At 37.6% G+C, this 60,242-nt stretch overlaps 3 protein-coding genes across 6 annotated transcripts; 2 read left to right on the forward strand and 1 right to left on the reverse strand.

Annotated features, from left to right (window-relative positions):
* Positions 1-1,857: 1,857 nt before the first annotated feature.
* Positions 1,858-2,205, reverse strand: LOC141391579 (enhancer of split m4 protein-like). Its single transcript, XM_073964451.1, has one exon. The coding sequence runs from the start codon at positions 2,203-2,205 to the stop codon at positions 1,858-1,860; it is 348 nt and encodes a 115-aa protein (XP_073820552.1).
* Positions 2,206-9,108: 6,903 nt separating this feature from the next.
* On the forward strand, positions 9,109-9,378 carry LOC141391580 (enhancer of split m4 protein-like). The gene has a single exon (XM_073964452.1). The coding sequence runs from the start codon at positions 9,109-9,111 to the stop codon at positions 9,376-9,378; it is 270 nt and encodes an 89-aa protein (XP_073820553.1).
* Positions 9,379-16,618: 7,240 nt separating this feature from the next.
* On the forward strand, positions 16,619-49,646 carry Spn88Ea (Serpin 88Ea). Of its 4 annotated transcripts, none has more exons than XM_073968741.1 (3): positions 16,619-16,859; positions 41,363-42,339; positions 48,932-49,646. In XM_073968741.1, the coding sequence occupies exons 2-3, from the start codon at positions 41,365-41,367 to the stop codon at positions 49,223-49,225; spliced, it is 1,269 nt and encodes a 422-aa protein (XP_073824842.1). In that variant the 5' UTR covers positions 16,619-16,859; positions 41,363-41,364; the 3' UTR covers positions 49,226-49,646. The 4 variants fall into 4 exon arrangements, with proteins under 4 accessions (XP_073824842.1, XP_073824872.1, XP_073824863.1 ...); XM_073968771.1 differs by having other exon boundaries at positions 16,775-16,973; XM_073968762.1 differs by lacking the exon at positions 16,619-16,859 and adding an exon at positions 17,030-17,422.
* Positions 49,647-60,242: the final 10,596 nt, after the last annotated feature.

The following is a 60,242-nucleotide window of genomic DNA, read 5'->3' on the forward strand; positions in this document are numbered from 1 at the left end:
AAAGCGCAAAAAATTTGCGGAGATATCGATAGATAGGGCTTTTTTTAAACTGAGTTTCGACAATATTTAGAGTACCATTTTAGCGAATATTTTCGAACTTTTGTGGGGGAGGTATCGGAAGGTCCACTCCTTCTAGCTTCGAATTTTATCTAATATTCGAAGAAATATTACGATATCCAAAGTGTGGACGAACGCAATATTCGGTTCGAGCTCTCCAGTCACTACATCTGGTGCCATAGGGTGGCTTTACAACTTTTGGGGTTTTTTCTCAAGAAGCATGGACTTGCCCTCGAAAAAGACTTTCATTGTCGTAAATGAGGCAGCGAATGGAAGTTGCTTCAACAAAAATCAAAGTGATCCGAGAGCAGGTCTTAAACTGAATTTATCCAAAAATGTGTGTGGGAGGTACACGACGGAGTGAACAAATATAGTCCATATTCGAACCTGACCTATACCTGGTAGATATATTAGGGTGTGTAAAGTATGGACCAAATCGGTTATCGTACGAACAATATTTCCGAACATTTTTGAACTTTTGGGGGGAGGTACCTGAAGGAGTGGACCGATATGGCTTATCTTCAAACTTAAAGTATGTTTGCACAAAATATTACTAAGGCCAAATTTTGGACCAAACCGACAGATCCGTTCGAGAGTTGTCTTGCGCTCCAAACACCTCACTCTGTCATAGGGTTTTTTGCATCTTTCAGGCTATTTTTTCAGGAAGTGTGTACTTGCCCCAGATGAAACTGGTACCGCCGTATGGGGGGGGGGGGGCAGTGAATACAAGTTGCTCAAACAGACATCAAAGCGATTGGAGAGCAGGTCCTAAACTGACCTTATCCGAAATATTGTGTGGGAGGTATCCGAAGGAGTGAACCGATGGAGTCCATATTGGAACCTCATCTAAGTCTGGTAGATATTTCACGATTTGAAAAGTATGGACCAAATCGGTTACTCCTTTCAAGAGTTATCGTGCGTACAAATTTTCCGAACATTTTCGAACTTTTGTGGGGGAGGTACCGGAAGGGGTGGACCGATATAACCCATCTTCGAACTTAAACTAAGTTTGGACAAAATATTACGAAAGCCAAATTTTGGACCGAATCGGTTGAGCCGTTCGAGAGTTATCGTGCGCTCCATCCAGCCATACAGACAGACAGACGGACGGATATGGCTAAATCAACTACAAATTGTCTGAAACGGATTTCGTCCAAACATACTTGGGGTCTAAAACCATTATTTCCATGAGGCACATTTTGCCCGTATGAAAGTGTATATACCCTCGTTAGCATAAATGCTGAGTGTATAAAAATTTAACATTCCCCATACCATATTCAACTATATTACAGCGTCGTAAGATAGCGGTATGTCAAAATGAGTCAATGTTTAAACCTACAAAATTTTGAAAAAATTCTATTAGCTCCAGAATCAGACTGGATACTTCATTAATGAAACGATTTGTTTTTAACCCCAGACCTAATAGGCTGTTTATATTATAGGTTTTTGTCGGTTAACCTTCCTTATGAGGATTTTTTTGACGTATATGCAATGGAATTGACATTTAAAACCCAGTGGGTTAGTTAAATCCGGTTATATATAAACGTACAATAAGGATTGTAATTTTGAAAACTCCATTTGATAAATGTACAAAAGAAAAGACAATAAAATTTCAGTTAAAATATTTTTATATTTTCATGTTTTCCTATAAAAATAATTTTTTTGTTTCTTAATTTAAAATATCACATTTATGTTAAAGCTTTTTAAAGTTTCGGTGTTGTAAAATATTTATAATATTTTACTAAATTTTTCGATGGAAGACAGGATTTGTAGAATTTTTGTTATAGAACGGTTTCATTCTTAGGCTTGGGCCCAACGATCTTGCATGCAAGACAATTGCTCAGCAGCACTGGTTGTAGTCCAAATGAAGGTACCTTGTTCGGTGCGAATGAAGTGAACTGGTACTGAGGTGGGATATTCGAACTCTTCTTCATCACAGTATTGCTGCTTGGCTGAGAGTTGTTCATTGATGTCATTTTCAAAGGATTCCATGGATGCACAATCAGATTCCAGACTGGCATTGCGGTCATTTTCCAATGATTCCATTGAGTCAGCAGCAACTTTCTTGGCTTTTTGTTGTTTGAAGATTTGTTTCAACAGTTTCTTCACACTGTAGCTGGTTTTCTTGTTGGAGATGGTGATATCCATGTTGCATTGGTTTTGTGTGATTTCCACGCACATTTTGAATGTGTTTTTTGTAAGGTTGTATAGTGTTTGAATGCTCAAAAGAGAATGATGTTGAATCCTTGAGAGTCTCTGCCTTTTATACCCTCAGCCATGAAAAACCAAGAGAATAAGAAGAAGCAGGCAGGTCTTTGTAAAAATACCAACACTCAAAACCTGCATTCAAAATGTCTGTCCAAAAGGATTTTCATTTATCCTTACGTGAGCGTGGGAATGCTCGAGGAAAATTAAAATTGTACTGCCAAGTGATAACAAAAGACATCTGTTGTACGAAATTGTATATTTAAGATTTTGTTGTTGCTTTTCCTTTAGAAATAGGATGTTCCAGGACAGACGAATTCCTTTAGGAAATAATAGAATTTCATTAGTTTCGAAATGTTTCCCACGCATTACCGAGGCATTGCAATGATCACACAGATATTGTTCGATTGTGGATAAGAGGAACTCGTAAGGCTGTGGGAAACATGCTGTCACATTTACTTAGAGTAAATATTTTGGGTTAGAATAAACATTGATGATTGTGTTTAATAACGTAATGAATGTTAAGCATGCTAAGCATGAGCCTAGTATGAGGATACTGGGAGCGGGCCAACACGTTCTTGGCACAACTTTTGGTTATGTTTCCAATTGCACTTACCACAATGAATTTTTTGGAATTGTTCTTTGAAATTGTCAATGAATTAGAAGGAAGCAAATTCAGATCGTACAATTTAAATACGAAAAATGCCACATCAGAACAAATCGTTTAAAATTTAATACGCATAAAAGAAACTCACATAAAAAGTACATGATTCAGAATATTAATTTGAAAGAGGTATGGAAAATTCCAAGTGGAGGGGTAACCATTTCAGGTTAGATATAATCTTATTATATACCTATGCTGAATTTTTTTTAATATCGGTTTTATATCCCACATATACTTAACCTAATTGTCTCCTGTGAAAGGACCTTCCGAACTCCTAGACCAACTCGTCTAAAACAACAGTCTTTTATAAAAGTTCTATTGAATATTGTTAAAAAAAAAAAACTTATCTACCTACTGGGCTTCTTTGAGGAGATCTGCGGTATTTCTATGAGAATCAATGACCGCCAACAAACAAAACGATTGTCGTACCATTCACACAAAATCACAAACTATTAATTTTTTCTGAATCGTTTCGTTCTCAAAACAAAACCACAAACTTTTCAACTGAAGAAGAACAAATGTGTACGATTGCTGAAATGTACTTTGGCTATGCTGTTCCGAGTTGTTTCATTCACGAACGAAACAAAATGAATCGTTTGCTATGCGAAATGTTTAATGACACATTCAGACACACACACATTTACATTCTTGGAATATACTGCGGTGAGTGTTTCAATCAACCACTAAACGTTTGCAGTGTGTATTGTACGGTTTCGTTTTGAGTTGTTGTGAAGTTCAGAACTTTTAATTTTTTATATTGTTCGCTCTCACGAATGTAAATAAAACGAAACCATACAGCGAGTTCGGTCAACTTGGGTTATGTTTCGTTTTGTACTTATGGAAAATACGAAACGTTTGCAAACGTTTCATAATGTTTTTTCCGTACACTGATGAGAAGAGCCTCTGGTCCAAAGATGGCCTGTCAGAAAGTGTGACGCATGTGACATACTTTTCCGACATATAATACATACAAGTCCAAAACGGCAAAAGTAAAGTGATGCAATATTAGGATGATTCAGAGAAGCGGGAAAAAATGTTTAGGAGGACCATCTATTTGAGCGGGTAATTGACACTTGGGTATAAAAAGTTTCTTGTTGAAAAACAAGAAACAAGGGAACTGATGAAGATCTGTGGCGAGATCTGAAACTATAGTCTTCCCTGCCTTACCCTTTGGTAAACATCGCCATTTTTTTCCACTAATAAATTAAAGTTGTTTAAAAAAATATTAAAACAAAGACTATGGACATATGCCTGAATATTTTGAAAAACAAAATAGAAGTCGTCATCCCAAATAAAAAACGCCGGGCACCGTCGAAATGTTGTTCATTGCAGTAGTATGCAATACCAACAAATTAGTTATGTGTTTTTTCGTCGAGAATCGACGAACGCATAGCAGTGGGAAAGATTTGGTTTTGTTTGCAAGTGAAGTTGCTCGAGTTTAGGTAGTGCCAAAGAAATTCTCGATCAGAGTGTTTCTTTGCACACGTATCTATTTGAGCGGGCAATTGACACTTGGGTATAAAAAGTTTCTTGTTGAAAAACAAGAAACAAGGGAACTGATGAAGATCTGTGGCGAGATCTGAAACTATAGTCTTCCCTGCCTTACTCCTTGGTAGACATCGCCAATTGTTTCCCACTAATAAATTAAAGTTGTTTTAATAAAATATTAAAACAACGACTATGGGATTAAGCCTGACTATTCTGAAAAACAAAATAGAAGTCGTCATCCCAAATAAAAAACGCCTCCTAGGACCATTTAAGTGTATTTTTCTAAGATTTTTATGAGGATCCATTGAGGATCATACACGTGGATTCATAAAGTTTTTGGGGATCCATTAAGAACTGTAAACTTGTAGTTTTAAAGATTTTAAGAGAACTCGTTAAGGATCATTTTCGTAGATTTTTAAAGATTTTAAAAGGACACATTGAGAACATAATACGGGTATTGTTAACGATTTTTAGAGGGACCTATTCACGTGGATTTTTTTAAGATTTAGGCTATATACGGGAATTTTTAAAGATTTTTTTGAGGACCATAAACGTGGATTTTTTAAGATTTTTAGGAGGTATCTTTCTGGAAATTTAAGCAGTTTTGAAAAGAAGGCATTAATTCATTAGTATAATCCAGGAAGGTACCCTGGAAGGTCTCTAACTTATGAAGACATGGATGTCAAGAGGGTATCACGAACGGACGGTCACCACTACAGATAGAGAAATGAAAAGATTTAAAAAAAAGCAACAGCTAAATACGCATTTTTTCAGATGTAATTCGAATTATTTTAAATGCAATTCGAGAATTCCATTTGTAATTCGAATTATTCCACCTGTAATAAGAATTATTATTATTTTCATATATAATTCGATTTATGCCATTTGTAATTCGAATTATTCTATTTAGAATTCGATTTATTCCATTTCTAATTCGAATTATTCCATTTGTAATTTGAATTGGGTGCCACCGTGGTGCAATCGTATGCACACCAGCCTTGCATGCTGAAGATCGTGGGTTCGATTCCCCGGCCAGTCAACATCAAAATTTTCAACGGTGAAAAAATACCCCTCAGTAATGTTGTCGACATTTCCTAAGTATTTCAGCAATGTAAAACTTCTCTACAAAGTAGTGTCTTAAGACACGCCGTTCGGACTCGGCGATAAACAGTAGGTCCCATACCATTGAGCTAATATGAATCGGGGTGCACTCATTGATATGAGAGAAGTCTCCCTTCTCCCGTATGGGATGTTTGTGGAACAATTATTATGATTCGAATTATTTTATTTGAAATTCGAATTATTCCATTTGTAATTCGAATTATTTTATTTGTAATTCAAAAAAAGCCAGATATAAATTTGATTTAAAAAAAAAAATAAATAAAAAAATATTTTGTAATTTTTTTGTTTCGAATTACAAATAAAATGATGCGAATTATAAATGGAATTCTCGAATTACAACTAAAATTTTTCGAATTACATCTGAAAAAGGTGTAGACTATTAAGGTGTGCGGCTCCGTCCGTAAGGGTCTTTTATTTAACAACCCAGCAAACCAATCGTACCGATATCGTAACGAAATCGGACAAAATTTCGGACGTTACGTCCGATATCTGATCCGAATTCGTAACGATATCTTAACGAAAGTTGTATGGAGTGGTTGACATAATTTCGGAACGAAATGTCGGAGCGAAATCGGATCGATTTCGGTCAGAATTCGCAACGAAATCGGAAGAAAATCCTTGGGAAATTCGGAATTCGAATTTTTTCCTCCGAATTTTCGTACAGATTTCTGAACGATTTCGGAATAATGTCGTATGAAAATCTGAGGTTCCTTCCGAACTTTCGTAAAGATTTCTGAACGATTTTGGAATAAGTTCGTATGATTATCGAAGGAAAAAGTGTTTTTCTGATATCAATTTTTTATTGATAAATTTTCTTTGTTATGTTTTTTATTGAAGATTATAATTTCAAAGATATCTAATGATTTTCACTGTTGTTATCATTTTGTAGTTATAGCAGAACAATGTAAACTTTATGTACGAATATGTTGAGTCTATCAGCACTAGCTTGAATTATTATATGTTGCATTTATATTTAAAATATTTAAAAAATGTATATGCGAATTTTATAACCAACCATTTTGTTTTTCGACAACAAACTAAAATGTTGCTTGTTAAATATATACAAAAGGTGGTTGTTGTGCGAAGGGAAATTTGTTTCCGACATATCGATCCGAATTCCTAACGAAATCGAAAGAAAAACATTAGCAAATTCGAAGGGATATTTACTTCCGACATTTTCTCCGAAATCGGAACGAAATCTGAACGTCTCCCCCTACGAAAAATCGTATAGAAATCGATACGAAATCTGAACGATTTTGCTTCCGAAATGGTTTCGATATGTCGGACATCCGACATTTGGTTTGCTGGGAATGAACGAAATTAGGTTGAAGCTCAACCATATGCGTAAAATGGAGGAAATGTGTGTGTCTGCGTATGACACTAACTGATACATGGCCCTCGGCTAAAAAAGCAAAGAACCTCTCCGAACAGTTTAGTACCAAAAGAGGACAAGGTTATACGTGATGCAAACGTTAAAAGGAACTGCTCAATATACACCAATAACCACATGTCACTTGCTGATGCCGATGACATTGACACCATAGGTCTTACTGATCGAGTAACTAATACATTTGGAAGGGTCGAAAAAACATTTGTTAGCATGTTACTTGCTTATGCTGACAATGTTGAATCTGCGAAAGTGGGCCTGGCGGTTAACGGCGACAATACCAAGTAGATGATGCCGACGCTCAATGCTTCGACAGAACTCGGACCAACTTTGGAACATTTTAAATTTGAGTTAAAGACTTCGTCCACCTCGGTACCGTCAGAAGCACAGCAAACAACATCACTTGTACAGTCTTAAAAAGGGCCGCATAAACAAGATGTTGCAAACAATTTAAAAACGATCCCAGAAGAAGAAGAATTTTATGTACTGACCAACAAATGCTACTTTGGCTTAAGTAAGCAAAATAATGTCAGCTGTGCCGACAGAGATATACTCTCACTCTCGGACCTAAAGGAAATAAGCAAAAACAATACTTCTTCTATAGGTTTTTTTTCTTTTGAGTTTTTGGGCCAATTTCTCAGGAAGTATGGATTTGCCACCACGAAAAAAATTGTGCCGTCTTAACTAGGGCCGCATAAACAAGATGTTGCCAAAAAATTAAAAACGATCCCAGGCGAGTCCTTAAACTGTACTCTATCCAAACTTTCTCTGGATAGAAATCAATATTCAGACATAATCCGAGTCTGTGAAAAATATTACGATGGACAACGTTTGGACCAATTCGGTTTCTCCCTTCGAAGGTTATTTTACGTATAACCTAGTTTAGTTGATGTCGACAGGCTTTTTAGGAGTTTTTGGGCTATTATCTCAGGAAGTATGGGCTTGCCATCGAAAAAAATTGCGCCATCGTAAAAGGACCAGCAAGAAGACCTTGTTGCAAAAAATTTCAAAACGGTCCGAGATGGGCTGTTAAGCTGTCCTTTTTCCAAATTTTGTGTTTTGTGGGAGTTGCCCGAAGGAGTGGACCGATATAGGCCATATTCCAACCTGATACATGACTAGACGAAAAAATATTATGTGCAAAGTTTGGACCAATCAAAAGCTCCCTGCGAGAGTTGTCTTGCGGATTTGCCATGTTAGTTGGTCAAGGTTTCTTGGAGCTTTTATGTCATTATCTCAGAAAGTATGGACTTGTCCCCGATAAAAAATTGTACCGCCTGCTGAAAGAAAATTTCAAAAAGATTCGAGAGGAGCTCTTAATCTTCAGTTTTTCTGAATTTTGTGTGGGAGGTATCCGAGGGGTGGACCGAAGTGGAAGTAACTTCTTAAACTTAACTTAAACTAAGTTTCGAAAAAATATTACGAATGCCAAATTTTCAAAGTGTATAGGTGTACCCTATTTAGCTTAAAGGCTGAAGATATAAAAATAATTGATACATATTTCTGTTGCAGTCATGGCTTGCGTTAGACACACGCTTTAACCTTACAACGCACGCTTTCTATCCTTACGCCTATTTACAAACAAACTAAGATCAATACACACTATTCTTATCACATTTTGTAATACAATCAATTACTCTTAAATAAGCAACACAATTCTTATTTCCTACCAATTATCCACAAGTAGCCTAATCTGAACCAGAGAAAAGGATACAAAAACACCCTGCGTGCCTAATTTTCACTTTTGCCACAGTCTAATGCGTGGGAAACATTTCACAAAGATCGCTCACTTACTATTATTCTATTTTATTATGTCTGGTTGTCTAGTGTTTTCAGACATGCTCGTGCACAGAATTTAAAACTGAAGATACAATAACAACAAGAAAGGATCAAATACTATCCTAGCAATGAAAAAAAAACTATTTTAGCAAACATTCCCACGACTCGACAGGAAAAATCTAACAAAGAAACAGGCTATTGTTTTAGGAGCTGGTAGTTTTGCTAAAAACCTGCATATCCTTTTTCTTGCTAGCATCTTAGATGCCAAGTGCGGAGAGTATAAAAGGTCAGGGGTTGTAAGAATACAGCATCATTCTCTCGCAAACATTTCAACAGTTAACAACACTCCTTTACAACAGCCTGCAAAATGTGCGTCGAAATTTCTCAAAATCAAAAATTCAGCAAAATGGATATCTCCAACAAGAAAACTACCAGCTACAGCATGAAGAAGCTGTTGAAACAAATCTTCAAACACGACAAATCCAAGAAAATTGTTGCTGCCGACTCAGTGCAATCATTGGAAAATAGCCGCAATGCCTGTCTTGACTCAGATTCTTCATCTATGGAATCTTTTGAAAATGACATCAATGAAATTCTCTCCTCTGAGCAAGAAACTTATGTTCCTGTACATTTTGTGCGAACCGCACAGGGTACCTTCTTTTGGACTTCTGCTTAATAACCTCATCTCCCCAATGTTGGGTCAAAGCTCAAAACGAACGATTAATTATAAAAAGAAATGTCTTCCATGAAAATGTTTAATTTAAGAAACAAACTGTGATATTTAAAACAATTATTTTAAGATAAAAAATATATATATTTTTAAAAACCTAAATTGCAATTTTTGTTTTTATTTTACGGACAGCATTTCTTGTGTCCCTCTCTACGAATCATACATAGATCCATATCCACTCTTAACTTTTTGTAAATATTTATTTCTACAAGTCTTCTGTACCTAGAAGACCTGCTTCAGTTATGCATAGATGAAAGACTCTGCAAAGGTCTTCTACAAACTAGAAAGACTTCCACAGGGGTTCTATAGGCAGAAGACCTTCCTAAAGTTTTCTCTAAACAGAATATCTTCTGAGGGTCTCCTATAGACAAAAATTTTTCGTCAGGTCTTCCATAAAAAGAAGCACAGAAGCAATGTTAATAGAACTTCAGAAGATCTTCTATAAGTATTTTATAGACAGAAGACCCTCTGCAGGTCTCATGCAGACGACTTTCTACCGATTCTCTATACGTTATCCTTAATAGAAGATCTTGTGAAGGTCTTTTATACGTAGATGTAAACAAGGCCTTCTACAGATTCATATACAGAAGACATTATACAGGTGTTTCATTCAAAGAGGCCATTCCAAAAGCCTTTCATTTGTAGAAGATCTGCAACAGACCTTCTATAGACAGAAGACCTGCATCTATAAACAAAAGACTGACCTTTTATAACATGGATAGGCAGTGTGCGCTTACTGAGAGCAAGTGAGCGAAAACTTCAATGTAAAATGCATTGAAATGTATGCTCACTTGCTCTCAATAAGCGCACATTGCCTATCCATGTTTTATAAAGAGAAGACATTCTGCAGGTATTGCAGACTTTTTACAATTCCTCCATAAATAGAAAACTTTCTACAGATTTTCTTTAGATAGAATACCTTCAGCTGGTCATTAATAATTCAGAAGACCTGTAAAGGTCTCTTATAAACAGAAGACCTTTAGCAAGTCTTCTATAGACAGACGATATTCTACAGGTCTTTTATAAACAGGGGACCTTCTACAGGTCTTCTATATAGAGAAGATCTTCTACAGGTCTTCTATAAGCAGAACGTTCTACAAGTCTTCTATAAACATAAGATTTTCTACTGGTTTTCTATAGACAGAAGACTTTCTACAGGTATTTTTTAACCAGAAGACCTTCTGTAGGTCTTCTATAAGCAGAACGTTTTACAAGTCTTCTATAAACAGAAGACCTTCTAGAGATATTTTTTATCTTTATGGATACTATAGGTAGATGACTCTTTGCAGGTGTTTTATAAGACAGAATACCTTCTTCTAGTCGTTTCTCTACACAAGAAGGATTGTATCTTTCTTTAGATAGGATACCTTGTACAGGTCTTCTATTGACAGAAAACCTTGTAGTGGTCTTCTTAACAGAAGACCTTGTGTAGGTCTTGTAGAAGCCGAATACCTTCTACTAGTCTTCTATAGCCAAAAAAACTACTACAGATCTTCTGTACGCAGATAGCCTTCTGAAGGTGTTTTGTAGACAGAAGACATTCTATAGGTCTACTATTGACAGAAGACCTTATACGGGTCTTCTTAAACAGAAAATCTTCTACAGGGCTAAATCTTCTACGGGTCGTCTTAAACAGAAAATCTTCTACAGGGCTACAGAAGACCGTCTAAGGGTTTCTACTGACAGCAGACGTTCTGCAGGATTGTACATTCTATAGACAGAAAGAAAACCTTTAACAAATCTTCTAGAGACCGAAAACCTTCTACTGGTCTTCTATAGGCACAAAACCTTCTACAGATCTTCTGTAGGCGGATGGATCGGTCTTATAAAATACAAAATATCTTCTACAGGTCTTCTATAGACAAAATACCTTCTGCTGAATACCCTCTTCTATAGACTGGAGACTCTTTACAGATCTTCTATAGACAAAAGATCTTCTGCAGGTCTTCTATTGACAGAAGTCCACAGGTCTTCTGTTTAAAGAGGATCTTTTAAAGATTTTCTATAGACAAAAGACCATCTACAGGTCTTCTATAGCCAGATATTCTTCAGGCAAATGGTCTTTTACAGGTGTTCTATAGACAGAAGATATGCTTCTTCAAAGTCCTATATTGACAGAGGTCTTCTATAGACAGAAGACCTTGTAGATATCTTCTATTTACAGAAGACCTTGTGCAGGTCTTCTAGAGACCGAAGACCTTCTACAAGTTTTCTATAGCCGGAAGACATTCTGGAGATCTTCTGCCGACAGATGACCTTCTACGTGTGTTTTATAGGCATAATACATTGTAAAGGTCCGACAACTTTCCGATAGATAGAATACCTTATTTAAATCTTCTATAGACAATAGATCTTGTACAGGTCTTTTTAGACTGAACACTAGGGTTATGACTTTTTGACCTTTTTTCTCAAAAATGTTTTCTGCAGCGAGAATGAATGAACTTTTGCCTATTAATGCCAAAAATAACATTCATTCCATTTAATTGATAAAAAGGTCACGCATAAACCACTTTGAAAAAAAAATATTTTTTGGAAAATCCTTTGAAATAAAAAAAAAAATTTCGAAAATCGGGGGGTACCGTTATATGGAGGCTATACCAAAACATGAACCTATGTTGACGATTTTTGGTGAAGAAGTTTCACGAACACTGGGAACCTCAAATGTAAAATTACAGCTAGTTTTGTTAAAAACTGTAGCCAAAATTCTCAAAATACCGAAAATCGGGAGATACCGTTATGCCCATATCTTTTGGAATATAAGTTTGTTGATCACTAGGAACCCTAAATATCAAATTATAGCTAATTCGGTTTGAAAATGTTACTAAAAACGTCAAAATACCTGAAATCGGGCGGTACCGTTATATGGGGGCTATACCAAAACGTGGACCATCGAACATGACCTGCCTGCAAACAAAAATTTCAACGTCCATTTTAATGGATGCTAGAGTGATTACCACAGACGGACGGACGGACATGCATAGATCGACTCAGAATTTTACGCTGATCAAGAATATATATACTTTATAGGGTCACTAATGATTATTTCAATGCGTTACAAACGGAAAAACAAACTTAATATATCCTCCATACTATGGTGGAGGGTATAAAAAAGGTTACGCACAAACCACATTTAAATTATATGATATATGGAATAAAGTTATGTGTGATATAAAATTATATATATGTATGTTATGATATGGCTAAAAATTAGGTGAGACACAAAAGCTTATGTCATTTTGGTTATGTCGTGTGGTTTTAAAGCTTTTTTTAGCCATATATGTGCTTAAAGTGACTCTAAAATTTTTTTCTAAAAAGCTCATATATGAAAACTTTAAAAGCTTTTTGTGTGTGAGCTTTTTTTGTCTAATCAACTTATAATTAAGATTTTATCTTATATTAGGCCAAAGTTCATCAAAATATGATACAAGTCATAACCCTACTGAACACCTTCTACTGGTCTTTTATAGAGAGAATACCTTCAACAGATCTTCTGTAGACAAGACTCCTTCTAAAGGTCTTCTATAGAAAGACGACTTCTAGAGGCCTTCTATGGATGTAATACTTTCTACTGATCTGCTATAGATGGAAGCCCTTCTGAAGGTTCTCTTTCGATATCAGATCTTCTATTGACCTTCTATACCCCTTCTGCTAGCAACCGAACTCCAGTTCTCCATATTTTTTATTTTCTTAAAAGACTATCATACCGTCAAAATCGCAATTTCATATCGAAATAATGGTTTTAGATCCCAATTATCGACTAAAACCGTTTCAGACAATTTGGAGTCCATTTAGCAATATCCGTACGTCTGTCTGGCTAGCTGGCTGAAACGCACGATCACTCTCTAACGTATCAAGCGATTTGGACCAAATTTTGTGTATTGTAATATGTTGTCCAAAATTAGTTTAAATTCGAAAATGGGTTGGTCCACCCCTATGGGTACCTTCATACATACATACCTTCCACACAAAATTTCAAAATTTTGTTCGCAAAATTGAAATTTATGACCATCTCTTGAATCGTTTTGATTTTTTTTGCAACAGTTGTTTTGCGTCCCGTTTTCCGATGGCACAATTTTTTTTCGTGGGCAAGTTCATACTTCCTGAGATAAAGGACCAAAGCTCTAAAACCCCTTGCCAGCATCAACTAAAATTACTGATGCACACGATAACTTACGAATTGACTATCCGATTTTACCGAAACTTTGTACATCGTAAAATTTTCGTTCAAAGTTACATGAAGTTTCTTGAAGTCCTATATCGGGCAACACCTTCGGATACTTCCTTCACAAAAGTTCAAAATGGTCGCTTAAGTGAATTTAAAGAGCTGTTTGAGAACGGTTTTTAAATTGTTATTGAAGGCACTGTTTACAGCGCTATAACATTAAACATTATTTCGTGGACATGTTTCCAAACATAGTGGTCCAAAAGCTTTTAAAATCCTAGGGTGACCAACTAACTCCCAGGTACCAGAACCTCTCTCACACAAGTTTTAAATGTTCGCCTTATTGCAGTTTAAGGGCTGTTCGAGGATTGTTTTGAAATTTTCATCGAATGTACTCCTTGTGATTTAGATTATAACGATATAATTTTCTGGGCAAGCCCGTGATTCCAGGAACTCTAAACTTGTGAGATCATTTAAAATGTTTAGTTGGCTTGATAAATATCGAAAGGAATGATTCTCAAAATAAGATGCGCTTCCAAAAAGAACTATGTCATGTCGGTTTATTCTTTTAGTTAGTTAAGTTAACACTTTTGCCCTTTAATCAAAATCAAAGTTATTGGCAAAATTTCCGCATTTATTCGGAAGATACACGAAGTCTCCGAATATGTATATATTTTTGACGGCAAGTTCACACAATGCTGAAAAATAAAACGATTTCTACAAACATTTTTGAAAATAGGATCAGATTTTGATATAGCTATAAAGGGCCCAAAATATGTCAAGTTTTTGGATCAAGTGGAAACAAGTAAAAAATTATCAGTCGATTGAATATATTTAGGGTCTTTTCAGAATTTTGTGGTCCTTGGTGGACATTTGAGTTTGCCGACAAAAATGTGGATTAGGATTAATGTTCAAAAATGTTGCCAAGGTGGTACTTAAAAGAATGGCCGGACTTGGTCCATTATGGAAGTGGAAAAAGGATCTTCGAACAGACCCTAAACTGTACTTAGACACAAATGTTGAACTTTTGTGGGGGTACCCTAAGGAGAGGACCGCTATGGGCCATTTTAGAAGTTAAATTAACTTTGACAAAATATTAGGATATCCAAAGTTTAGACCAAATAGTTTGCCCTGTTAGAGAGATATCGCGCATACCATTTTAGTGACATTTTTTTAAATATTGGGGGAAGTACCGGAATCTGTGGACCGGTATTGCCCATCTTCGAACTGAAACTAAGTTTAAACAAAATATGACGAAGGCCAAATTTTAGAACAAATCGGTTGTCACTTCGAGAGTTATCAAAGGTGCCATAGGGTTTTTTTACACCTTTTGGGCTGTTTTCTCAAGAAGTATGGACTTGCCCCTAAACAAAATTTTACCGCCGTAATTGAGGCCGATAATGCAAGTTGCTTCAACGAAAATCAAGATGATTCGAGAGTAGGTCTCAAAGTCGACTTTCTGTTAATCGATTAATCGACTTTTTGCAGTCAAAAATCTAAAAATCGTAGTCGACTTTTGTCTGGAGGGAAAATCGCATAATCGATTATCTTGTGATCGATTTTCGAGTTTGTCCGTCGATTGTTGACTCGGCGGTTTTACACTTTTGGCGGTTTTACAGTTTCAAAAGAAAACTCGAAAATCGACGAATAGTCGACTATAATTGATTTTCTGCGGTCATGAAAAAGTCGAAAATCGAGTTCTAAGACAACTGAAATAATCGCAAGACCGAAAAATCGCATTTTTATTTTTAGACCAAAATCGAAAAATCGATTATTGCTTTCCATTACCTATCCCTATCTCAAAGTGAACTTATCCGAAATTTTGTGTGTGGGGTACACGAAGGAGTGGACATGTGTAAATTATGGACCAAATCGGTCACTCCCATCAATAGTTATCGTGCGCACAATTTTCCGAACATTTTCGAACTTTTGTGGGGGAGGTACCTGAGAGAGTGAACCCATATGGCTTATCTTCGAATATAAACTAAATTTGGACAAAATATTACGAAGGCCAAATTTTCGACCGAATCGGCAGATCCGGTCGAGATTTTTCTTGCTCTCCAACCACTGCACACTGTGTCATAGGGTTTTTTTTTGCATACTTCAGGCTATTTTCTCAGGAAGTATGGACTTGCCCCGGATAAAACTTGTACCGTCATATAGAGGACATTGAATACAAATTTATAAAACAAAAGTCAAAGAGATTCGAGAGCAGGTCCTAAGCTGAACTTTTCCGAAATTTTGTGTGGGTGGTACCCGAAGGAGTGGACCGATTGAGTCCATATTGAAACCACATCTAAGTTTGGTAAAAATTTCACGATGTGCAAAGTACGGACCGAATCTGTTACTTACTTCAAGAGTTATCGTGCGCATAAATTTTCCGAACATTTTCGAACTTTTGTGGGGGAGGTATCGGAAGGAGTGGACCGATATAACCCGTCTTCGAACTTAAACTAAGTTTGGACAAAATATTCCGAAAGCCAAATTTTGGACCGAATCGATTGATCCGTTCGAGAGTTATCGCGCGCTCCAGCCAGCCAGACGTACATGACTAAATCAACTCCAAATTGTCTGAAACGGATTTCGTCCAAACATACCTGGGGTCTTAAATCATTATTTCGATGAGGCACATTTTGCCCGTATGAAAGTGTATATACCCTAGTTAGCATAAACTCTGAGGGTATAAAAATTTTGAGGGGTTGGAGTTCCAAAAAAAAATTTGTTTGGTTTTCTTTTTTTTTTTTGGGCCACTTACTCTACTGTCTATAAATGAAAGTCACAATTCCCACAGGCTGAGGGTATATCTCTGTCTGATACTTTTTTACTTGTTTTATTATAGCTTGTAAAATTTAATCCAAAACATGTGTTGTACCTATACAAAGTTCGTTGTGTTTAATAAAATAAATGAAACTAGGTCATTTGTCAATCTTTTGCACAGATAACAACGGTTAAACAAGGGTTAAGGTTTTTATTTAAACAAAAAGAGACTTAAACGAGAGAAAAACAGTCAATGAGTGTGAGAGTAATCAAGTAAAGCTTGGCTCACTGAAACGATCCACAATCAATCACTGCTTCGTATTATTTCGAACTGGTTGGGGTTCGTTCGTTCAGCTGGCTGGTGCTAAAAACGAACCACAAACAACAGAGCTTACCACAGACTTTGAACTACCTTCGAGTGTCAGTTAAGCACGGTTAGTCGACGAGTTAAAATAGTTCCGGCGGTTACTTGATTTACAACAATTGCCGAAAAAATAAAAAGAAAAAGGTTCGCAAAAAACCAATGATTATTTATTTTTTTTTTTTTTAATTTAAAGAAGCAAAATATTTTGTTATTATTTTAAGTTGCTTGCTTTTGCTGTAATCTTCAAGTGTGCATGTGGTGTGTGGAAACATATAACTTTAAAATAAAAATTCCAAAATTCTTATCATTGACAGAAATTTCGTGTTTCAAATTAAATATTGAAAATTTTTAATTGTGTGCCTGTGTTTAAGAGTGTGTGTGTCGCCTGCTTGACTTGTCTCTATTTTGTGCATCACAATTCGTTTATCGCTTATTTTTTGCAATTGAACAGTGTGAAATAAAAATTAAAAGACAAGAAACGAAACGAAATTAAAATTGAATTGGGACCGGTTTAACGGAGCTGCAAACGAGTGCTTATATCATCACAAGAAAAATATCCACAATATACCTACCTAATTGTAGTTTTGTGAAGTGAACCTGCCTGCCCCGGTTGCTTGGTACTACAATATCACCGAAGCGCACTGCAAGCAACCAAACTTTTATTTGGTATACCGAAAAACCAAAAGAAACAATGCGCAAGTAGAGCGGTGAATTTCGCAATAGTTTTCTTTATTTGGTGTTGGTTTTTTGTGATTTTTGTTATTTTCAAAAATTTTGGCGTTTTGGCAAAACAAAATAAGACAAACAACAAGGCTTTACAATGCTGCTGGCTTCTGAGTAAAGTGGTTGGTTGCCTGATTGATTGTCCTCCATTGTCTAAAAAACAATTAGCTTTGCCTACCTCTTAACGAAGCCGTATCATGTTTTGGTTTATTTCTTTTAACTTAAATGTAATTTAATTGAGGTTATTACAGTGTTGCTGTTGTTATCGTTATTGTTGTTGCTGCAGAGCATAATTATGATTGTGAAAAAAACTGAAAGTAATCACCGTTTATTACGAACAAAATATTTAGTGGAATATCGTTGATGCATGCATATACAGTGAGTGTCAAAAGAGTGGCCATTAGTATATTTATTTCTGAAACTAAAGTTTCAGAGGTAGGTATGTATACCTACATAAAATGCATTTATGCGAAATGTTTACCACAACAATTAGTCATGTAAACAATTGTTTTCTTCTTTAGGTAGTTATACCCTGAGAGTCAAAAAAGTTTATACATTTCAATTTAAATAAGTACCAGCAAGTATCCGCTATTTCCTTAGCGGAAACTTTTTACTTATAAAATGATATTTGATGCAATAACAACATTATAATCCGAACCATGACCTATTTTCCTATCGAAACTATTATCAATTCATACAGAATCCCTATGTATCATCTTCGACTCATCAGAAAATTCAATCCTACTCTTCTTCCCTGGGCTTTGATAATTAATCAGTCAGTGAGTAGCTCGTCACCAAAGAATTTTATAGACCTAAGTAGATTCTAAAAATTCGAGAAGTTATAAAAGAGTCAAAATTTCAAAAGCGCTGGGTACCCACTTTTAGCCTTAATAGTATTTTAGAAATATTGAGTTTGTTTCTAAATTTGAGATAAAATACGTTTGCATTAGCATACCAAATGTCATACCAATAACCACAAGTTTGTTGTTGAAAATAAATAATTATCGACCACATTTAAATTAGCTTATCTGAAATAAAAAATAAAAAGCTTGAAAATACCAGTACCAGCAGCTGTATGTTCCATGAGAAAGAAGATTCATTTTTATACCCTCAGCATTTATGCTAACGAGGGTATATACACTTTCATACGGGCAAGATATGCCTCAGCGAAATAATGCTTTTAGACCACAAGTATGTTTGGACGAAATCCGTTTCAGACAAGGTAAAGTTTATTTAGGCATGTCCGTCCGTCTGGTTGGAGCTCACATCGTGAAATTTCTACCAGCCTTAGATGAGGTTACAATATGGACTCGATCGGTCCACTCCTTCGGGTACCTCCCACACAACATTTCGGAAAAGTTCAGTTTAAGGCCTGATCTCGAACCGCTTTGATTTTTGTTGTAGCAACTTGTACTCACTAGCCCCATACGACGCACTATAGGTAATTTGCCCAGTTTTTGAGGCAAAAAGTCGAATTTGCAACTTTTAATAATAATAATTTTTTAGTTGGCATTGAAAAAAGAACATGTCAAAATTTATTAATATAAGCGATATTTTCCAAAATAGCGCCATTATCGCGGTTTAAATTTCCGTTAAAGTGAGAATTTCGAAGAAAAACTAAAAAAAATATATATTATAAAATATATATATATATTAAAAATAAACCAAATATAAATATATGTAAAATGGAATAGATTGGCAATTGCGAGAGGAGTTTATTTAATGCATAATATAGCTTAAACATTTTTGGTTGCGACCAAAAAACACAAAAAGTCAAAAATAAATATTTTATTTTTCTTAAACTCACTTCAAATAGACTTATACTAAATTGGCCGTGTTTGGCCGTGATTTTGCCACCTAGAACACATTAATAAAAGTCTTCTGCATTGGTATTACTAGGTTTCAAAACCCGATTTTGCCCGTTTTTTGATATTTTTGAGATTTTATTAGGTTACTTTTCAATAAAAAGTCTTAAAATTGTGTAAGTTTGGTTTGAGGAAATAAATAATATTCATTATTATTATTTATTTATTAGCATATTCCATCAGGAACATAAACTATTCACATAGAATCTCCATCTTACTCTATCCGATGCAATGTATCTTAACTCATTGAATGTTTTTCCGGTTTCATTGAAAATGGTTCTTCGCCAAGTGGTTTTTGGCCGTCCTCTGCTGCGATTACCCTGGGGATTCCAGCTCAGTGTTTCATGGCAGATATCATCAAAAGGCTTACGGAGTGTGTGACCAATCCAGTTGTATTTGCGTCGTTTTATTTGTATGTTAATATCTTCTTGCTGAACCAGTTGTAGGAGGTCTTCATTTGAGATAGTCCTTGGCCACCATATTTTTTAAATGTTGCGAAGACATCTATTAGTGAAAACTTGCAGTTTATTTTTAATTCTTTCGTTTACTAGCCAGGTTTCAGATGCATACAGTAGTACTGACTTGACGCAGGCATTATAAAGGTGCAGTTTCGTTTTTGGAGAATATGCACCAGAGTTCCAAATATTTTTTAGGCTGCAGTATGCACCTCTGGCTTTTTGAATGCGGATGTCGACATCATCATTTGCTCCGCCGCTAGGGTTGATATTGCTACCTAGATAGCAGAAGTTATTGACATTTTCAATTAGTTTCCCGTTCAGAAAGAATGAAGGGTTTTGGTTTGATTTAATAAGCATACTCTTCGTTTTTTCAGCATTTATGTACAGGCCGAATTTTGCTGCTTGCTCGGAAAGTTGATTAATTTTAGTTTGCATATTTTCTCTGCTTGTCGCAAGTAGCACGATGTCGTCTGCATATTCCAAATCTTCGAGGTTATGATGTAGCCTCCAGGGGATGCCTTTGTTTTGATTGGATGAATATGACAATATTTCGTCAAGAGTTGTTATGAAAAGGAGAGGAGAAAGCAGACATCCCTGTTTAACTCCGCTGATGGTTTTGAATGCTTCGCTTATTTTACCATTGTGAAAAACTCTCATGGTTGAGTTGGTATATTGAGCTTTTATCAAGTTTATTATTTTGGTAGGGACACTTTTGTTCTCAAGTGCCTCCCAGATTTTATTTCTATTTAAAGCGTCGAAGGCTTTTTCAAAATAGACGAAGGTTTAATACAATGGCGTGTTGAACTCGTTGCACTGCTCGATTATTAATCGTAGACTATTTATTTGGTCCACACAGGAACGGTTAGGCCTGAACCCTGCTTGTTCTTTGCGAAGACATTTATCTAGTGGATCAAGTATGCGGGTGAGTATAATTCTATTAAAGATTTTGCATATCGTTGGTGTTAAAGCTATTCCTCTCCAGTTGCTGCAAAGTTTAAGGTCCCCTTTCTTAGGTATTTTAATAATAAGACTTTCTTTCCATTCCAATGGAATCATTTCTGTTTCCCAGATTTTTGTTATTAGAGGCTTAAGTGTTTCGGCGAAATATTGAGGGTCGCATTTGTAGAATTCTGCAGGCAGATTGTCGATACCTGCTGCTTTACCATTTTTTAATTGCGCTATTGCCGCTTTTATTTCGTTAATTGAGGGGATATCTGAATTTATATGTTCCGCAGGGCGGTTGTTGGTGTGGTGTTGACTTCTGTCGTTAGCTGGTTCAGTAGTGCGATTTAGAATATCCTCAAAGTGTTCTTTCCATCTTTTGAGCTGTGCGTCTGTGTCTGTGAGAATGGTTCCGTTTTTGTCTTTAACCGGTATATTTGAACATTGCTTATTCCCCGAAAGTTTTCTCGTAATGTTAAAAACTGTTTTCAAGTCTCCACGACTTGCTGCTGCCTCGGCTTCGGCAGCCATACGATTTATAAAACTTCGCTTATCGTTTCTGGCTTGTTTCTTCACTTTTTTTTACAAGTTGTGATAGTTTAGCTTGTAATTCTGATTTTTGTAGGGCATTTTTTTCTGACAATAATATCGTATTGACTTTACGTCGCTCCTCTACGAGATTCCAAAATTCTTGGGATAACCATTCTTTGTGCTCTTTCCGGGGGAAGTTCACTATTTCAAAAGCAGTCTCACATAGTGCGTTTTTAATTTTCTTCCATTCATCTTCTATGTTAATATTCGAAGCTTGCGTTAATGGGGTCTGGGGGAATTTATTTGAGAACCCGGTCAGGAAGTTGCGCTTTGTTTCTTCAGATTGAAGTTTGTTGGTATTGTAAGGGCGGCGTTTTGGTTCTGTGACTATGAATTGGCGTTTCTGTTTCCTGAGCGTGATTTTTAGTTCAGCTATTAGGAGAAAATGATCTGAGGCGATGTCGGCACTTCGTAGCAATCTTACGTCTTGCAACATTTTAAAATTCTTTTTGGAAATGCAAAAGTGGTCTATTTGACTCTCTGCTGGGGCACGTGTATTTCGTGATAGCCATGTTACTTTGTGACAGTTTTTATGAGGAAAGAAAGAGCCACCTATTGCAAAGTCGAATTTTGAACATATTTCCAGAAACAATTCTCCATTGGTGTTTTTATCGCCCGGGCTGTGTCTTCCCATTATGTTCTGGAACCCGGAATTGTTATTGCCAATACGTGCATTTAGATCACCCATCAAGATAAGAATATCTTTTTTGTCGACGTTGTGTAGAATTCGGTTTAGATCATCGTAAAATTGTTCTTTCATTTGCAGATCTGAGAAATAAATAATAAATATAAAAAATGTTGTTGTTTACAATTTCATTGCAAGTAAAATAAGTAATGGCGACAAATTGTTCGATATATCCGTGGTTTTCTATAAACAGTGCGGCAGTAGTAAGCTTTATTTCATCTCTCTTTTACATACTAATCATTGATACGGTTTAAAGGAGTACTAAACTCTTATTTATTAACGTATATTCAAAAAATATACAAAATTGTTATAACAATTCGTTTGAAAATCTACTGCGGGGACAAAATTTTTGTTACTTACTACCGTGATCGTTTTCAACAGTGTGTTGTGTATAAGAAAACTAATGAAAATGATATTGAATGAAATAGCTTTGTTCGTTATATGCGTAGTTGTTTATAACCGTTGTTCGTTATATCCGAATTTATCTGTAGAAATCTTAGTTTTATCTCACTTTTACACATAAATAATTTAAAAAGTTGAAAAATCCCTTAATTCCGCTTTTATTAATTTTTGCCTCAAATACAGGGCAAATTACCTATAGTGCGACGGTACGAGTTTCATCAGGGGCAAGTCCCTACTTCCTGAGAAAATAGCCTGAATGTTTCAAAAACCCCTATGACACCGCGTGCCGGTTCAATATTTGACCTTCGTAATATGTTGTCCAAATTTAGTTTAAGTTCGAAGATAAGCCATATCGGTCCACTCCTTCAGGTACCTCTTCCCCCCAAATGTTCGGAACAATTGTGCGCACTATAACTCTTGAAGGGAGTGGCCGATTTGGTCCATACTTTTACTAAATGTCTTCTCAATACGTAAGACCTTCTTAAAGTCTTCTTTTATACACAAAATACTTTCTATAGACCGTAACTCTTCTAAAAACATTCGATAGCCACCTTCTGTAGATAGAAGTCTCTCCAAAGAGCATCTACAAATAGTATACCTTTTCAATACCATGTATGTATGACAAGGGCTTTTTAGAATCCTCTATATGAAAAAGAAATATATATCTTCTTGAACAGTGTAATTTTGCATTTCCATTATATTGCTGCGATGAATTAAGTTGGTCTCTAAAAAGTGGACGTTCCAAATGTCTTCCATACCTCGAAGATCTTCCAAAGGTTTTCTATAGATCAAAGACCCTCTAAAAGTCTTCTATAGAGCAAAGATCTTATAAAAGTCTTCTATATGAAATACATATAAAGGTCTTCTATATACCGGGCACCTTTTAAGGGTCTTCAAGTGAGCAAAGGTCTACTAGAACAAAATACATTCAAAATGTCTTCCATACCATGAAGACCTTCTAAAAGTCTTCCATAAACCAAAGGTCTTCTAAAGGTCGTCCGAATACTTTTTAAAGGGTTTCTACATACCGAAGACCTCCTAACGGTCTTCTATAGACCGAAGACCTTTTAAACGTATTCTATAGGCCGAAGATTTTCCAAAGGTCTTCTATATACCGAAGACCTTCTAAGGGTCTTCAATAGATCAAAGACCCTCTAAAGGTCTTCTATACTCTGAAGGTTCTCTATGAACTGAAAACCTCGAAGACCTTCTAAGGGGCTTCTATAGACCGAAGACTTTCTATACGTCGAAGATCTTCTGAACGTCTTCTATGTATAGAAGATAGAAAACCCATTTTCTATAGAGCAAATACCTTCCGAAGGTTTTCTATGACCGAAGGACCTCTAAGGAAGGAATGTCCTCTATGTATAGAAGACCTTACATATCCCGAAGTCCTTTTCAATGAGAGAGCGGAGAGGAACGAGCTCCTCAATACTCTTTCCTACCCCCTATTGCCTAAAAACTGAATTTACTTTCCCGAGACATTTGTGTGTCTAAACACGGACATAGACCAAAGACCTTCTAATAGCCTTCCAAGGGTTGAAAGTCCTCTATGTTTCGAAGACCTTCTAAAAGTTATTTATTAGGCTGGGGCGATTTGAAAACCTTAATGGGCCCTTCGCGTTTCTTATTCCTGGGATTGAACTGAGCAAAAAAGTCCACTAGACCATAGGTCTACGGTGAAAATCGAGCCTCCCGATTTTAACTTTAAGTTTTTTATCCACGTTTTTTAGACATTTTGGCATATAACAGCCAAATCATTGAGATTTTCGATCCAACACAAGGATAAAAATTGTAGCCAAGACAGTAACTAAGAACACACTAGTTCGAAAGATATTATTCGCCCCTTTAAAAGGAAGAAGGATCAATAGAAATCCGTTGTGAAAAAAGAAGATTGTCCGTTTAAATTTGAAAATGTAAGAACCCAGATCTTCACTACTTTTACTGTCATAAAAAAATAAAACGAAGTGACCCAAACGAACTAAAGGCATTTTCGTTCTCCATTGATCCCAACACGATAAAATTTTGCATCAGAACGCTTGAATTTTTTCCTGGTCAACTTTTGTAGCACAGTGCCATTTATCGACATTTTCCGAAAAGTTTGCACCTTCTCAAGGCCAAAAACGCCTAAAGGAGCATTCCAATGCTTTTGCGATGTATTAGTGAGTTCTTAATTACTGTGTTGGATCGAAAATCTCAATGATTTGGCTGTTATATGCCAAAATGTCTAAAAAACGTGGATAAAAAACTTAAAGTCAAAATCGGGAGGCTCGATTTTCACCGTAGACCTATGGTCTAGTGGACTTTTTTGCTCAGTTCAATCCCAGGAATAAGAAACGCGTAGGGCCCATTAAGGTTTTTTTCCTTCCATACAAATCGCCCCGCCTATTATTTATACCTCTCTACCCGGCCTGTTATTTATACCTTCTATAGCTTGAAGACCTTCTAAGAGTCTCCTTAGGGGATAAAACCTTCCAAAGGATCGAAGGCCTTCTATACCTTTTAAATAACATTTGTATGTCTTTTTAGACTGAAGCTCTCTTAAAGGTCTATTGTAGACGTAAGACCTTCTAAAAGTCTTTTGTAGACCGAAGTCCTTCTAAAGGTTTTCTAGGAACCGAAGACCTTCTTAAAGTATTCCATATACAGAAAACCTTCTTAAGGTCTTCTATAGACCAAATGCCTTCTAAAGTAAGAACAAAAATAAATTTGCTGCAATGGATTAGGTTTATATCGTGTACCAAAAGACAAAGATTTGCAGGTTATGTTGCTATGCGGCTATGGATTGGGTTGGTCTCCATAGGCGGAATGTATTCTTAAGATCTTCTAAAGGCGTAAGATCTTCTGAAGGTCTGTGATTTAAAATAGCACCGTGTTACATTCCGCATCGGGCAAGGTTGAAAATTATTCCATAACACCCACATTTGCAAGCCCCAAAATGATCCCGCATAGCTTATCTCTTACCAACATATTGCTTTGTAAGGTCTCTATAGTGCTTCTTTGTCGGAACAGTAAATGCTGTTGTCAAACATTACACCAAATATTTGGTTTTAGATCGTATCCAATTTTCACGGCCGCTGGCATGCAGCGAAATTAATTTCACAGTAGCATATTTTGTGGTTGCGAAAACGTTGCCGTATGATCAATTTATCCTTCCATATGTTGTACAGAAATAGATTTTGGTCAGACCCAACATATTTTTAAGTATCATATCCTATTATTAGGAAAAATATATGATTAAAGCAACAATATATATTTTAAAATATTTACAATACATTATTTTTGCCTCAAAATATGTTTGTTTTGACCATATTCCTCCTTTTACACATAAATCCCTAGACTTGTAGACATAAAATGTTTAATATTTTTAGGATTGTCTTCAATTTCATTTAGAAATCGAATGAGAAACTAAAATTCAAAATTAGCTTAAAATATTATGAAAAAAAATTGAGAAAGACGTTAAGCTAATGCCTGGTCTTTAATAAAACCGGCCCTGATAAACAATGCAAGTCATTGATCAGATTTATGTATATTGTCCATTATTTTTTGTTTAAATAAGAATGGCTACATTTATTTCGAGAAATAACAAAGTGACTAAGATTTCACGGTCTTAACCAACCTGTATAACCACCTTGTATATTATCAATATCAGTACATACATATATAATCATATTTAAAGGGTCGGGAGCAAGCCCGAATTAAATTATTAAAATATGCCTAATTATAATTACTCACTAATTTATCACACAAGGTCGCTACTGAATATAAAAAATAATGTAATTAAAACAATACAAAATAGTTTTAAGCTTTCGTTTTATTATAAATCTATAATTTGTTAATTGTTTAAAAAAAAGACTCAATAAATATGAATTTTTAAATTTTTAAAAGAAACCAATTGCATCTCGTAATTGGAACTTTATGAAATTCCAACATTATTTTATTATAAGATCCAATAAAAAACTATTAACCACTGGAGTATCCATATGTTGTGTCGTTGTGCGTTTAAATATTTTGTTTAATTTGTCGTTAGGCTTTTTTCTGTCTGTCGTCTACAATTACGATCAGAGTTTTGTATGCCAAGGTGTTACTTATACAGGTGTGAGTGTATGCGTTTGTTTTGTTGTTGCTATAGCTTTTTTACATTAATTTATGGGGAAAACCCAACGAACAAACAAATTGATTGATGTTGATTTGATGGTGACGCAAGTTTGGCCGGTCAGTGCAAATACTCGCACAAGCTTTGTCAGTTTAGATGGCAGAGTGTGGATTTCGTCGATATGATTATACCCCTGCAAACATTTTCTATCGCCTAAGAATAATTCGCGATTCTCCTGGAAGATCAATTAATCGCAGGCGAGCTCGCCTAAAAATCTTCCGCGAATTACCAGCCTAAAGTAAATGTTTATGCAATGCGAATCGCAACCATGATTCGCTGAGAAGAAGAAAATATAAAGAAAACAAAAGAAGAAAATATAAAGAAAAAAGAAGAAGAAAATATAAAGAAAAAAATTAAAGGAAACTTATTTTTCATTCTTCTTTGTTTCTTTCAATTGTTGTCTTTGATTTTTACTCCTTTTGTTTTCTTTTCTAATTTGTTATAATTTTAATTATTCCTTATGTTGTGTGTCTTCAAAGTTGTCCCCAATCCATTGAAGACGGCTCGATGACAGCCCTTTGCGATCATCGACGACAATTTCACATAAATGTCGCAAAACTCGTGCACGACCAGTTGAGCGACAAGGTAAACGAAGTTGTCTTCACGGACGATAGAATGAACATTAACTTGTACCAAGGAACATTGCAAGACATTTTCGTTCAAAACGTCACGCATCGCACATGGAAGAGTGACAAATTCGGTGACACCGCCTTGCTTAAAGACCATTTTGAAAATTTTCGTTGATGAAATGGTCATCGCAGATTCAATTTCCAACTGGGATTATACGTTCCATTACTATCAAATTTATGTAGAATGTGTATATGGGACATACGTCGTGGTGCTTTATGTGAGTACCTACCTTGCCGTCTATCTCACAGTGCTCTTAACACCGGGTGAATACAATGCGTCTACCAACGCCCCCGCACAAAAGTACGAGTACCAATTCGCTCACACGTATTTGGACGTGATCGCCAACTTGGTTAGGAGCGGAGCCTATTTTTAAACTCCTGCCTTTCTTTGGGTCAGGCACCCGGTTGATATGCAACTCCACATTCGAGCCGAAACTCTACCGCAACTCTACCCGCAATTTGGGTCTAAACCACAGCCACCGCGATGCTCCCACAAGGGGGCTAACACCAACTGCCAGGCCAGATCTGAGGATCTAGGGGCACCTGGTACCCGCGGTACCAAACAGTCCCGGACTGGTGACCTCCTCCATTTAAGCCAGTGGAACAAACATACAAGACAGGATCACAAACAATTAACATGCTCTCCTCACGGACTGCACAGGGACCGCGGCAACGGACAACACAACACAAAACAGTAGACAAAGCCATCCTCACGGATGACCGGCACGACATCCACACAAGGACCCGACGCTCCAAGTCCACCAACTCTCCTCCTCCAAGACCACATTCCCAAATTGTAGAGATAACTATGTGGAGGAATTACCTCCACTAAGTCTAGTCCTTCTCCTAACAAAAACTTCACGTGCAAACCTACTTAAACAACTAAAAGCCCGCCTGTCTCTAAGTCCCCTACTGAAATCCCACCCCGCCTCTCCATACGTGATACCCATATTGACTAAATCTCTAATGTCATCATAGTAGCGGCATTCCGTCAGTATATGCCGCCAGTCTTCAGTCATCCCACACCAACATAAATCTGTCCCGGACAGGCCTCTTGCATATAAAAATGCATTTAGAGCAGTGTTAATCACCACTGGGCTCGCGAGCCGTGTCTGTGTGAACACACACAATCTCAATTGTGGTGAGTTTGAACGTTGCTCTCACCACCGATCATCTTCTTTGTTGTAGCAATGAATTAACGCACACGATGCTTATTTAGAGAGGGATAGATAATCTCATGTGTGTGCCCAACACAAACGCAGCGGTTTAATTTGTTGTTGCTGGTGAACACTGATTTAGAGCAGTGTTAATCACCAATGGGCTCGCGAGCCGTGTCTGTGTGAACACACACAATCTCAATTGTGGTGAGTTTGAACGTTGCTCTCACCACCGATCATCTTCTTTGTTTTAGCAATGAATTAACGCACACGATGCTTATCTAGAGAGGGGTAGATAATCATGTGTGTGTCTTTCAGCAGCATTAGCTCAGTCTTCTCCTTAGACACCTCAACACCCACTCGGCCACTCCAGACCCCACGATGCACATGGCCTCCTCAGCACGACGTTCCAGTTCGACAAGAGTTTCACCTTCGATCATGATGATCTTGAAAGTGGATGCTAACTCCCGCAGCAGAGAATCCATTATGAGGTTCCAAATAAATGGACCACAGATAGACCCCTGAGGGCAGCCTCGCTCCACATCTGTCCAGACCGTCTCATTGGCTCCCACGACACAAGCCCTTCGTCCACTGAAATAACTCGACCAGAGAACAAACTCCCGACACCTGATCTCAGACAGCTTAGCGACCACGCTATCTCATGAAAGGAAGTCAAATGCGCCTTAAAGTCAACAAATATGCTTAAGACATATTTGGCACTTGACCCGCTCAGACTGTTCTGCACATGCATCCACGCGTCCACCGTCACTATATAGGGGACAATCGCGTGATCGGGGTTCGGAAGAATAATATATTATTCGCCTGCACTAACAGCAGCGGAACAAAATACAAATTCTCGGAATGATCGCCGAGAAGCCTAGCAGAAGATTCGTCGTAGCGATTGATTATAAAGAATAGTTTTTGAGAATCGTCTATGAATGGTAAATTACTCGCGTGGGTGAATTTTATATAAAAATTCGCCAAAAGATCGCCGGAAAGAAGCGCAAAAAAACATCTGATCAAAAAATCGTCCAACAATCTTCCAAATGTTTGCAGGGAAATATACTATGTATAAGTGTGTTTACATTTTGTATACATTACAAAATTAAATAACTCTCTTATTGTTTTCGTAAAATAAACACATAATTTCCATTCTATTTCTAAGTATTTCATGGGAAATCCTCAGTTATTCCCTTATAATCGTGCCGACAAAATTAATAACAGACATCATGTGGTTTGATTTCTAAAGCGAACAATAATTCTAAGTAGAGATTTAGATGGACAATTCAAATAATCTTTTGTGCCAACTTCTCTCAGCTCAATAGTTCAGTTGTACTTCCTCAAATGTCTTTAATCAGAGCCACTTCACTGCTCAATAGTTCACTTTTACTTCCTGAAATGTCTTTATTCAGAGCCTTATGATCTGAAAAGCTATATACATAATAGAAGTTTTATACATATGTACCTGTGATTATAACATTTGTTTTGATACTTATAAATGTCATAATCTGTCATCTCAATTTGTCTCACAAATACTGACTTGCCTGTACTTGGAGCTTAATGAGTAATTTTTATTGTTATTTGCTGTCATTGTTGAAATTGCCTGATATATTTATTTCTAACATTGAATTTGATTTATTACTTGTTTTTTTTTTGTAATCTGGAATGAGTTTTGTGTTTAAGTATAGCCTCCTACGAATGTCATCGGAAATACCAACAGTTAAGTTAATGGCAAATTCATAAATATTTTGTAATAAACTTTTTTTCTAAACGCTAACAAAAACAATAATGTATTTTGTACAATTTAAAAAGATTGCTTAAAATATATTAATACGGTGCGCGAAATAATTATAACGTACAATGGTTACTTTTTTATTTTACACCAATTACTGAAGTAACGATTACTTTTTATTATGACATCACTATCGGTGGGTTTGTTTTGTATGCACTAAACATAACGGTACACAAATACTTTATATTTTCGTGTTGTGAGACCGATTTAGAGTTGTTTCTAAAAATATCAATTTCTGTTTAGAACGAAATAATTATACTGTACAAGTGAAATTTTTGCAAAAAATTAAATAAAAAAGTATTTTTACTTGCAAATCTGTATGAAACTAGTGAGTATTAAAGCAAATATTACAAATATACAGTAGACACAGTTTTGTTATATCGAATTTTACGCAGTTTTAGGGGAAATTTTGGCAGAAAATGCCTCGTGCTCCAATTTTAACTTTCAATAAGCGTGAAAAGATTTAAGAACTCAGAATGAAGAGTATCTGCATTCGACATATTGCTAAAAAAATTAACCACAACAAATGTACTGTGCCTAAGTATTTGAAAAATCCACAAAAATATGGCAAAGCAGTCCATCCCGGTCGTCCTTCAAAGGTCAGTGATCATCAAAAACGACAAATTAAGCACTATGCTGTGAACAAATACATTAGTCCAGCTCAAATACGCAGAGAATTGGATCTACTCATATCTACTCGAAGAGTGCAACAGATTTTACACGCCGATTCTAATATTAAGTACCAGAAAAGATTACCAGTTCCTCGTCTACTCCCGAGACATAAGGCACAAAGACTAGTATTTGCCGAAAAATATCGATTTTGGGACACTGAAAGAAGTTGAACCTTGGTGTACCTGATGGCTGCTACAGGTATTGGAAAGATACTCGGAAAGAAAGGGAAACTCGTGTTGCTAGAAATTTTAAGGGTGGATCCCTTATGGTATGGGCTGCTTTTGGGTATCGTGGAAAGTCTCCAGTCTGTTTCGTGAGTCGCAAAATGGATTCACAGAGGTATTGCGAGTTACTCGAAGACGTCCTAGTAGAATTTGGGGATGATTTATGAGGTTCGGAATGGATCTTCCAACAGGATAATGCCCCCATACATGTATCAAAGAGAACTAAGGACTTTTTAAAGTCAAAACATTAAGACGTTGGAGTGGCCGGTGGCCATAAGTCCAGACCTGAACCCCATAGAAAACCTCTGGGGTATACTATCTCGACGAATTTATAGCGCCGGGCGTCAATATAACACATTATGGAGTTGAAAGTAGTAATCCAGGATGTATGGGATAAAATCACCAATGATGAACTGCAATATCTTATAAGATCACTTCCAATGCGTTTAAACGATGTTATTTCCAATTAAATCCGAAGTTCAAGACAACAAATGAAGTTTAAAGTATAATTTAAACTTTGTACGTTATAATTATTTCGTTTCGTTATTATAACTTTATTTTCCTTAGGAGGGTTGGCATTTTTTATTTGAGATGACGTTTTCTATTTTGTTTTTCAAAATAGTCAGGTTTAATCCCATAGTCGTTGTTTTAATATTTTATTAAAACAACTTTAATTTATTAGTGGGAAAAATTGAGGATGTTTACCAAGGGGTAAGGCAGGGAAGACTATAGTTTCAGATCTCGCCACAGATCTTCATCAGTTCCCTTGTTTCTTGTTTTTCAACAAGAAACATTTTATACCCAATCGAGATTTTTTTGGCACTACCTAAACTCGAGCAACTTCACTTGCAAACAAAACCAAATTTTTCCCACTGCTGTGCGTTCGTCGATTCTCGACGAAAAAACACATAACTAATTTGTTGGTATTGTATACTACAGCAATAAACAACATTTTGACGGTACCCGGCTCACAATTAGGAGGGTTGGCGGTTGGCGGTCTCACAATTAGGAGGTTTATTTTCCTTACTTAGAATGAGAATTTCATAAGTTGATAAAATTGAAGTCTACCATGAGTTCTATCTAACATGTAACAAAAATAAAATTTAATTAAACTTTATTTTATGTATTTTTCTTAAAAATAGGCTTGTACGTTATAATTATTTCGCGCACTGTATTATGTCCAGTTTTTTGCAATTGGTGTATGAAACCTAGTAACTTTATTACGAATTAAATTAGATTTCTCTATGTCGATTAATGTTATCATCAAAAGAATAATGACAAAATATATGGTTGTAGCTACAATGTGATTTTTGACATAGTTACAACTTGCTCCCATGTTTTATGTAACCATATTTGTTTTGTTAATGCGATGCTTTGACTTTCCTGGCCACATTTCTGTCACATTTAGAGCAGTTAATACAAATATTAATTAATTTTCATACCTCTGTAAACAACAATGGAAACAAACTGTAAAATATGTAATTGAAACAATAACTTTATTTTTAATTTAAAAATTTCCAACCCGCATTAAAAATTCAGCGAGCCAGCCAGTCATTAATACTTCCTTTTAAATGTTTTGTTTGACCCTCTTTTTTTAACGGATTCACATGTTTTGTTATTACAATTTTTGTGAAACTTTCTCATTTTTACCATGGCATTGTAAAACAGTTCCGCCATGGGTTTTACAATTTTGAAAAAAAGAGCAAAAAACGCAACGCATTTCCTGTTAAAACAAACAAATAGCATTACGGATGGATGCTACACAGCTCATGCGTAGCCCAAATAACTGGAAATAACTCAATCCGCAATAGCTTTGGTGCGATGAGTCACTCACAGCCAAAAGCCAGCCACATCTTGCAATGATACTCAGTGGTCTTCTTTGTTGTTAACATCTGAACCAAATATCTACCTCAACGAAAACGAAAAAAAAAACAGAAAAAACAGGGCCATTAACAATGAAATGCAAATATATTTCGACAATTAGACCTTAAAAAATGTCCATTGCGCAATCACAGCAACTCAACACCAGTTTCATACAAATTCAAGTCGTTTACACGGTTGACGATCTGCTGCTTATTCATACCACCGTCATCATCAACGTCTCCACCTCATGCGCAATCAAAGGTGACAAAGTTTTTGTCGTCACAATTACAGGGAATTACGCAGAAAACAGTCAGACGTCTGGCTGGTTTTTAAAACCTCTGCCATTAGTTGTTGTTGCATTTATAATGTAATAGCAACAACAACAATAGAAACACAAATGACTCATTGTTGTCTCAAAACAACTACACTAATTTAATTTAACAAACTAATGTGGTGAAAGAAAAACAAATGTAATAATAATAAATTGGCTTTAAATTCAAGTTTTTAAAAAATATTATAGGTATCGAAGGGAGACCTACAAATCTTCTTCTATAGTTTCTTCTATGTTTCATTGATTTTGAACCAAAGTAGAGTTTCATTGAATAAATGAAAAGTTTCATTAAATAACAATGTCTTATGCCAGACTATGAAAATTTTTCATTAGAAAATTCTTTGTTATTCTCTTTTAAATGTTCATTGACGTCCACACACATTTTGATATTTTCACTGCTTTGCATTGGTTTGAGAGTCACGAATTTAAACACAAAGAATAATTTCAAATCACAGAACCTTGTGTACAGAGTTTCACACCTCTTACCTATAAACTCATTTTCATGTTAATGAAAATGTTCATAGTCTGACATAAGACAATAATGAATTTCTTTATTATTCCAATGAAATTTCCTCAATTATGCAATGATATTTCTTTATTAATTCGATAAAGTTGTTATTATTGCTATGAAACTTTCACATTAATACTATGAAACACTAATGAAAGTTATTTTATGAAACTCAATGAAACTTCTTCATTAATACAATGAAGTCTTACGATGGTTCAAAATCAATGACAAATTTCATTGATGTAACGTAATTTTCTCTCAGTGTAAACCGATGACCTTCTATAGATCCTTGATAGACAGGCCGAATTTCTAAAAATCTTATTAAGACAGAATACTTTCCAAAGGTCTTCTACATATAGATGAAAGACCCTTTAATGGTCTTCTATAGACGAAGACCCTCTGAATATAGACGAAATACCCTTATAATGATGGTCTTCTATAAAACGAAGATATTCTGAAGGTGGCCAATAGATAGAAGGCCTTCTCAAAGTCTTCTATAGACACAAGACCTTCCAAAGGTCTTTTTAGACAGAAGACCTTCTAAGGGTCTTCTATAGACAGAAGACTCTCTAAATTTTTTTTTTATATACAGAAATCTTTCGAAAGGTCTTCTATAGACAGATAAACTTCTAGATTTCTTCTATAGACAGAAGACCTTCCAACAATTTTCTTTAGAGAGACATTCTTATGGTCTTCTAAAGACAGAAGACCTCCTAAAAATCTTCTATAGACAAGTCCTTCTAAAGGTATTATTTATATAGCAGGCCTTCTATGGACAGAAGACCTTTTAAAGGTATTCTATAGACCGAAGATCAATTAAAAGGCGTCTTTATACAGATTCCATTCTAAAAATCTAGACCTTCTAAGGGTCTTCTATAGACAGAAGACTCTCTAAAATTTTTTTTTTATATACAGAAATCTTTCGAAAGGTCTTCTATAGACAGATAAACTTCTAGATTTCTTCTATAGACAGAAGACCTTCCAACAATTTTCTTTAGAGAGACATTCTTATGGTCTTCTAAAGACAGAAGACCTCCTAAAAATCTTCTATAGACAAGTCCTTCTAAAGGTATTATTTATATAGCAGGCCTTCTATGGACAGAAGACCTTTTAAAGGTATTCTATAGACCGAAGATCAATTAAAAGGCGTCTTTATACAGATTCCATTCTAAAAATCTAGACCTTCTAAGGGTCTTCTATAGACAGAAGACTCTCTAAAATTTTTTTTTTATATACAGAAATCTTTCGAAAGGTCTTCTATAGACAGATAAACTTCTAGATTTCTTCTATAGACAGAAGACCTTCCAACAATTTTCTTTAGAGAGACATTCTTATGGTCTTCTAAAGACAGAAGACCTCCTAAAAATCTTCTATAGACAAGTCCTTCTAAAGGTATTATTTATATAGCAGGCCTTCTATGGACAGAAGACCTTTTAAAGGTATTCTATAGACCGAAGATCAATTAAAAGGCGTCTTTATACAGATTCCATTCTAAAAATCTTACATAGACCGAAGACATACTAAAGTTCTTCTACAGACCGAAGACCTTTTAAATGTCGACAGAAGATCATCTAAAGGTCTTTAATATACAGAAGACCTTCTATAGACAGAGAACCTTCTAAAGTTCTTCAATAGTAACAATAATAATAATAATAATAATTGTTCCACAAACATCCCAGATGGGACAAGGGAGACTTCTCTCATATCAATGAGTGCACCCCGATTCACATTAGCTCTATGATATGGGACCTACAGTTTATCGCCGAGTCCGAACGGCGTATCTTAAAACACCACTTGTAGAGGAGTGTTACATGGCTGAAATACTCAGGAAATGTCGCCAACATTACTGAGGGGTATTTTTCCACCGTTGAAAATTGTTTGCTGTTGCTTGGCCGGGGAATCGAACCCACGACCTTCAGCGTGCAAGGCGGGTGAGCATACCACGGTGGCACCCAAAAGTTCTTCAATAGACCGAAGATCTTTTAAAAGTCTTCTATAAACCGAAGATCTTCTAAATGTCTTCTTCTGTATATAGACAGTAGACCCTCTACACCGAAGACCTTCTAAAGGTCTTCTGTAGACCGAAGACCTTCTAAAGGTCTTCTATAGACAGAAGACGTTTTAAAGGTCTATGGACAGAAGACCATCCTAAAGTATTCTATATACAGAATATGTGCTAAGAGTCTTTTGTAGACAGAGGACCTTCAAAAGTTTTTCTGTAAACCAAAAGCATGTTAAAGGTCTTCTGTAGACCGAAGACCTTTTAAACGTCTTCAACGTCTTTCGTGTGCAGAGGCTTTGCATGCTGAGATTCCAATCGCTCATGCCGGATTTGTATACCCAGCCTTTAGGCTAACTTTATCAATCAAAGCACTCACTGGAGCTTAAAATATTTCGTAGTGGTAAGCGAACATTCCCATTATTAAACCACGACAGATGAAACTATAGAGAGAATACGTATGGTTTGTTTATACTTTTTCATATATGGGCGAGCATCCGTGATCCAAAGGGTTTGGCCCACACAGAATCTCAGTGGTAATGCTTAAGCAAGTGGATGAACCCGGAGTTGAGTATTTCAAAGTGTATTGTGGCGGAAGCCTCGAAAGTAGGTACGACTGTCCCGCTACTAAAAACGACCAGAGACGAATCGTAAATGCCGTGAAGAACCTGAAGACCCTCCTCATTATGAGAAGCAGTTGCCCAACATAAGCATGGATTCTGGAAAAAAACACAGTAACACAATAGCATTACACGAAATATCCACCCTTATCTGTCTAGGACTGAACAAGAACATGCCGTGCGACCGAACAGTGATGGTGAATTTTGACCTATCGAAGGCCTTTGATACCATCAAACATGCTAAACTGTTCGAAGACGTAGAGAAGACTTTGTTCGAGTCGTGTTTGAAAAGTTGTTTAATCAATTATAATAAGTATCAGTCGGCTTTGCCGACAGAGATATACCCTCAGCCCGTTCAAGAGATATCGTGCATAGCATTTTAGTGATTTTGTGATTTTTAAATTTTGGGGGGGATGCCTCGGAAGTTGTGGACCGGTATTGCCTATCATCGAACTGAAACTAAGTTTAGACAAAATTTTGAACAAATCGTTTGATCAGTTTATGCTCTCCAGTCACTACATATGGTGACATAGAGTTTTTTAAAGTCATATCGTCGTATGGAGGGCAGTGATTACAAGTTGTTACAACAAAAATCAAAGCGATTCGAGAGCAGGTCCTAAACTAAACTTTTCCGAAATTTTGTGTGGGAGGTACCCGAAGGAGTGGAACGATTGAGTCCATATTAGAACCTAATCTAAGTCTGGTAGAAATTTCATGATGTGCAGAGGTTAATGCCTTCAAGAGTTTTCGTACGCACAAATTTTCCGAAAAATTTCGAACTTTTGTGGGGGAGATACCGGAAGTAGTGGACCGATAAACCCATCTCCGAACTTAAACTAAATTTGGGCAAAATATTACGAAAGTCAAATTTTGCGCTCCAGCCAGCCAGACACACAGACGGACATGGCTAAATCAACTCCAAATTGTCTGAAACGGATTTCGTCGAAACATACTTGGGGTCTAAAACTATTATTTCGATGAGGCACATTTTGCCCGTATGAAAGTGTATATGGGCAAAATTATTGAAAATTTAACATCGTTGAAGCCAAGGTTTACCCCTTTATAACTCGCGAATAGTGGTTGTATATTGTAGAATTTAAATGCTTTTGGATAAAATGAAATGTTTTTAGACTTGGCAAAAAATATTGACCTTCAAATTTGATTTGCGCGGAAGCTGTGGGTATATTTATGTTAAAAAATTGGTAAAAATGGGTTGAAGCCAACGTGACTTTTTTTGTTTTCTTTCGATTTGTGATTAAACCACATTTTTCCCGATTTTCCTGTCAAAGTGAAAGTAGAAGCCAACTAAATAAGGATCATCCCACCAATGTATAACTTTTCAAAATTTGATCTGCGTCTACCATTAAATGATGCTGACATTTTGAAGCCAGATTTTAAGTGTTTTTTGAAATTTCCTTATAATTTCGTTCCGCAAACAGGTTTTTCAAAAAATCATATATAGGAATGAAGAACTCACGATTCTGATTTATTTGATATATGTGTCGTGAATGTAGCCTACACAGCTTCAGAGAAATCTGTATCCAATTACGAAAATTTTGTGCGAACAAATTTCTAAAAATCAAATATTTCGGGTCTAATTTGTACAATTTGCATTCGATTTACTTGTGCATGATTGCAAATTTTGGATTTTTACGTTGCGGATCTAACAAATCAATACTCTTTAAAATCCATCTACTAAAACGCGAGATAGGAGAAATTCCAAGGTAGGAAAATCACCTAAAATTGTTTTCGAAAATAACGCGCATTTTATCGCGTATTCTGTCGGCCGCTTCCACTACTATGAAAAAACTAGTGCAGCATCTTCCTTTTTGCGGAAACAGAGATTTTAAAACTTCACTGATAAGGGAACTGCATTCATTTTATCCCAAAAATAGTGTGTGATGCTACATCCACGGTTCTTGACTGATTGACTTGAAATAGGTATATATCGATACAGATTTCATGGTGACACTGAAACCTGATGCGGAACGAAATTGTATGAACTTTGCGCAAATTAGCGATGTTTTATAGGTTCTTTAATGCTAAGATGCAGCCGATGCTACATCTTAGCGTCAAAATTATATTTCGAAAAATATATACAAATTAAAAGAACATATCTTGCTGTACATGAAAATCACATGCGGACAAAACGATTTTGATAATTACGCGATTTACACATATTTTAATAATGCATATAAGTTAAAGAGGTTTATTTGAACTCTATTTCCGTTTAAGAAGTCTGATGATTTATTCTAACAACCCAATAACTTTCCTCAATGGGAAACCTTCTATGTGAATGTAGATAAAGCAAAATCCGCCCATTTTCTTTGGAGTTTCAAGAAAAATAAAAGAAGTACTCCTATAGAATTTTTCCAATATTTTCAACTCTAGAATGCATGTAAAAACTATTATTCCAAACCAAAATTTGTTTTTTGTAACACAAATATGTGCTTATTTTGGCTATAATATCCTAACTACTATCCCGATGATTATAAGTTTGGTCTCATTTGATTCCCCGTGATGTCTTTATTTAAAACTGTTACTTTTTTGTAATTTTTGACGGGTAAATGGACCTATATTTTCAAAAAATTCGGATTACATTTAAAATTTTGTCAATTTTTTGTAAATTCCGCGAATGCTGAGTAACATTTTACAAATATTATGCAATCTACTTAATGACGTCACTTCGTGATAACTTTTTAGTGACAATTGTGCTCAATAAAATAATTAGCGTTTTTATAATATTTTTTTCTTAAAAGCAGAAGTAAAATCGCGATAACATTTGTCCGCAACAACCAAAAATTTGCTCGCGAGCGGATTTGTACAGGGGAATTTTTTCTTAACCTATGTACCAAAAATCGTTGATGTAGCGCGAAAAGAAAAAATTCAATTTTTTGGAAATGGAATATGAAATAATTGGCAGTTTTGCCCATATACCCTCGTTAGCATAAATGCTGAAGGTATAAAAACCCACTGCCACAGTGTTCTATGGAAATGTTAGCGTTTCACAGTGAAAGTATATTCAAACCTGCCAAAATGTCGGCCTGAGGACTGCAACAGGGTGCCTCCTCATGACACCAGTGGACCATCTTCATGAGGAGACGAAGACTTTGCCGGTACATCAACACAACAATATGTTGTTGATGCAGTACCTGCCAGTGAACAGGCTTACCCCACCCAGGCACTTTAGTACAGATCTTCATAATCAGAGGAGAAAGAGAGGTCCAAAGGAGAACCCTTATCAGGCAGGTTTGCAGTTAAGAGCCGGACGATGTAGCCGCTTCAATTCGTATTTCCCAAACACAGCTAAACCCACGTACCCAAAAACAACTGTTGAATATACGATTCGGCTGAAACTTTGCACGTCTTAAAATGTTGTCAAAACGTACATATGATCGGACAACACCTTCCGATACTTCCCTCATAAAAGTGCAAAATATTCCCTAAGTTCACTTTGTGGGCTGTTCGATGATCGTTTTGAAATTTTTACTGAAGGTACTCCTTGTTGTTGTTGTAGAAGCATAGAAACCTATGTAGTAGACAGACGCATAGGTTTGATCAATCCAGTACGAAAATACCCGATGCCGTAGGATTGTTGTCGTAAACAGCACGTTTCGTGGGCAAATCGATTCTTCCAGATACTTGGAATGACCCAAATTAAAATCGAGTTCCATACTAAAATAATTTTATGAAATTGCTGTAGTGGAGAACTCGATCTAGGAACTACTAATTTCATGAAATTATTTAAATGACATAACTCTAGTGTGTACCGGGAATTACACTCCACTTCATGGCAAAGACAAATATGATCTAGCATTGCTCCATTTAATAATAATAGTGAGATAGCTGGAACTCCCCTTTATAACTGTAAATAACATTCTTTGTTAGCACAACAATCGTCTTATTGCGGCTTATGTTATTTCCAAAGAACTGAGAAGTCTTTTCTATGGGATATCATCATCATAACCCACTGCTTGGTGGGAATTCCCATTGATGCAATACCCCAGAAGCAGTTTGACGTCAAAGCACATTTTGTTCATTTCATTTCACAATTTTATTGTAGGGAAGGAAGATGCTAGGCACCACCATCATCAGCAGCAACAACAACAACAATAAGCACAACTTTCATATCTGCAACGCTGGGAATTTCTTGCAATTAAGAGAAGCAATTGAAGAAAAACCCCGCAAATTAAAAAACTTGCATTAAATATTCTTTGTCAACTGTAGTGAGATAAGGAAAGGAGAATCTGGGAATTATATCGCCACTCTTCGTCATTCTTAATTCTATGAAAAAAATTGTATTTTTAATTGATTTTAGATATGCTCAACAATGTAGGAGGTGTTGGTTGTCAGCAATTCCGCAAAGTGTGTACCAATTTTGAAGTTCGTCGTTGTTGATAATGAAGGTCGGTTGTTGGCTGTTGGAACAGAGCTCAAGCTGGATTAGCTTAGAAGTCAACTGTGTGAATGTGTGTGTTTAGTTGTTGTCAAATCCCCAACAACAATTTTGAAAGCCATGGTAAAACCACTTCTATTGTGGCTATCAGGCCAATTCAAATCACGTTTGTTTTTTTTTTCTTTACGTATCTGTCATTTTTTGTCATGTTTGTCTGTCTTTCTGTCTGTTTACGGGTGTGTGGATTTGTTTTGGATTTTCAAATCCAAAAACCACAAAAAATTAATTTGTTATTAGGGTTTATTCACACCAAAAAATGTAGACATGAAATGCATTTTAGACGTATGTGTGTGTGAACGAGCGCCCAAGCCTAGGCGGCGGCTTATAAATTTACCATCACGTCTCATAATCAAATCACAGCAACAAGCAGCGAGGCAAGGTCAATAGCGTTTTGGTTTTTTGACTTTAAGTTAAACCCAACAAAGCGATTTACTTTGATTCATAATTTTGAAAATAAAACCATTTGGCTATGAGAGGCGGCATTTCATAATATTTTGCTTTGCCAATAAAGTCACATCTGTGCGTCGCGGGAACAGAACAAATTATAAATATTATTTCAAATTCTTTTTTTTAGCAATGAGAATCTTAACTTGTGCTCTACTGCTAACAGCCTTGGCTGCCAATGGCTTGGCTGAAAATCTCTGCCTCATTGATGCCAATGCTGCGGATATACCCAAAACCATACGCTCGGATTTGTATAGGGGACAACAGGAGTTTACCCTGAACATGTTGGAAGCCATACAAAAGGCCACACCCAATGAGAATATTTTCTTCTCACCCTACAGCACCTTCCATGCCTTGCTGTTGGCCTATTTTGGTGCCGATGGTAAGACAGAGGAGGAATTGGTCCAAGGTCTCCGCTTACAATGGGCCAAGAACAAGAAACATGTAAACAATGGCTATCGCCTTGAAAAACAAATGCGTTACAGCCGTACCAAGAAAATGCCGCTAGAATTCACTGCCGCCGATCGTATCTATTTCGACAAATCCATCAATTTGGCCGCCTGTATGAAGGAGAATTTCCAAGATGAACTCGAGTCTTTGGATTTCCGTAACAAAGCCGAAGAAGGTCGCATGGAAATCAACAATTGGATTGCCAATGTAACACGCAATGAGATACCCGAAATGTTAAATCCCGGTGATGTTACCTCAGACAGTCAAATGGTTTTGGCCAATGCTGCCTACTTCAAGGGTCAATGGTCCGATCAATTCGATCCCAAAGATACCAAACAAGAAATTTTCTACACCACCTCCACAAAGCGTTCCTTTGTGCCCATGATGCATAAGCGTGGTGTCTTCAATATGGCTGTAGATGAAAATTTGGGTGCCTATGTTTTGCAAATGCCCTATGTGACGTCGCACGATGAAGAAAAGGAATCGGAAATTTCAATGGTAATTGTTTTGCCACCAGCCACAGAAGGCGCATTGGAAAATGTCTTGTCAAAATTGAAGCCAGACTCATTGGAAAATGCCCTGAAAATGGCCTCACCCAAGGAAATTGATATTTCATTGCCGAAGTTTGAGTTTGAACAGAATCTGGAATTGGTACCGGTAAGTGGAAAATATGATTAAGAACTTTTTTTATTTTTATTTTGTAAAAGATTGTGGAAGGGGCTTTTAAGGTCTAGGTACATAAGCGGCTTTCTTGCTCCGCTTCATTTCTGATAAAAGAATACAAAAGGGCAACCTAGTTCCAAATTGGCTCGGCCTTCTTTATTCCTGTAAGAAAAGCAAATCAAGAAATGCAACCGCTTATGTACCTAGGCCTTAAAAGGTCTTGGTTTGTAACAAATCAATGCTCAGGAGTTTCCACTTGGGCTCCAAAAATCGAAAAACAAAGTCCATATCTGCATTAGGCAATGTTCCTTGCGGCAATTGACTGGGAGCACTGAACATTTGAATTTGAAATCAGGTCCAAGCTTTCGAACACTGCTAATAAGGTCTCAGTAAATAAGAAGCCTTGCCGGCTAGCTTTCTTGCTTCGCTTCATTTCTGATAAAAGAATAAAAAAAGTTAATCCGGAAATGAAGATGAGCAAGAAAGCCAGCCGGCGAGGCTTCTTATTTACCGAGACCTTAACATTACCTACACCAAATGTGGTAAACCAGTAAAAGCAGCATTGAATGTGGACGTTGGTTTAATCGGACAGCCTTTTTTAACATAGAAGGTCCCTTTAGAAACATTCGTTAGGCTTGAATTGATGAAATGTTCAGCAGATCAAACCATTCAACGTACCAATGCTGAAAGGAGCCACCCTAGAGATCTCTTTAGAAGACAAGTATCTCGGCATCATTCTGGATCACCAATAAATGTGGAAAAGAAATATCGGGGAACGTGCCAAAAGGGGTTAATTAGCTCTCTATTCCGACAAGAATTCCACACATGTAAAAACACATGTACACTGAGGTAGCAGCCGCTGGCCGGAACGCTGATGTTGTGTGGTCCCGGGTCAATCCGGTACAGAGAACCCAATGCCGATATCCGCCACTCAATCGACGGCCACTCTGTTCACCAGATAGACGGCGCAGTATAGAAGAGAACTGAATATCAGGGTCGATGGTAGCAGAATTCCGACCACAAACTGCCCCAAAATTCTAGGGGTCAAATTCGACACCACTTTCACGTCGTCCTCGCATGCCACAGCTATCTGCGATAAACTGAAATGTAGGAACAAGGTCCTCAAGTCCCTATCCGGCAGCACTTGGGGTGCAGATAAAGAATCCTTGGTGACCACGTATAAAGCGATAGGTCGGTCTGTGGTAAGCTATACGGCGCCAGTTTTGTCCCCGAATTTATGTGACACGCAGTGGGATAAGATTCAAATTTGTCAGAACGCCGCCCTGAGAACAGCAACAGGGTGCCTCCTCAAATCTACAGTGGACCATCTACATGAGGAGGCAATGATTCTTCCAGTACGTCAGCATAATGAGATACTATTGTTGCAGTACTTGCTCGGGTGTTACCGTGAGGGTCATCCCAATCACCATCTGCTGGCCACCGACACACCCAGACATATCAGGAAGGATATTCATGCTCTAGAGACGGAGGTCCAGCAATACAGGAGAGAACCTCTAGATCAACAGGCATATCAGGCAGGTTTGAACAGCATTCACACGGACACAGTTGACAAGGCCATAAGCAATTATTGTGTGAATGCAGTCATCGGAGTACATCCCCCATCTATCGCAGCTGAAAAGCGTCAGCTTCCACGACAACCATGCACGCTTCTTTACGAAAAAGTTAACTACAACTCTCTTTCCCACACAAAAACCCAAAATAGCATTCTCTTCTTGTGCACCATTGTTCCACGATAAACCAGAGTAGTTTCGACTCAATTACGCTCGGGATATTGCAGTCGCCTAAATTCCTATTTGACGGGAATTGATCGCACCTTATGAGGCATGGGCCCGCACGATACTAAGCACCTATTCAACTGCCCCACCAAACCTACTTATCTAACTCCAGTGAATCTGTGGTTACATCCCATCGAAGTAGCCACTTTCCTGGAACTGGAGATAGACCCAGAGCCAGATTGAACAGGATAACGAACATACAAACATAATAATAAAACACTGTTTCAACAACAACAATAAGAATTCCATTTAAACGAACTGGGGACTGAGGCAACAGGTCATCCACTGGATTTTTACGGCAATCGCATGCCAAATTCTTGCCTATGGAGATCTGCTGTGGTGGAATTCTTTGATCAAAACATGGAGTCCTCGAAAATTAAATAACGTCCAAAGAGCTTCACCTATCCCAATCACCGGCTGTACAGCTCAGGCGTCCTGAATGTCCTAATTGATCTCCATCCTCTGTATCTTGTAGTGCAGGAACTGGCATCTAAGAGTGTACTTTGAAGCTGACTGTGTGGAGCAGCTCTGAATATGGTCACGTTGCGTGACCGAAACCAAAAGCGTTTCGGACAGCGACTGCCAACCCAGCATCAAATCTGTTCAACTAAACAACAACCACTGAGCTCAATCACAAGTCGGAATGCACCGGATTGACTCGGAAGAATCTTCTATCAGGGACCCTTATCTCAACAATTATGTCTTTGTATTCGTATATTTCTTCATCATGGGAGCGGAAATATATCTCGTAATGCCTGCTCCGAGCTTTTTTGTCCGTGCCGGGATAGAGAATTAACCCAGGCTATGATCTGTTCCGTTCGCCAGATCCGCATCCTGCCGAGGATGAACATTTCTTCCCTGCGTTATATGCCTGATATTATTTCGCGTTACGAGGGCAATAACTGTCTGGTGCTAGAGGACTTCAGTGCTCATAAGGAGCTTTGAAATTACGTCCCAGACTATGACCTGAGGGGTACAGCGCTGGCAAATTGGTAGCTCCACATTTTGTATGGTAAACGAAGACGACCCTACTAGGATAAGAGGAGATTGCCACAGCTCGCCAGGCATAAACGTTGTGGTACCCGGTCTGATTAATGACGTCTTCTGGCAACCTGTCATTTCCCTAGGCTCTGACAACCTCCATATCATCGCCTTTGTTAATAAACCACCCGACTTCGTAACCTCTGACCGCCCTACTCTTCTGAACCATAAAAAAACTGATTGGCAAAGGTTTAGAGAATTTACCAATCACCGCTTCCGAGAGTTGTCCATTTCCTCAGATCCTCGGGTAGATGAGAGAATTTTCCGGGCCATCATCACAGGTGCAGCCAGCCGCTCGCCACACTACTGCTGGTCGAATATCCAAAATTTGACACAATTTCCCAGCAGAGGTACGACTTAGTCGTACGATCCCCTAAAATCCAAGAGCATAAGCAGAAAAATTAGCTAGGGATTAGCGAGGTAGATCTGCCTTATGTTTACATGATATTAGTTCGCGTCTAATGAAGGGGGTCTCCAATGTGCATCACGAGCTTTTACATTCCGACCTAGGCAATGACCATAGGGTTACAGTGCCGATCATTTCTCTTCATAACCTCTGACCGCTGTACTTTTTTGAACCATGAAAAAAACTGATTGGCAAAGGTTTCGAGAATTTACCAATCACCGCTTCCGAGAGTTGCTCATTTCCTCAGATTCTCAGGTAGGTGAGAGAATTTTACGGGACATGATCACAGCTGCAGTCGCTCACAAGATACCTGTTGACCGAATACCCGAAATTAGGCCAAATTTCTCAGCAGAAGCGACAGAGAGAGCAAATGAGCATCGTCGTACGAAACCTTAAGACCCAAGAGTTTCGGAACTTACCCCTCAAGTCAACAGGGTAGTAGCGAACGGAACGAAAAAAGTGGCTAGACCAACTGAGACAGTGCAGCTTTCATATAGGATTAAGTAAATTGTGGCAACTGTTAAATCTCTCTCGAATCCGGGAAAGAAGGCTGATAGAACGGGTGTTACTTTCTACGGCATGAGAGTAACAGAAGATGTGCGCTCCGAGAGTGATAGGGCGAAGAGGTGTATTCTACACCGTATATGAACCCTTTCAGAGTCCGAAAAGCTACCACCACAATTTACGATCAGCGATGTTCCAGATGTCATCCGAAAAGTGAAATCATCCAAATCGTTAAGCCCACACAGAATCTCAGTGGTAATGCTTAAGCAACTGGGTGAATCCGGAGTTGAGTATTCAACAAGTGTCATTAATATGTCTTTAGCCATCCATATTGTGCCAGAAGCCTGGAAAGTTGGCAGGATGGTCCCGCTACTGAAGTCAGATAGGGATGCCAGCAGAGACGAATCGTACAGACCGAACTCCTTTTCGTCATCAGTAACAAAGATTCTAGAGGCAATAATCCTCTCCACGATCAGAAACAGTTTCCCAGTTGCCCAACATCAGCATGCATTCCGGAAAACGCACAGCAATAGCAATACGCGCCACATACACACATATCTGTCGAGGAATGAACCAGAGCAGATCGGTGGACCGACGAGTTATGGTGACTCTTAAACTTTGTTGACCTCTCGCAAAGGAATAGGTCGATCTGTCGTAAGTTACGCGGCGCGGAGGAATAATATTTAAACCTGCCAGAATGTCGGGCTGAGGACTGGGTGGTTACTTGTGCCGCTCACAAGATTCCTGGTGACCGAATGCCCGAAATTAGGCCAACTTTCTCAGAAGAACCGCCAGAGAGAGCAAATGAGCATCATCGTACGAACTCTTAAGATCCAAGAGTTGCAGAACTTACTCCTAAAGTCAACAGGGTAGTAGCTAACGGAACGAAAAAAGTGGCTAGACCAACTGAGGCAGTGCAGCTATGATATAGGATTAAGTAAATTGTGGCAACTGTTAAATCTTTCTCGAATCCGGGAAAGATGGGTGCTAGAACAGATGTTACTTTCAACGGCATGAGAGTAGCATATCCGAAGATGTGCGCTCTGAGAGTGATAGGACAAAGAGAAGTGTTCTACGCCGCATATGAACCCTCTCAGAGCGCAAAAAGGTACCACCACAACTTACGATCAGCGATATTCGTGATGTCATCCGAAACGCGAAATCATCCAAAGCGTTAAGCCCTCATGGAATCTGAGTTGTAATGCTTAAGTAATTGGAAGAATCCGGAGTTGAGTATTCGACAAGTGTCATTCATTTGTCTTTAGCCAGAAGCCTGGAAAGTTGGCAGGATGGTCCCGCTACTGAAGCCAGATAGGGATGCCAGCAGAGGCGAATTGTACAGGCCGATCTCCTTCTCGTCATCAGTAACAAAGATTCTAGAGGCAATAATCCTCTCCACGATTAGGAGCAGTTTCCCAGTTGCCCAATCATGGGCAGCATGGATTCCGGAAAAAGCACAGCACAGTTACAGCAATACGCGCCATATACACACATATCTGTCGAGGAATGAACCTGAGCAGATCGTTGGACCGAAGAGTTATGGTGACTCTTGAACTATCGAAAGCTTTTAATACCGTCAACCATGCCAACCTGTTCGAGGTCATAGAGAAGACGTCCTTCCAGCCTCGTTAGAAATGTAGGATAACCAACTATATGTGTGGAAGCCAGTAGAAGAATCTTAGAGTGCAACCTGTTGAGTTCTCCAAGTTAGGGTGATATATCCGGAACTTTTTAACCTCTACCTTTTTGACTGCATAAAGATCGTAATATATTCGGATGATTACACGATCTTGCGTAGGGTCCTGTCGTCGATGGAATACAGATGTTGTAGGTTAATATCTACATACATAGCTGACTTAGCGCATTTTTTCCATCTGAGGAATATGAAAATATCCGCCCAATATCTACTGCCACACTTTTCACCCCGTGGACGGCTAAGGCTCCCCTCTGATTATATTGGTCGATGGAGTCGTGATACCGATCACTAACAACCCCAAAATAACGTGTAACAGTCCATAGAACGTTTAAGACACATCAAAGAGACCTTGTTGACCTCGTACAAAGCAATAGGCCGGTCTGTGGTAAGCTATGCGGCGCTAGTGTGGTATGCAAATGTTAGCATTACGCAGAGGAAGAATATTTCAACCCGCCAGAATGCCGCACTGAAAACTGCAACAGAGTGCCTACTTATGACACCAGCAAACCATCTTCATGAGGAGGCGAAGATTTTACCAGTGGAAGATTTAACACCAGATTGGGTTTTATCTATCAAAGTGAGCATCCTGTCACAATCTTTAGAGGGGATAATGTGAGATCTTCATGATGTAGATAGAGAGAGCACCAAACGTACAAATGAGAACCTGTACATAAATGGGCTTATCAAACAGGCTTGGGTAACGTTCACACTGATGCAGTTCATAGGTATAGCGCTTGATTGGGACCGTACAAAACGCAAAATCTATTTAACTAGCGAACTAAACCCACTCCCCCCTCTCCTGATTCTTTATGGATGCTGCCAGTCCAGGTTGCAGAATTTTTGAATCTGTATCCTCTATATACAAGAACCTGATAACTGAAGACGATACCCGAACGAATATATTTGTGTTTATACAAAAGCACAAGGACAGATATGGCTAAATCGACTCCAAATAGTCTGAAACGGATCTCGTCCAAAAATTATTTCGAAGAAGCACATTTTTATTGTATTAAATGTATATAGACTCCTTATCCTAAAGGCTGAGGGCATAAAAAAGAATCCTTAGTTAGTTTTTTTTGTTTTGCTGTAAAATATTAAACTTTAATAACTTTCTTATGTTATTGATCTCACCTCTCCTTTCAGATCCTCCGTAAATTGGGCATCAACAGTTTGTTCGATCACACGGCAAATTTGAATGGCTTTTCTGCCGAAACCAGCCTGATGTTTGGTGATGCCAAACATGTGGCCAAAATCAAGGTTGACGAAGAGGGCAGTACAGCTGCCGCCGCCACTGTGGTCTTCAGTTTCCGTTCAGCACGTCCCGTTGAGCCAACTAAATTCGAATGTAATCATCCTTTCATGTTCCTGATCTATGATAATACCGCCAAGGCTGTGCTCTTCACGGGCATTTATCGTGATCCCAAGACTCAAAAGTAGATGACCTCCTTCTCCCGCACAACACAGAAACGACTTTTATAACCAGTGCGCTTGAAGATAAATTATAACAAAGTTCTCTGACCAGAGGTCTTTACTCTCCTCTGATGCTGCTTTGATCTGTTCTTTTTTTCTCTAATCATAATTGCTGCTATTACTACAACAACAACAACTTTTGCCCTATTCTATGTTCTATTGTTTTATTTCGCAAAAAAAAGAAGAGGACGTGCTTAATTTTATGTTTTAATTTTATTTTATTATTTGTTTTGTTTATTTTTTATTTTAATTTTATTTAATTTGTATTTTATAAGTTTTTTTATTTGTTCATATGAAATAAATTATAATAATAACAATGACCGTTAGGGTAATTTATACAACAAAAACAACAACAAAATACATAACAAAAGAAACAAAAATGAGAAAATTATTTCCGTGTTTTCTTTTTTTAAATATTATTTTGTTTTGCTTTATTTGGGAGAGCTGTAATTGTGTGAGGTTATAAACAATTCATGGTTGCATGTTGAGTTTTTCCCATTCATTTTGGGAAATTTTAGTCATGCCTTTCGTGGAGAATTATAATAGAGTTATTGAAAACCTATTTGAAAGCCAAATACATACATATGTGAGTAACGCACAAGGTATTGCTTGGAGTGAAGCCAAACGGTGACGTAGGGGATGGAAAATACCAAGGAACGTTCCTGACCGATTTTAACATGGCAAAGCCCAGGATTTATCTTGGTCCCTCTTTCATCTCAAGTGGACACTGACCTCCCCGTGGTGTCACCTGGGAAAATGCCTTTAACATCCGTTAAAGGTAGTGAGCTAACATGTGCCGCGCGTTCACCCATAAGAACGTTAAAAACTTGGGTTTGGGCTCGTGTTAGTAACCCTCCCCTAGAAAAAACAGCCTACTATGAAAAAACGAAAGAAAAGAAAAACAAACGAACCCCGCAAACGTTTTAAGGACCATAATCTGCGAATCTGCACCTGGAATGTTCGCACTCTTTATAGAAGGTTGGGAAAGGCGTCACAACAACATCTAAAGATAACGCACTGTATTATAGCTGCCATGACGTAAAGCACGAGTTTGGTTGCGTATTCGTAGTTAGTCGGAGTCTAAAACATCTGGTATCCAACTTCACCCCAATGAATGAAAGACTTGCTGCAATTCGAATAAAAGCTAAATTCTTCAACATCAGCTTTATTTGCGCTCATGCTCCACTGAAGAAAAGGACGAACAGACCAAAGATATATTTTACGAGCGCTTAGAAGAAACGTATGACCATTGCCCTGCCCATGACATAAAAATCATTCTAGGCGATTTTAATGCCAAAATTGGAAAGGAGAATATCTTTGGCCCAACAGTCGGGAAATTCCACAGTGAAACATCTGACAATGGTATGGAGATGGGGGTTAGCAGTACCAGATTTAAGCATCTCGATATTCATAAGGGCACCTGGGTGTCGCCAGATCAAAGAACAAGAAATCAAATTGATCACGTTGTGAAAGATGGAAGACATGCATCAAGCGTGTTGGATGTACGATCGTTCCGAGGTGCAAACATAGACTCGGACCACTACCTTTTTGCAGCAAAGGTACGTACTCGATTGAACGTTGCAAATAAAGCACGAACAGACACAACGCGGATGTTGGACATCGATAGGCTGCAAACACAACAGATAGCCACAGCATATTCCACTCAACTAGCCCAATTGCTTAATCAAAGCACTCCTTGTCTCGATAACATAACAACACAATGGCAACATATTGCCCACTCCATGCAAACAGCCGCAAAATCCATACTTGGATTCCAGAGACCTCCACAAAGGAATTCATGGTGCTGCTACCGAAGAGAAAAATGCGGCATATAGGGCTACTTTACAATCCGTAGCGCACGAGAGAGATACAAGGAGAAAAGGAGAGAGGAGAAACGTCTTTTCCGCAGGAAAAAGAGAGAGATGGAAAAGCGGGAGTGTGAAAAAATCGAGATGTACAGGAGCCAGAATGAAGTCCGAAAATTCTACCAAAGAGTCAAACATCAAACTGATGGCTTTGGTACAGGCACATCCTCCTGTAGAGACCAGCAAGGTAATTTGGTAACTGATACTGATAGTGTACTCAGGATATGGAAAGAACATTTTTCAAATCTGTTGGTATCCAATAGCAGCGAAGACGACGAAGATACCACAGTCCCAATCCCAGAAGATGGTATTGAATGTATACCGCCCAGCCAAGATGAGGTAAGGACAGCAATAAATCGGCTGAAGAATAATAAGGCAGCAGGGGTCGATGGCTTACCAGCCGAGCTGTTCAAAACCGGAGGCGACACGCTGATAAGGTGTATTCATCAGCTAGTTAGCACCATCTGGCAGGAAGAACGAGTACCCGACGATTGGAACCTGAGTATCCTGTGCCCCGTCCACAAGAAGGGAGATAAGACTATATGCTCTAACTATAGGGGCATAAGTCTACTCCCTATTGCCTACAAGATCGTGTCAGGGATATTGTGCGAACGACTAAAGCCTATGGTCAACGAGATAATTGGACCATACCAATGCGGCTTTAGACCTGGCAAGTCCACCATTGACCAGATATTTACCCTGCGGCAAATCCTGGAGAAGACCCAAGAGATGCAGATCGACACCTACCAACTTTTTGTCGATTATAAAGCAGCCTTTGACAGCCCGCTGCGTTCAAAGGTATTCCAAGCCATGTCTGAATTTGGTATCCCCGCAAAGCTCATCCGGCTTTGTAAAATGACTTTAACGAGGTCCTCAGTTGAAATAGGAAAAAACCTCTCCAAAGAGTTTGGTACCAAAAGAGGTTTCAGACAAGGAGACAGCCTTTCGTGCGATCTCTTCAACATCCTGCTGGAAAAGGTTATACGAGAGGCAAACGTCAAAAGAAGTGGCACAATCTACACCAATAGTCACATGTTACTTGCTTATGCTGATGATATAGACATCATGGGCCGGTCAGTAAATGAAGTAACTGATACCTTTATAAAGGTGGAAGGAGAATCTGCTAAAGTGGGTCTGGCGGTAAACGGTGAGAAGACCAAGTTGATAGTGTCGACGCGCAATGCGTCCATTGAGCTCGGACCGACTGTAGAAGTTGGTTCCTATAATATTGAGGTAGTAAAAGACTTCGTCTACCTCGGCACCACCGTAAACACAACACACGACATCAGTTGTGAAATAATAAGAAGAATTGTATTGGCCAACAGATGCTACTTTGACGGTGAATATCGACGTCGCATGAACCACGAGCTGTATCTGCTATACAACGACATCAATATTTTTAAACGTATCGATATGCAGCGATTGCGTTGGCTAGGCCATATTATAAGAATAAGCGATGATGAACCCGCTAAAAAGGCGTATGAATACATGCCACATGGCGGTGCACGCAGAATTGGCAGGCCAAGGAATAGATGGCGCAAACAAGTGGATGATGAGATGAAAAGGCGCGGTATTCCAGAGTGCAAAGCAACAAATAGAGAGGAATGGAGATCTCTTCTTAGTTCGGCCTATGGAACAAATGTTCTGTAATGGGCCAGCTAAGTAAGTAATATTTAGTCCAAACTTAGTTTAAGTTCGAAGATGGGTTATATCGGCCCACTCCTTCCAGTACCTCCCCCACAAAAGTTCGAAAATGTTCGGAATATTTGTGCGCACGATAACTCTTAAAGGGAGTAACCGATTTGGTCCATACTTTGCACATCGTGAAACTTCTACCAAACTTAGATGAGGTTCCAATATGGACTCAATCGGTCCACGCCTTCGGGTACCTCCCACACAAAATTTCAGAAAAGTTCAGTTTATTACCTGCTCTCGAATCGTTTTGATATTTGTTGTAACAACTTGTATTCACGGCCCCCCATACGGGGGTACCAGTTTCATCAGGGGCAAAACCATACTTCCTGAGAAAATAGCCTGAAAGGTTCAAAAACTCCTATGACAACGTGTGTAGTGGTTGGAGCGCAAGATAACTCTCGAAAGGATCTGCCGATTCGATCCAAAATTTGGCCTTGATAATATTTTGTCCAAACATAGTTTAAGATCGAAGATTAGCCATATCGGTTCACTCCTTCAGGTACCTCACCCACAAAAGTTCAAAAACAGATCGGGAAAAATTGTGCGCACGATAACTCTTGAAGGGAAGGACCGATTTTATCCATTCTTTACGTATGCTAATATGTCTACCAAGTATAGATCAGGTTTGAATATGGACTATATTTGCCCATTCCTTCGGATACCTCCTACACAGAATTTCGGATAAGTTCACTTTAAGACCTGCTCTTGACTAACTTTGATTTCTGTTGATGCAAATTGCAATCGATGTCTCAATTACAACGGTAAAAATTTTGTCAGTGGCATGTCCATACTTTTTGGGAAAACAGCCCGAAAGTTGTAAAAAACCCTATGGCACGATATGTAGTAGCTGGAGTGCACAATAACTCCGATAAACCGATTTGGTCCAAAATTTGGCCTTCATCATATTTTGTCCAAACTTAGTTTAACTTCTAAAATGGCACATATCGGTCCTCTCCTTAGGACACCTGCCCCACAAGAGTTCAACATTTGGGTCCAAGTGCAGTTTAGGGTCTGTCCGGAGATCCTTTGCAAATTTATACCGATGATGTTTTTGGTCCTGTTTACATCCATACATGTTTTCCGTGGACAAGTCCATGCTTCCTGGCATACTGGTCCAACAGGTGCACGATAAGCCACTGAAATGACTAGTGGGCGCGATATCTATCGAAAAGATATGACTCTCAAAATAAGATCCACTTCCGTAATGCACCGGTATTCCCTCCTCCGAAAAACGTTTGAACTTTAATCCTAATTAACATTTTTGTCGGCAAATTCAAATGTCCAAAAAGTGCCTCAAAATTCTGAAAAGACCCTAAATACATTCGATCTGTCCGTAGATGAAAGTTCCAATTCACTTATGCTGAGGGTATATCTATGTCGGCAAAGCCGATTAGCAATCACTGTAGATCACTGTTGTTGTAGCAACGCAAATATCGACGCCTCCAAACAATAGTATGCTAAGTCGGCTTAGCATGTTTTCAAGTTCTTTACATTTTTATATTTAACGTCCTTTAACTTAAATTCTGTCAAATTTTGGTAATGATCGGACAATCCGAACAGAAGTTATAAACAAATATTTACTTAGCATAGTACTGAAGGTCAAAGAAATTTCCAAACTTTTAGAGCTTGTCCTGCAAAACACGCTTTTCAGAATTAGCAAACTATTATTTGGAGGTGTCGAACGTCCTTTAAATTAAATTCTGTGTAATTTTGGTAATGATCGGTCAATCCGAACAGAAGTTATAAACAAATACTGACGTAGCATAGTACTTAAGTTCAAAAAAATTTCCAAACTTTGAGAGCTTCTCCTGCAAAACTCACTTTTTAGACTTAGCATACTATTATTTGGAGGTGTCGATATGTTCATTCGTTTATGTTTTTCATTCATCTGGTTCTTGTGCCTCTGAATCCGTATTGCAGCGTGTCGTGCGGTCCCAATCCACATGCAGGAAATGTTTTGGCTTCATTCTGCTGCGATGGATGGGGGTGGTCCCCGAGAACGGCAATCACTCCCTATATACTACCTGAGTAACTGCATCAGTACGAATGCCAATAAAGCCTGCCTGATGCTAGAAATCTATCTAGAAATTCTCGATTATACATTTTGATCTCGCTATCCAGATCATGAAGATCTCTCCTGACGTGGCTGGTCGGGGGAAGCTTCTCCACTAGATTGTGGCAGGGATGCTCATTGTGCTAACACCCACGCAGGTAACGCATCGAATAATCTTGTTGTGTGATGCACCGGTAAAATCTTCGTATCCATAGGAATATGGTTTACTAGTGTTATGAGCTGATGGGGAGCCTGCCGAACTGTTCAAGACCGTTGCGAAATACTGATGAGGAGACAAGGCGATTTATGCTAACTACAGAGGCCGTAGGAGACTATGGTTAAAACTTATGGTCTATAATCGGGTCATACCTACATATGCGGTTTTACACGTGGGAAATCATAGAGAAGGCCCATGTTTTGTGTCAGATCCATGATGAAATTATTAGGTGGCGTAAAACTGACCAGCTGATTGGTTTCAATGTGTCATTTTTTTTGTTATTGTGAATCATTTGTATGAAATCGTAAACAAACATTTTGACATATTGAAGAATTTTCGGCCAAAACAGAGTTGTTGTTGTGCTACTTACGTGACCTTATAAATAGATCTTGGTCAGATCGACACAAATCAACTATGTATTCATCGACTATAAAGTAGCCGTCGACAATGCAATAGATCAAAGGTGTTCCAAGCCTTATCTGAATTTGGTATTCCTGCAAAATTAATAAAATTGTACAGAATAACATTAAATGACACTAAATAAGCAGTTAAAATAAGAAACAACCTCTCCGAGACTTTCAATACCAAAACGAGGTTTTAGACAAGGTGATAGTTTGTCGGTTGACCTATTTAACATCTTGCTGGAAAAGATCATACGATATGCAAATGTGTGTACACAAGCAACGATGAAAGTAGCACTATATACAATAAAAATAATGTTGCTGGCGAACGCAGATGACATTAACTTTAGAGGTCGATCGAAACGAGCCGTAACCTTTGCGACATTTGCGAAAATTGAAATTTTTCGAAAGACCTTTGCTGCATTCTGGTAGGCAAACACTATCAGCACCCCAAATACAGCCGGCCAGCGACTTGAGGAACTTATTCCTACTTCTGATCTTGTCGCAAATAGCTGTGGGTTGCACTGAAATTTAACCCAATATACAGGTATGTGATGGAAAACGATTCGACTCGTTTTGCCATAAATCGAAATCGTGTATGTATCTCTAATTTTGATGAATATTTTAATGAAATTGAAAATGGATTTTAAAAATATTATTCAAATAAGGGCCGTTTGCGAAGCAAAACTATATGTATCATCAACGGCACTCCGATTATATACCATTTCGATTCTGCAAATCGAGTCGATTCGGTTTTCATCACATACCCGTATATATATATATATATATATATATATATATATATAATTGAAATTTGTTTGTACGTTTGTTTGTTTGTGCCTTATAGACGCGAAAACCGCTGAACAGATCTTACTGAAATTTTTAGGGTACATTGCTACATGGCCTGGAATAAAAATAGGCTATATCACTTTTTGAAATTTCGCGTAGATCTGGAGATATAGCATGAAAACTGGAGGTACCTCCAAAAAATTTAGAATTTGTATGCAAATATCTTTAGAACTGTTACAGATACAATCTCCAAATTTTGTATGCGTGACGGAATTTGATGTAGAAATAAATTTACCAAATTATATTCAAATCGGTTCAGATTTGGATATAGCTCCCACATACATATATTTTCGGCCGATTTCCTTATTTTATGTACCAAACATGCTATTTATGCCCAATTTCAATGAAATTTGGAATGTATGACGGAACTTGGTCTGGAAAAAAACGTGCCAAATTATATCAAAATCGGTTCAGATTTGGATATAGCTCCCACATACATATATTTTCGGCCGATTTCCTTATTTTATGTACCAAACATGCTATTTATGCCCAATTTCAATGAAATTTGGAATGTATGACGGAACTTGGTCTGGAAAAAAACGTGCCAAATTATATCAAAATCGGTTCAGATTTGGATATAGCTCCCATACACATATATTTTCGGCCGACTTCCTTATTTTATGCACCAAACACGCTATATATGTCCAATTTCGTTGAAATTTTGAATTTCTCACGGAATTTGTTCTAGAAATAAATGTGCCAAATTATATTGAGATTGGTTCAGATATGAATATAGCTCCCATATATATTTTCGCCGATTTCCTGTATTTTATGCACCAAGCACGCTATATATGTCCAATTTCGCTGAAATTTGAAATGTGTTACAAAACTTGGTCTAGAAATAAATGTGCCAAATTATATCGAAATCGGTTCAGATTTGGATATAGCTCCCATATATATTTTCGGCCGATTTTCCGCATTTGATGCACCAAACACGCTATATATGTCCAATTTCGCTGAAATTTGGAATGTGTAACAGAATTTGGTCTAGGCATAAATGTGCCGAATTATATCGAAATCGGTTCAGATTTGGATATTGCTCCTATCTATATTTTAGGCAGATTTTCTGTATTTGATGCTCTAAACACGCTATATGTGTCCAATGTCGCTGAAATTTGGGATGTCTGACGGAATTTGTTCCAAACATAAATGTACCGGTTCAGATTTGTCCAATTTCACTGAAATTTGGAAAGCATGACGCAATTCGTTCTAGAAATAAATGGGACAGATTATATCGAAATCGGTTCAGATTTGAATATAGCTACCCATATATATTTTCGGTCGATTTCATGTTTTTGTTACGTATGTTCAATTTCAATGAAATTTTGAAGACCTAGCAGACAGTAAAAGTCATCATTATTTACAGAAGTACTTAGTGGTCGATTATGGATAGCAACCCACCTCGAGTTGCGTTGCCTACAGCAAATTTAATAATAGAAACTTCCATTTCCGCATTGAAATTCATACTTTTTTACAATTAAATTAATAGCTGTAGGTTCAAAACGCTGATATTGAATGAATTTCACAACAATTTCTGTCGTTTTACTTATTTTAATTGTATGATTTTCTCTTTTGGCAACGCAACTACAGTTGAGTTGCTATCCATAATCGATCCCTTATAGTCGGGAAGGAATTGACCAAGGCTACAGCTATTAAGTATCATGTCTTTGAGAGACTTCTTAAGATTTATGTTTTATTATGATATATCTAAATCATTAGGAATACTTATAGGCGAAAAGGCTTTCGGAGGAGTGTTACCTCCTGAAACATACAAAAATACCATAGTAGCTCTATAGCAACCCTGAATAGGTATATAACGCCTTCATATCTCCTATATTTATTCGTTAAAATATTAAAAGCGTTAAAATAATTATGGCATTCCATTATATTTTATCGTAGTCGGGGCAGCAAAGCGCACCGGGTTCAGCTAGTATTTTATAATTTTTAATTTAATTTTTGTCGAATCAAATTTAACCAAATATTTATGGGTCTATCTTGTATTGCCACTAAACTTGAGTTGCGTTGTCAGTTGTCTGCCCGACTGAGACGAAATGTTGTACCATTAATGTCAACTCAACTGGGTGGTCGATAAACATGTTATCGATCAGTGTTTTTTCAAACTTGTGACCTCTATTCGCCAAAAAAAAAAAACATTTTAAAAATAATTCCGCTTTGGATAACTCTTGTGTGTATTCTGGACAATATTTTAATATTTTGGCTGAGTTTTCGAGCAAATTTGGAAAACAACCCAAGATTGGAATATAACCTGCCCATTGAATCTTCGGATCGTCAAGTTTTATTTGCTGTCCCAAAAAATGATAAGTTCGGTGGAATTATTTTTTGATGATGAAGAAAATATACAGGACATTGCATCTATTAGAAGAAATTTGAGGTCGAATCCATTGGAATTGCCATCTGCACTGTAAGCTGATGATCATGTGGAAAGATCTGTATAATCAGTAAATTATCTCAGGTTTAAGGCGTATTTTGGATTGCCAAAGGATGCCGTAGTTTACGTTGTGGAAACGTTAAAGGATGACTTCAAAGAAAGTTCCCACTTTTAAAAGTGTGCGCAGCGTTGCGATTATTGGAGGACGGAAGTTTCCAAAAGTCCCATGGCAATGATTTCAACAATTGCATGGCTCAATCTACATTGTCGAGAGTATTGAAGGAAGTTGTCCACTTGATAGAGGACAAATTGTGCCAAAATTGGATCGTTTCGAAGATGGCAGAGGAGGAAAAAAGGCAAAATAAAAACCATTTTTATTCAAAAACGAAATTCTCTGGTGTAGTTGGCTATATAGATGGAGGATGTTCGTCATTTGTACTTAAACTGAACCTACTGTATTTGTCACCAAATTCATTTGCAAAAGATTTGCTGCTGTCCGCTCCAAAGGCGATAAATTCACTTATTTTGATGGACCACCACCAGTGTCGTTGAAGTTTATTTTATTTTGAGGCAATTTCTTTTTCAACTTTGCTTTAAAGTGAATCCAGACTCTGCCACTCTTCAGGTGTTCGTGTTAGAGGTTCAGGGCTCTTTAAACTGTCCGAAATGGACCTCCACGCTTCATCCGCTGTGGCTTTGGTTTCACCAAAACTCCCGAACTCCTCGGGCTAAGTTTGGATTTTCACTCAGTTTATCAATTAATATTTCGAACTGCTGCTTTGTCGTTATTTTCACCATATTGATACACAAAATTAATTAATGATGCAAAGAATCAATAATTGTTAACAAAATGTTTATTTTTTCCTTCTATTTTACTTCTTGTTTCTTCGAAAATGTTCACTGCAACTGAAAATTGGTGGTTGCTGAAAAACAGCCGCTTCGTCAACTGAGATTCGCAACTTCAGTTGAGAGTTGCCATACGTGGATCAATTTTGACAACTGGCAACGCCACTCAACGATAATTGTTATCGACGATCGACCCCTTAATTTTTCCTAAGAAAATAGAATACATTTGTTATTTTTTAGTGTTCCAACACCTGGTGCACTACGATTTTTAGTGATCCGGCAGTCGGAACACTAACATTTTTAGTCCTCCGCAGTCAGAACACTACGATTTTTAGTGTTCCGACTGCGGTACCCAACGTTTTTAGTGTACCAAAATGTGGTACACTACGTTTATCGTGTACCTATCCACCTTGGTACGGTACAGAACGGTACGGTACGATACCATAGTGTTTATTTTCGAACACTGGTTTCGGGGTGTACGATCCTTCGTTTTTATGCCTCTCGTATTCCGACGACGATGAAGTTAGGGACACGCTGGGGGAAACAACATAACTCCTATCGCAATTATCCTAAATGCGGCTAAGGCCAGAGAGGCACCCATTACCTCTCACCAATGTTAACATGTGGTGGAACAGATCTATAGCCCGAGCTAAAAGAGCTCGGAACAGG

This window comes from Musca autumnalis, unplaced genomic scaffold, assembly GCF_047663935.1.
Source record: "Musca autumnalis isolate F117 unplaced genomic scaffold, ASM4766393v1 scaffold_1, whole genome shotgun sequence".
Classification (NCBI taxonomy): domain Eukaryota; kingdom Metazoa; phylum Arthropoda; class Insecta; order Diptera; family Muscidae; genus Musca; species Musca autumnalis.

Coding starts and splice junctions, on each gene's coding strand:
- LOC141391579 (XM_073964451.1), bottom strand. CDS start 2,205: ATGGATATCACCATCTCCAACAAGAAAACCAGCTACAGTGTGAAGAAA.
- LOC141391580 (XM_073964452.1), top strand. CDS start 9,109: ATGGATATCTCCAACAAGAAAACTACCAGCTACAGCATGAAGAAGCTG.
- Spn88Ea (XM_073968741.1), top strand. CDS start 41,365: ATGAGAATCTTAACTTGTGCTCTACTGCTAACAGCCTTGGCTGCCAAT. Junction 42,340..48,931: donor AGAATCTGGAATTGGTACCG/GTAAGTGGAAAA, acceptor CTCTCCTTTCAG/ATCCTCCGTAAATTGGGCAT.